Below are 72089 nucleotides of genomic sequence, written 5' to 3' on the forward strand. Positions count from 1 at the left end.
TAACTAGGGTCTACGCCCTACTTAGACTAGTGCACTGATGAGGATCGTGAGCCGTCCCCTAGGTCGGCCGGTCCAGTGATCGAGATTGTGGCCACAGTCTCGTTTCACATGATGGTTCAGATATGGTATATGATGGAGGATGATGTTAGTCCGCGCGGACACTATTTCATGGAAATGGTTTTTCTTGTGCTTCTCGGTTCTTTTAAAGTGAAACCCGGGATCCACACGATGATGGCTTGACATATCTTAACGATGAATGTTTTCGGGCGTGAGTTCATTGGGTGCATCAAGTACTCAGCCCCTGCATATGTTTTCCCTATGTGCAGGTTGAGCGAGGTCGGGAGGCGGAGGATGTTGAGTGGTGATTCAAGAACTGGTCTGGTTACTATTATGTCTTCATACGTAGTAGTAGCTAAACTCTCAAATTGCTTCCGCTATTCAATGTCCCAAGAGACTCCGTTATTTTCTTTATTGTCGAACTCTGTTATCTTTCATGTTGTAGACTTCGGGATTGAAACGTTGGTTAACTTAAAATGGAATTTCGTCTTTGACTGTTAAGTGGTATTGCCTTGAATTATTTGATTGTTTCCCCCTTCATCCCCGCTCCTTATTTCCCCCACTAGTCACGATTTCCCGTGCTTCCTATCCTTAGGAAGTGCGGTTGTGACAGAGTGGTATCAGAGCCGTTTTTCCTTCCGCTCTGGACCGAGAGTCGTTTATTCAATCTAGTCTAGACTCGTTTCGCTAGACTAAAAGAATATCCGTTTAAAGCTCAACACTCCGTCTCACCGCGCTCAACATGAAAGAAGGCAAAAGTTTGAAACGAAACATATTAGAAGTAAAAGAATGAGTGGGGCGCAGAAAGGTGCGAATTCCAAGGAATGATGAGATGACGAGACGAGGAAAACCTTGTGAAGCGCGATTAGCGTTAGATCGAAGGATTGACGAAATTGTAAAAGTACCACGTCTTTAAAAGTACGAAGCATCTATCCTTAGATGACAACAAAAAAAAAAGAAGAAAAAGAAAAAAAAAAGAATTGTTATGACTTTTCCTTATGGAAATCGACAGGTATATGCACGGTAGCACGTATGACGTTCTCTACGCGTTTTTATCTCTTTCTACCTCGTTTATTCTTTTTCTACGATTGGTTACTAAGGGAACTTACTTTTATGTAGATGGCGATCACGATCCAAGCACCGCTAAGGGGAAGGTACGTCAAGAATGGATTGCGGGCGGTGGAAATGTATCGCGGGTTCGAGAGGGACGCGAGGGCCTCTTTGATATCTTATGTCGCCGATTACTTGACCTTATGGAGGGATGCTCATGGCTGTGGAGTGAGGCCCTATGAGGGAATCAAGAGATTGATTGATGGACTACCGGCACCTTGGAATAGGTGGGCCGACGAGGCTTCACGGTCATACATATGGCATAAGCTTCCCGACTACAGCATGCAGGGAGACATGCATGGTTTTGTGAAGGTTCTCTTGGAAGCACTGGTCGATGCTCGTGGTGGACCGCCACCCTATGCTCCTCCTAGGAAGGAGGCGTCTTCATGGAGCCTCAGCCCCTACAGCGGGGGTCGGTACGAGAGTGAGACGCCGCAACCAAACTGCCCCAAGAGAAGGAGACTTGGGATGCGTACCTCCGCACCTCCAGCGACGGAAGTCCTTGTGGTTGATGAGCATATCGACGTCGCTACTGATGTGCGAGAGAGTGATGAGGAAGAGGAAGAAGATCCCCTTGAAGACGAGGAGGATCCCATGGAGGATGAGGAAGACCCTGAAGAAAAGCCCCTTGCGAGAGAGGTTGAAGTTGATAGCGAGGAAGGGGCGAATTACGAGAGAGCTCCCGAGGAGTAGTGTCTTCTTTTAATGTTTGTTAGTTTCGAATGTTTTGTTTTGACGAACTAGGTAGTAGTTTCTTTTGACGTTTGTTTTTCCCTCCCTGTTTCAAAGACCTTGTGGAAACACGTACTTGTTGGTTTTGAGATAATTAAGTTTCCGTTGTTTTATCGTTGTGTTCGTTTTACCATGTTGTGTATGGAAAGTTGTGTTATCGCTTTGGAAAGGTTGTGTGGAGTGGTGATGGTAAAGTTGGATTTTATACTAATGCATGTGTTGAACAGAATGCCTCCCCGACGTGCCGCAGTTCACCACGAGAATGGGGCAAGCAACGAGACCCAAAGCAGTGTGGGTCCTGAAGGACAACCACCACCACCACCTCCACCACCACCACAGCCGGAACGGAACATCGAGAAAGAGTTCCGAAAGGAACGTCCTCCCGTGTTCGATGGAATGGGAGATCCAGCCAAGGCCGAGACCTGGATTCGGGCCATAGAACGCATCTTTAAGTTCTTGAGGTGCACTGACCAGGAGCGCCTATCGTGCGTGACTTATCAGCTCACCGGGTCCGCAGAATTCTGGTGGGAGAACTTAGTTTAGTGGCGCACAACTTGCACGTTATGCCGATGGATAACGTGGACATTATTCTGGGGATGGACTGGCTAGCTGAAAACTATGCCACTATCCAATGCCAAGAGAGGCAAATTTCGTTACAAACCCCGGGGAAGGAGCCCTCTACCTTCCACGGAATTTCGATGAATCAACGAACTTGTGTGATATCGGCACTTCAAGCAACCACGATGATTAGAAAGGGGCGTCCTGCCTATCTCGTTTATCTGCAAGGACATGACAAGAAAGAAAGGAAAGTTGAAGATGTGGCGGTAGTGAGTGAGTTTCCCGACGTATTTCCCGATGCGTTGTCAGGCCTTCCTCCTGACCGACAGTTAGAGTTTACTATCGATCTGGAACCAGGAGCCGCACCAGTGTCGAAAGCACCCTATAGGATGGCGCCGAAGGAGTTTGAAGAACTCAAAATCCAGCTACAAGAATTACTGGACTTGGGTTTTATCCGACCGAGTGTGTCGCCGTGGGGAGCACCGGTGCTGTTTGTGAAGAAGAAAGACGGGACACTGAGAATGTGCATAGACTATCGGGAATTGAACAAGTTGACTCTCAAGAACAAGTATCCTCTGCCGAGAATAGACGACCTGTTCGATCAACTCAGGGGAGCAGGAGTATTTTCGAAGATGGATTTAAGGTCGGGATATCATCAATTGAGGGTACGAAGGGAGGACATACCCAAGACGGCTTTCCGAACGAGGTATGGGCATTATGAGTTTGTAGTTATGCCGTTTGGACTGACAAATGCACCGGCGGTATTTATGGACTTAATGAATCGAGTATTCCATCCATACTTGGACAAGTTCGTCCTGGTATTCATAGATGATGTGCTAGTTTACTCGAAGGATGAAAAGGAACATGAGGAGCATCTAAGGATCACGCTGGAAACACTCAGAACGGAGAAGTTGTACGCCAAGTTCAGTAAGTGTGAATTCTGGCTAAAGGAAGTAAACTTTCTGGGGCATATTGTGACGGCCGAAGGGATTCGAGTTGACCCCGCAAAGGTGGAGGCCGTACAACAGTGGAAGGCACCAAAGACCCCAAACGAAATTCGGAGTTTCCTTGGACTGGCAGGATACTACCGAAGATTTATTGAAGGATTTTCTAAAATTGCAAGGCCAATGACTCAACAATTGAAGAAGGGGACCAAGGTCAATTGGACACCGGAGTGTGAGGCTAGCTTCTAGTTGTTGAAAGAGAAATTGACCACCGCACCTGTTCTAGCCATGCCAGAACCGGGAATAGACTATGTGGTTTACACTGATGCATCGAAGATTGGACTGGGGTGTGTTCTGATGCAGAATGGTAAGGTGATTACCTACGCATCGCGGCAGTTGAGACCACACGAGTTGAATTACCCTACTCATGACTAAGAACTAGCGGCTGTTGTGCACGCATTGAAGATTTGGAGGCACCATCTCTATGGAGTTCGGTGTGATATTTTTACCGACCACAAGAGTCTTAAATACTTCTTTGAGCAGAAAGATTTGAACATGAGGCAACGTAGATGGCTCGAGCTAGTCAAGGATTATGACTGTGGTATCAACTATCATCCGGGTAAAGCAAACGTAGTGGCAGATGCTTTGAGCCGGAAAGCTCAACCGCAGTTGGCTACTTTTCTCACTCAGGAAGCGGAGTTGATTCGCGATTTTAGCAAGATGCAATTGGAGGTAGTAAGAGCTCCGGAGACCGTGAAGGGAAAGATTGCCACCTTGGTAATTGCATCCGATCTGCGGACAAGGATAATAGAAGGGCAGCGAAATGATGAAATTTTGGAGAAAATTCGACTGAAGGTGAGGACTGGTGAACAAGAGAAGTTTCGAGAGGAGACTGATAATGCTCTCACCTATGAGGGGAGACTATGTGTGCCAAGCGACGAAGGACTTCAAAATGAAATTCTGACCGAGGCACACGAGACTCCATACACCGCTCATCCTAGAAGTACGAAGATGTACCAGGACTTGAAGGGATCATTCTGGTGGGATGGAATGAAGAGGGACATAGCTTCGTTTGTAGAGAGATGTTTGGCGTGTCAACAAGTAAAAGCTTTACATCAACGACCCTATGGGAAGTTGCAACCGTTGGGGATTCCGGAGTGGAAATGGGAACATATCGCCATGGATTTTGTGACGGGACTACCAAAGACCCGACAAGGGAATACAGCCATTTGGGTGATTATAGACCGCCTCACCAAGAGTGCGCATTTTATACCCATCCCTATAACGCATGGATCCAACAAACTGGCCCGGATTTACGTGAAGGAAATCATTCGGCTACATGGGGTGCCAGTAACAATCACGTCAGACCGGGATACAAGGTTTACTTCAAGGTTTTGGATAAGTCTGCAACGGGAGCTTGGTACACGACTGAATTTTAGTACTGCCTTCCATCCACAAACCGATGGATAGTCCGAGAGAACGATTCAAACTCTTGAGGACATGCTGAGAGCCGTGGTGCTCGACAGAGGAGAAAATTGGGAAGTAGTACTACCATTGATCGAGTTCGCCTATAACAATAGTTTCCAGGCGACAATAAATATGGCCCCGTATGAAGCATTGTATAGGAGGAAATGTAGATCACCACTTTACTGGGATGAGGTTGGTGAAAGAAGAATACTCGGGCCAGATTCGGTCGAGGAAATGATAGAGATCGTGCGACAAATTTGACAAAGGATAAAGGAAGCTCAAGACCGACAGAAGTCGTATGCTGATGTCCGGAGTACAGATTTACAGTTCAATATGGGAGATAAGGTGTTCTTGAAAGTATCTCCGTCAAAGGGAATAACGAGGTTCGGTGTAAAGGGGAAGTTGAAGCCACGATACGTAAGGCGTTATGAAATCCTCGAGAAGGTGGGACCCGTAGCGTATAGGTTGGCACTACCACCAAGTTTTGGGACTGTGCACAATGTTTTCCATGTGTCACAATTACGAAAGTACGTGTTCGATCCCAAGCACGTGGTTCATCAAGAGGAAATACTTTTGAATCCTGACTTGAGTTACGAGGAGAAGCCCGAAGCTATTCTGGACAGGAAAGTGCAAGAGTTGAGGAACAAATCGATCGCGTCCGTGAAAGTACGTTAGAAACACCATGGCCACGAGGAGGCTACTTGGGAACTCGAGGATAAAATGAAAGAGAAATACCCGGAACTTTTCGTTAGAAATGAGTAAATTTCGGGGCGAAATTTCTGTTAAGGTGGGTAGAATGTAACACCCGTACCTTAAGTTTGAAATTAATTTTATGTAACGGAATAATTGATAAAATTATTTCGAAATGCTATGCTTCTCGGTAAACGTGATATGGGAAAAATTGTGGGTTATGTGTGTGGTGTGAAAAGGAATGTGTTTATGTTTTTTTTTTAATTGTGAACGATGGGAGGCACGTTTAAGGTATCGTTGAAAGGTCAATGATGAAATTGCTATTCTTTAGCAAGGCGAATGAATTAAGTGGAAAGGTATGTATGTTTTATGGATAATGATGCGCGTAATTTGAGGAAAGGTTGAATGAATTTTATATTTGGAACAACACCAAATATAAGTTATGTACGATTTCTCGTACTTTAATTTTTGGTTATGAAGAACGAGATAACAAAATTTAATAAAGGCCCGTGAATTTTATTTAACGAAGGAAAATGCGAAAAATATAAAAATGTATGAAATTACTTTGGACTTTCCAAAATAAATTTGAAGTCCAATTAAAAATAAAATAACTTGAGTTCTAATCACTCTTTAAATACATCAAGTGGTAGTTTTTAACTTGGGCTTGTAATTTATTTATTGGTTTTAGCCCAATTGAAATTTAATTTATGGAAGCCCAAGTTTGGTTTTAAACTAGCTAAGCCCAAAAAGAGCCCCCCCCCCCCCCCGTCGACGGTTTTCCATCCCCTCCCCCATGACCGATCGGTTTTACTCCTCTTTGATCCACCTCTCCACTTTCCCCATCAATATCTACACCCCAAAGCCACCCCCCCCCACTTACTCTTGTAACCTTTCACTTAGCAAAAAAAAAGAGAGAAGAGAGAAGGAGAAGCGGCGAGAGAGAGTGCCGAGAGGGAGGAGGAAGCTTTGAGCCACTACCTTGTGTATTTTTCCACCATTTTCAACCATCTTGGAGGTATAATCCATTCCTTGTTTAACGCATGTGTTGTTCTAGTTTTTCATGCATATTACATCCTTGTTTCGTAGCTTTTCTTCCATAACCAAACTAAATAGGAACCAACTTAGAATCTTCCAAACGATCGCCGTACATAGCCGAAGCTTAGAAAGAACTTAACTCTATCGTAATAGCACGTGTTTCGGGAAGTTTCGGGGTGGTTTCGGGCGTGTTCGGAGTGGCGTGGTGGCTGTCCGGCGGCTGGACCTCTCGGCGATGGCAGGTGGGTGGCTGTCCGGTGGCTGGGTCTGCCTCCGCTCCAGGCGCGACGACCGACGGCGACGGAGCAGCAGTCGGCGACAGCTGCTGTGCCATCCGGCGACGGCAGCGACCGACGACGCCAACAGCAGCTGCACGGCTGTAAGGGACGACGGCGACGGGCTGGAAGCGTCGACTCCTCGACGACGGGGCAGTAGCAGCGACGTCTCTCGCTGGGGGCGACGGCGACGTGCCTTCGTCGTGGTGGCAGTCGGCGAGAGAGAAGGAGTCGGGGAGAGAGAAAGAAGGGAGGAGAGAGAGAGGGAAGAAAGAGAGGAAGAAGATAGAGGGAATTGGGCCATGTACTTTTGTTGTTGGGCCTTGGATTATTTTTTTTTAGTTGTTGGGCTCTTCCTTTAATTGATGGGAGCTCACTATGTAATTTTGGAGGAATAAGGTGGCTAAGAAATTTAATCCCGGGTCGGTGATTGAGAGTTTAATCGGGGGGAAATATTTAATTAAATTCTGTAAGTTCTTTTGACGAGTGAATAATTTACCTAGGTATGAAATAATACTCTTTCAACGGTAAATAATTACGGAAATTAAAGTATGCGCGTAAATAATTTTTTTAAAAAAATTATTTTCGACGTTATGGAAAATACGAGGAGCCAACGGAGGAAAGAACGAGTGTAAGCGGCCGACCGGCATCGCACGCGACGCCTTGGGCGGCCGCCGAATAACCGAAAGTACGCGAAAATCGAGAAAGAGAATTAAAAGATTTTAATTAGAGTGCATGCATTCTAATTATCGTCGTTACAGAGGTTCGATGTGAACTTTATGTGTTTTCCAAAAAGGTGGTTCGCACGCACGCTGAAAGTCGGAACGAGGAATTTTTACGGAAAACTTAAGCATTTGAGGTGGACTTTATTCTTTAACGTTTTTTTAAATCAATATGTTTACGGTGTTATAAGGATGTTTCTATAAGTATGTCATGCCGTGTTTATGTTTTGAAACTGCCTATCTGATTGTCTACTAGAATAAAACTCTACTAGACTTTGATGGTTAACGAATTCGGGTGTAACTAGGGTCTACCTACTTAGACTAGTGCACTGATGGGGATCGTGAGCCGTCCCCTAGGTCGGTCGGTCCAGTGATCGAGATTGTGGCCACAGTCTCGTTTCACATGATGGTTCAGATATGGTATATGATGGAGGATGATGTTAGTCCGCGCGGACACTATTTCATGGAAATGGTTTTTCTTGTGCTTCTCGGTTCTTTTAAAGTGAAACCCGGGATCCACACGATGATGGCTTGACATATCTTAACGATGAATGTTTTCGGGCGTGAGTTCATTGGGTGCATCAAGTACTCAGCCCCTGCATATGTTTTCCCTATGTGCAGGTTGAGCGAGGTCGGGAGGCGGAGGATGTTGAGTGGTGATTCAAGAACTGGTCCGGTTACTATTATGTCTTCATACGTAGTAGTAGCTAAACTCTCAAATTGCTTCCGCTATTCAATGTCCCAAGAGACTCCGTTATTTTCTTTATTGTCGAACTCTGTTATCTTTCATGTTGTAGACTTCGGGATTGAAACGTTGGTTAACTTAAAATGGAATTTCGTCTTTGACTGTTAAGTGGTATTGCCTTGAATTGTTTGATTGTTTCCCCCTTCATCCCCGCTTCTTATTTCCCCCACTAGTCATGATTTCCCGTGCTTCCTATCCTTAGCAAGTGCGGTCGTGACAATTTTAAACTCAATACAACCATTATGAGTTTTGGTTATGCCTTTCAAATTAACTATTGCACCTACAATTATTTATGGCATTTATGAACAAAGTCTCTCAACCATTCTTGGATCACTTAGTGCTTATTTTTATTGACTTACTAGTATATTCACGAAATACAAATGAGTATGTTAATCACTTGTAGTAAGTATTACAAGTTCTGCGAGATAAACAGCTTTATGCAAGATTGAGTAAATTTGAGATTTAGCTAGACCATGTGGGATTATTGGGACACATGGTATCAGGCTGAAGAATAGAAATGGATATACAGAATATTGAAGTATTTGTCAACTGAAAATGATTCTCGATTATGGTTGAATTGATGAAGATGTTATTACGGAAAAGTTCTTCTCTTATATGGAGTAAAGCATGTCAAAACAGTTTTAATTAGTTGAATCATTGATTGACTATGTCACCTATATTGGTTATTTCCACAGGTACATGACATTATGTTATCTACATAGGAATTTGGTTATCTTTGCAATAGGAATTTGGTTATCTTTTGACGCAAAATGGAAAGTTTACTACTTATTCGTAATAACAATCACGAGTACATGAAGTTTCTTATTATGTTCATGAATTGAAATTAGTAGCACTATTTTGCTTTGAAGATTTGGCATCCTTATCTGCATGAAGAGACTTTTTGAATTTCTGCCAATCATGAGAGATTGAATATTTGATAAGTTAGAAGGAGTTGAATATGAGAAAAAGACATCGGATGGAGTTTCTTAAATATTATGATTGCACCATCGAAATACCATGTTAAGAAGGCGAATGTTGTTACAGATGCTTTGAGTTACAGGTCAAGCAGAGTGATTACATATATACAAATAACATCATTATTTAAGTATTATTGGTGGCCGAAGATGAAGAAGAAAACCGTAGAGTTTGTTTCAAGACGTTTGACATGTCAATAGGTTAAAGCGGAATGGTACGTACCTACTTGAAGCCTTTAACTATTCTAGTCTCAAAATAAGAACGCATTACGATAAATTTTGGTACATGGTCACCTATAACACAAAAGAGGAACGATATTATTTGGATGATTGTAGAAAAAACTGACTAAGTTAGCACATTTCTTACCTATACGATGAGGTTGTTCGTTATATCACTTAGCTGAAAAGTACGCGAGAGATGCGGTACATTTATATGGTATTCTAGTATCTTATATGTCTGACAGAAATCTGCAATTTACTATCTTAGTCTTGATAAGTTTTTCGACAACCATGGGGACATGACTATGTTTTAGTTATGTTTTTTTCACCCTTAGAAAGATGGTAAGTCAAAGAGAACTATAAAGACGTTGGAAGAAATGTTTTGTGCTTGTGTTATTGAATTTCAGGGTTCATGGGGATAAGTATATTCTGTTGATAAAGTTTGCGTATAGTAACCAGTTTCATTTATGACGTTGTATGAGACATTGTATAGTAGAAAATGTAGAAGTTCAGTATATAGAGATTCTAGAAATGCCAGAGATTATTCGAGAAACTGTCCAAAATTGACATTATTAAAAGCAGATTGAAAGCGGCCTGGGATAGACAGAAGAGTTATTATGATCAGCATCGGAAAGAGATGGAATATGAGGTTGGAGATAAAGTTTTCTTGCGAGTCTCACCTTAGAAAGGAGTAATGGGATTTGGACATAAAAGTAAGCTGAGTCCTCGTTATATTGGGCCATATGATATTGTCGAAAGAGTTGGACCGTTAGCTTACAGGTTAGCATTACCTCCAGAGTTAGAGCAGATTCATAATGTTTTTCACGCCAGCATGCTTCGACGTTATCAGTCTGATCCGTCACTTGTTCTGAGAGATCCTGATATATAGATTTTTGAGAATCTGAGTTACATAGAGGAACCAGTTAATTTTGTAGACCGACAGGTTTAATAATTGGGAAGAAAGGAGATCCCAATGGTTAAAGTTAGTTGGCGGAATCACAGGGTCGAAGAGGCTACTTGGGAAACTGAAGAAAAAAAATGAGAAAGAACTATCCACATCTATTTACGGGTTAGCAATTTCTTTGAGTACGTTAATATAGAGAGGAATGAATTTTGCGGACAAAATTCTTAAAGGAGGGAAGATTGTGACATCCATGACCTAAAACATGCATTATATTTGCATATTTGTGCATTTTATTATGTTTCGCACATTTTATTATCCTTCAAATTATAAAGACATTAAATGGACATCATCTAGGGTAGCTTTTTTTTCTATTTTGTTACTGAAAAATTAATATAGCTATAAATAATAGTACGTAAATGAAAGATCAGGTTTGTGCAGGTGTCGTATCAAGCAAAGGATGTATCCTACTGATCAGGATGCACGTCCCAGCTAAGCCTGAACCTGGTATCAATAATTCCTCAACCCACTTCTACTGACTAGTATAGTGGATAAAAGGGTCGAATCCCACAGAGATAAATGCGCTTTGGTAATTGTGGTGATATTTTGGAAAGGTTGGTTAGCTACCACGCTTTGGGTTGAGATTCTAACTAGGCAAGAATTAAAGTTGGTACTCTACTGACTAGGAAGTGTGAAAGGTGATCGACATGCAGCTGTGTACGTGAGAGTGGGGAACAATGGGTTTCAGGAGCATGTGGAAGGTACTGGGTTACTATAAAAGGCTAAACGGAATATCAAAGAAAAGGTGGTAGTTGGGTGTCTACTCTGTCAGATCGGTAGAGTACCCGCTGAAAAGTAAAAGATAAAAGCAAAAAAGTAACTAAAAAGCAAAAGTGGTCCGAAACTTGGATGTGGATGTCTTCTTCTTCAATATGAATTCAGATTAACAAACCCAGATTCATGGACGAGAAACGCAGATTAACGACTTCACAAGAACATATCTATAATCCAAACTCCAAATCACAAGATTAAACTAACGACACTGAAATTACGCTTCGTGGGTAACATGCAAGGTGACAGAAATCACGTAGACTAGGCTTTCAAACTTAACCATTTCAGATCTAAAATCTAACAGCTATCTAAATTCAGGAACTCAGATTTATCAGTGCGAAAATGAAAACATGCTCGCAACACTTGGAAATTACAGTAACAACTAGATCTAAGTTATCCAGGCAGAAAGAAACAGGATCAAACAGAAAGAGTTGCGCGAAAACAACTTCATAGCATTTAATCGTTTGGATCACAACTAAGACTTCAAGGTAAGCAAATATTGAAAATGCAACGGATCCAACGTAAGAAAAACAAGTAAGATTAACTATTAAAGCAATTAAAGATTGTTTTACCACTCCGGGCGATGAAACGACTATCCCTATGCGACGAACTGGCTGGAACGAGATGATGCAGAACTACAGTGAACTGATGAACTTCAGGTGACCATGGTTGTGGCGAGGAATGAGAATATGAAGAACAATGCTGAAAGGAATGATCTATCAAGAGAGAATTCTAACTAAGTGTAGAGCTCCTAAAGTTGACGACCCTCTTCTCTCTCCAAGTGGCTTCTTTTTATAGGGAGGCCTGCCCTTGATTTTTAGGGTAGACTCTCTTCGCAAAATGACCCTTTTGCCCTTACTTGTGGTTGATCTTCCCAGCAATCCTTCTTCTCCATCTCGAGCCTGTTGGGCATGCATACTGGTCAGCATTGCACCCTTCTGATGCCCTTTTCACCTGAGTTGTCCGACTCTTACTATACTGACTAGAACCCTTTCCCTGCACACTTTAACAACCGTTTTGCAGATATATTCCAATTATGCACGTTATACTGACCAATATCCAAGGCCTAGAATACGACTTATCAAACTACTCACACTTACCACATGCTTGTCCTCAAGCGTGAAGAATAAACAAAAAGAAATAAGTCGAATTCTAGCCTGGTTACTCCCCTAACCGACCCTATCCTAAACTAGACTCTAAACCATGACGCAAAGAGAAAAAACACAAAAACTGTCACACCTCAACCCCTCTGACGTATGCACTTACTATAGATAAATCCCTTATTTTAAAAACAATCAATACACGTGTCTAATTCATAGAACACCCATATTATATAAGTTCAAACCAACACTTATCCGATACATATTTCAAAATATCATGTAAAGTAGTGGAACCCTCACACCACTCTATATACTATACATTTATCTACATGCAAAAAGATGAGGATGAGAAGGTTGCCAATATGCGTCAGCCACCGAACCTGATAACAAGTGGAGTTCCTATGACCCATGTCAGTCAAAACTTTACTGTTATCTTATTCCTGAAAAATTTAGTGGTTTATATGAGCCACAACTCAGTATATATAAATTTCCACCTTTAATCTCACATGATACAAACATCAAGCATATTCTTTTATTAATACATATAATCAGAAACAATATATATAACATAATTTAAAAACAAATCATTTCATATTCATATGCATATGCTACTATTCAGTTATTATTCTGTAACAGTCAAGCCTGGTATCTGCCCGGGATTCCTCTATGATTGACCCGTAGGTCCCATTATGATTTGACCCGTAGGTCCCATTATGATTTGACCCGAAGGTCCCATTGTAATTTGACCCGAAGGTCCCAATATGTTTGACCCGAAGGTCCCAATATATCCACTGTGATTTCAGATCCAGGGCAAAACCGTCACAGATCCTCTTTAATCCAATGATTCACATAATCGGTATCATAAACATATCTTTTGCACCAATACATATCCATATTACATTCCATCAAATTATCCAATATATCTAAACAAACATTTCCATTTCAGCAATCAAATATTCATATCATATTCGACCATCAAAATCAAATAATTCATAATCATATCAATTTCACACCATATAATCCAATAATTCACTCCAATTCAACACATAACAATCAACCACATAACACATATAAAACTAAAAGTGTGATTTATACACACCTGATTATGATTTTATTGAACTTCTGATTCCAACTCTTGATTTATAACCATTGATTGACTAAACAACCCAAAGTGAACTTCAATAAATTCCTTGCATTTTTCTTTTTTTTTTGTTTTACTCTCCTCTAATCTCTCTTTTTTTTCGCATAATTATGTACCATTATATATCAAAGTTCACGTCGCTCACTTGCCGACTTATGCCTATTAATTAAAATATTTGTAATCCAAATGGCATGCATATAGTTAATCATAGTGATACGTGTTAGTTCAATAAGTGCATACGTATATATAGTTAAAATATGAGCAATAAGTTAAAATATGACCAACCACATAGGTCATTATGATAAGTTTGATACCACCTAAACTTATTGAAAATTATGCAATAGTTAAAATATAAATATATAAATAAAGTTAATAATTAGGAGATTGGTCATATTCAATTTTGTGTCTATGTGTATAAGAACGTGTATACATATATTTATATTTTCATGCACTAAAACACTCCCATGCACACACTTAAATTAGCTATTTAAGGTCACGTATACATACACGCTTATACATGTATAATATATAATTATGTAAATAGCATTATATATATGCAATGCTAAATAAAACCATATTAATATGCAAAATGATGCATGTTTCGGGTTAGGGATGTCACAAAAACAACACAAACACACATAAACAGACTCAAGAAACACTTAAACACATTAATTGAGCTATATTTTCAACCACACCTCCCCTTGGGATCAGGTGCAATCCGGCCTTAGACAGCCTTGAACTTCTGCCGCCCCCCTTTTCCTTCCCAGTCAGTGTATCCGCACGTCAAGATCACCCAAACTCTTGGCCAAACACTAGATTCGCTCAGTCATTCATGCTTCACCAGGGATGTTAGGACTGTATTCTCTCATAACGCTGAACCACAAATGCTTCGGACTTAGATTTCACGTGCGGCCGCTGAAGGTCTTTAAGGCTTGTAACGGGGCTATTGGCTTGTAGTGTTTGGGGTGGTTGTTCCTAAGGCTCTAAGGTTAAAAAATTACTACTTTATTTCGATGTAGGGGAACTGTGTGCACTTGGGGCTCTTGGTTGTTGCTTCCTTCGGCTGGCGTTTCTGACTTTCACTTCCAACTGGTCAGTAGCTTCTTGTGGCTTTGCCACCCTTATTCCTTCTTATTTTTTGTGGTCAAGTGTTTTCGACCATTTTCTTCACATTCTTGCTCCCTCCTTTTTGTGGCTTTGCCACCCTTATTCCTTCTTTTTTTTTACCTGGAATGACTCCCTGGTCGACTTTCTCCTTGCCTCTCACTTTCTTTCTCCAGTTGGTTTCTTACTTGTATGTCCTTCTGGCCAGTCGCCTCCTTGCTTTATGCCTCGCACACACACACACAGTCCCAGTGGCTAGTGGGTTATATCTGGGTATATACGGCTAGAAAGTGGGTTTTTTTTTGGGAGGGGGAGGTTCCTACTGCCTTCAGTGTTTGCTACACGCAGTCACTTTACCCTAGGCATCTTGTGGCAGCCACTCTTTTCTTTTCTGAATTGGTGGAAAATGGTTCCACTTTAGGCTTTTAACTCACATTTTAAGAGGGCTTTTGTGTTTGGCTCTAAGGATGAGCTTTTCTCTCATACTTGCATCATCTATCCTGGATAGAAGATACTAAGGGGGTGGTTTCCATTGTCCAGCATGTCTTATCTCCCTCAATTCCCCTCACTGTCAGCCCAAGACAGTTGAGTTTTAAGCCCAATCAACACGTATAAGAAGAAAAAAAACTAGACCTAGAAAGACACTAACACAAACACTAAACACAGACTACACATATATACATGTCATACTGGCCATTGCATCCCCCTCCCACTTCACAAGTGTCTGCCCTCAGATAAGGCTGTGAAGTGGAAAAGGTAATGACTAATATGGCTGACACACAGACATACCAAAACAAGAACAAAACATGCTTATACTAAATACTTCTCACACTTAGACTATGCAATAGGCTAAGTGGGAGAATTTTAAACCTAAACAGAACTCAACAAAAACAAACACATATATACATAAACTCCTCACACTTAGGCTACGCAGTAGGCTAAGTGTGAGTTAACATGCACACGAAATGAAAACACAAACACAAACACATGCGCCATAGTAGCAAACCCTTTACTTCTCACACTTAGACTATTGAATAGGCTAAGTGTTATGAATGGGGTTTGCTCACATACTACACAAATTATACTACCTAAAACAACCGAGCACAAATAAAATACGAAAAACCAAAACTGAAAAGAAAAAGAAAACTAACTGGTCAGTAGGGTGGTCATATGTGTCTCCTGCTCCTCCGGACTCCTCTCTCTCGGATTCAGATACACTTCCCTCAGATTCTGCATGTTCCTCGGTACCTTTTTCCTCTGTCGCTTCCACTTCTGTCTCGGTCACTTCCTTCTCGGTTACTCTTGGTTCATCAGTCTGGCCTCCGTGGCCACTCGGTCCAACTCCTCGGATTGTCTTCTCTGTCACTAACTCCTTCAGAATACGCTCCATCACATTTTCCAGGCGAGTCAATTCCGCCCAGGCTTGCCGGTTCTCATTTGCTAGCTCTGCCACCGCCCTCTCCAAATTCTCCTGCCTCTGCGCTTGAGCTTGTGTGCTCTGGCTTGCTGCTACTCTTCCAGCCGGGATAACCTCCTCACCCATCGCGTGAAAATGTGGGGCACCTTCCCTGATATAGACAGTGTTCGTGCGGACGAAAAAGTGTGTATCAAACGGGCCAGGAGGGTCCACCATGATCAGGGGAGATAAGCCTTCGGCCTCCGAGATAGTGATGTTGTTCCTTACGAATGCTCCCAAGATATGGCAGAGGGAGAGATTTCTCGCGGGATGGGTGGCAATGAGATGGCACTGATAAGCTGTCCAGAAACCCAGATATACTTTCCTCCCGCGCTTGGCGCACCAAAGGAGGTAAAGCTCTGTCATCGATGTCCGAACGGCTAAATTGGACTGCCCCAACAAGTTGAAGTCCAAGTAGAGTTGTACCAGACGTAAGATCGGGTTGTTGAAGTGGGTGGAGCGGGAGATAGTGGATGAAAACTGCCCAGCGGCCGGGTGAGTTAATTCTTCCCATGCCTCCTGTGGCTCAAAATAGACGTGCCTGCGGGGAATTCCCCGTTCCCTGCTTCTCCACTCTGGCCCTATGGCCTCCTCCAAGCTACACATCCCCAATCTTACCGTCCATTCTATCAAGGTCATGCTCATTTCTCTACCGAATATCCTAAAGGTTATGGACTCTTCATCCAAGTCCGTGGTGACCTTAAATCTGAAGGTAGCGAAAAACTCCTTCGCTAACCTTATAGGTATACTCGGGTGCTTGTTCTCTAACAACCAATCAAAACCCAAAGCACGTAAATGCAACAAAAAGGGCTCACGGGCATTTAATTCATCAAGGGAAGGGAAATAAAGTACCTTTCCGCCCTTGAATTGCTTGCTGCTGTCGTCCCTCATGTTCGCATTTAGATCGTCAGTGAGTTCCACCCTCCAACGCCAGTTCTTCAGTCTCTCTATCGGATGATGTATTAGCTCCCGATGATTGTGTGGGAGCTGTTGTTCTCTGTACTCCTCATCCTCCAGAGAGATATCACTGTCGGAGTCCGATTCTCCACTAGCAGCATAGTCGTTGTCGCTCGACTCCCTTCGGCTTGGTGGCGCTCCTTGGCCGGGTTCCGTGATGACAACGCCGGTATTGACAGTGCGTTGCTTCTTGTGGCTTGGTTTCCTTGTAATAGGGGTTTTCCCCTTTCTTTTTCTCTCTTCTTGGTACCTGTCCTCATCTCTATAATTCTCGCCTTCCGATTTCTTCTCTTCTCGTGTCGAAGGCTTGTCCCGGGCAGTAGAAATGGTCTCCTCACGCATATGGGCACCGCCATCTTGTGGCTCATCGTGACCAACTGACTGGGATGTGAGGTCCAGACCCTCAGCCATCTCAGCAGTCTTCTCTCCTTGGTCACTCGGCGTTGGTGGGACCACTTCAGTTTCCTTCGGAGCATCTTCCAGGTTAGTGGTCGGCAAGGACTTCTCCCCAGGTTTTGTAGGAGTAGTCTTTTCCTCTTCACTTAAAATCTCAACTGGATCTTCTGCTGTGTTTGCCCTCGCCTTGCTAGATGCCCATTTTCATAGGCATCTTTGCGACACCCTCTTCGGCTTCGGCTGCTCTACCCTTGGATCGCTCTTCAACACCAATTTTCTTTTAACTGGTTTCGGTTTTGACACTTGAGATGCCACTGGTCTTGGTACCTATGCTCTTTCTTCTGACTCCTCTTTCTCAATGTGCACATCACTCTCCCCTGCTTCTGGCTGGGGAGTCATTGACTCTGGCTCATCTTCTCTAGCCTGCTCTTCTTCTGCCTCATCTTCTGGCTGGTTGGATAAGCCCTCTGAGTCGTTCCCTATACCGATTTCCTCACTCGCTCCTACTGCCCTTGATGCGAGGTCCAGACCCTCAGCCATCATGGCAGTGTCATCGTCTATCTGAGTCACTTCGCTCAAAAACGCTTCAAATTCCTCATCGGTCATAAGGCCTTGCTTTCTGGCCGTTTCATTCAGATATATTTCTTCTCTCACCATCTCCTGGGGATTGGTCTCCGCTAACGGCGTTCTCTCTGGTTCATCTCCTTCCTCCCGGCTCTTCTGTTCCTTTCTTCTCATCTCTTCACGTTCCTCTCAGTCAGAGTCGTAATAGGCGGAGATGGGGTCAACATCCATCGAGTCGCTTTGTTGTTGAGTCTAGGAGGGTTCAGAGGGTTCTGATGGTGCGGTCGTCGAGGGAGATTCCCCTTCGGGTGGAATTGTTGAGGAAGTCGGAATGGAAGTGGGTGGTTGTACTGTGGGTTGTACAATTGGTTCCGATGCAGGTACTGTCGGGGTTTCTCCGGTCACGCTCCCTTGTCCACTGATTTGGCTAAAACCTGTCAACGCAGCCACCCAGTCTCTATTCGGGTCTTGTTGTCTAAGGAACTCCGCCATTACATCCAAAGAAACCATCGCCGGAACCTGAGGAATCGGCTCCTGTGGCTGCGGGTTTGGCGGTCGTTCTCCCGTTGGTGGTGGAATGTCTGGGGTTCCTTCCCGGCGGATCGAAGGGGGTTTCTCACCGGTTTGTTTCTTTGCCCATTTCTTCTTTCCCATTGGCTTAAGTTGGTGGTTTCTGGTGGTAATGTGGTGTTGGTTTCTGGTGAATGTTGGGAATTTTCGGAAGAGAGAAATTGCAGGTGATGGTTTGTAAAGTGAAATGGGTAGAGACGGTTTGATTATGAGAGGGGAATGGGTAGTTGAGGGTTTGTAACCGGCTATGAGCGGTTTCCAGGTCGCACCTCTTCGTGTGGGAGACGGTTGGGAGTGCTGCTCTCTGATTGGAAGTCGCCTGTCCTTTCTCTGCACACGCGCCCTCCCAGTCGTTGTCCGCCTGCAAAGCTGCAATAAACCCAAATTCAAATTTCGTCCCTTAATGATTTCCCCCTATAATTTCTCAGATTAGTAACAAAGTAAAAAAAACACTTAAATAAAATTGAGAGTTTCACCAAAATGGCATTCTAGCAGTCAGTACGTACTCCCAATTAAATATTTGAGGTCCGAAAAATATTTTTTTGGGTTTTAAAATTTAACTAGCATGAAAAGAAATTAAATTAACTACTACGTATTTACAATATTTACATCTTCCCTTAGGAAATTTGGAATTCTACTTGGCCAGCGTATGTATATTACGCTAAAAGAAGCTAACCAGTGGAACTCCAAATTCCTATCCTACCGGTCAGTATGCAACCTTAACATGTGGTTGCAGTGAGATCTCATCCACTACACCCACATCACTATTCTCCCTAAACACTTTCAGCCTATGTCCATTTACGATAAAAGGTTCAGAGTTAGGAATACTCCCTGAAATCTCCACTGCTCCATTAGAACGGAGTGCGGTTATGACATAAGGCCCTCTCCATTTCGACTTGAGCTTTCCAGGCATTAGCTTCCCTCTCGACTGGAAGAGTAGTACTTTCTGGCCAACATGGAGGTCCTTGGTCCTTAGATTTCTGTCGTGCCATAATTTAGTTCTCTTCTTATACCACATGGTGGAATCAAAAGATTCCAATCTAAGTTCCTCTAACTCCTGCAGCTGCAGCTTCCTTTCCTCCTCACAGGCCTTAGCATCCATATTAACTTGTTGTACTGCCCAGTATGATCCGTGTTTGATCCCCACTGGTAAGTGACACATCTTCCCAAAAATGATCCGGTACGGGGACATGCCTATTGGAGTTTTGCAGGCTGTCCGATACGCCCACAGAGCATCCTCTAACCTCACACTCCATTCCTTCCTAGAAGGGTTGACGGTTTTTTCTAGAATCTTCTTGATCTCTCGGTTAGAGATCTCTGCTTGACCGTTCGCTTGCGGGTGGTAGGGGCTAGATAATCTGTGGTGCACGCCGTACTTCTTCATCAAGGCTTCGATTGTGCGGTTACAGAAGAGAGTTCCCTGATTGGATATGATGGCCCTTGGTACTCCGAATCGTCTGAAAATATTGCTCTTGAGAAACTTGGCCACCTCCTTTGCTTCACACGTGCTCGTGGCCTTGGCTTCTACCCACTTAGAGACGTAGTCAACTGCAACTAAGATATACAAGTTTCCATATGACGAGGGAAAAGGACCCATGAAGTCCATTCCCCATATATCGAACAGCTCACAAATGATAACCGGTACTTGTGGCATTTCATCTCGTGCAGATATCCCACCGGTCAGTTGACAGCGCTCACAACTTCTACAGAATTCATAGGCATCTTTGTTGAGGGTTGGCCAATAAAATCCGCTATTCAAGATCTTCCTTGCCGTTTTCTTTGGACCGAAGTGTCATCCACAGGCCAAGGAGTGGCAATGTGTCAATACGTCCCTCTGCTCCCAGTCAGGAACGCACCTTCTTATCACTTGATCTACTCCTACTTTCCAAAGATATGGGTCGTCCCAAAAGTAGTATTTTGCTTCACTCTTGATCTTCATTCTTTGAGCCTTGGTGATGCTAGGTACTTCTGGAAGTTCCCCTGAAACTAGGTAGTTGGCTAGGTCCGCATACCATGGCTCCTGCCCTACCTTTTCCTTCCATTTTTCTATCACATTCTGGCCAGTAAGCTTCATCACTTCATCCCAATCAATTTTTCTAACGGCAAAAATCACTTCACATAAGTGTTCTTCCGGAAATCGGTCGTGTACCTCCTCGCTGCTCCCATCGTGCACTATCCTGCTCAAATGATCTGCGACTTTATTCTCGACCCATTTCTTGTCTTCCACCTCCCAATCGAACTCTTGTAACAGAAGCACCCATCGGATCAAGCGTGGTTTGGATTATTTCTTGGTAATCAGGTACTTAATGGCTACATGGTCAGTATATACGATGACCTTGGATCCCAACAACTACTGCCGAAACTTCTCGAATGAATACACCACGGCCAGCATCTCCTTCTCAGTGGTGTCATAATTCCTTTGAGCTTGATTTAAAGTTTTAGACGCATAAAAGATCACATACCTTTTTCCCTCGATTTTCTGGCCCAGAACAGCTCCCACTGCATAGTCGCTGGCATCACACATCACTTCGAACGGATGATCTCAGTCAGGAGCCCGGATAATTGGTGTAGATACCGTCTTTTCTTTGAGGAGGTCGAAAGCAGCCTTGCACTGTTAATCAAAATTGAATTCCACCACATTTTGAAGAAGTTTGGTAAGAGGTTGGGCTATTTTAGCGAAGTCCTTAATAAATCGTCGATAAAATCCCGCATGCCCCAGAAAACCCCTTATTCCCTTCTGGTCAGTAGGGAATGGCAGTTTGGAAATGACGTCCACTTTGGCTTGATCCACCTGTATACCTCTCTCTGACACCACGTGTCCTAGGACGATCCCTTCTGTGACCATGAAATGGCACTTCTCAAAATTCAAGACCAGGCTCTTTGCTTGACACCTCCCCAAAACTATGTCCAAGTGATGAAAGCATGAGTCGAACGAGTCCCCGTAGACTGTAAAGTCATCTATGAATATCTCTATGCACTCCTTAATTAGATCGGAAAATATGTTCATCATGCATCGTTGGAATGTTCCTGGAGCGTTGCAAAGACCGAATGGCATGCGTCTGTACGCGTAAGTTCCAAATGGGCAAGTAAAGGTGGTTTTGTCCTGGTCTTCAGGCTCCACGCAGATTTGAAAATACCCGATGTATCCATCTAAAAAATAGAAGTATTTCTTCCCAACAAGTCGCTCCAACATCTGGTCGATGAACGGTAGGGGGAAGTGGTCCTTCCTGGTTGCGGCGTTCAGTTTGCGGTAGTCTATGCACATCCGCCAACCAGTAACTAGCCTGGTTGGTATCAGCTCATTCTTCTCATTCTGAACCACTTGAATCCCTGACTTCTTAGGGACCATGTGGACAGGGCTGACCCACTCGCTATCGGGTACCGAATAGATAATTCCCAATGACAGCAACTTCAAGATTTCTTTCAATATTTCCTCCCGCATGTTGGGGTTCACCTTCCTCTGCGAATCTCGATGTGCCTTTGCTCCTTCTTCTAGCCTGATATGATGCATACAGACATCGGGGCTTATCCCTACCAGATCTGTAAGGCTCCATCCAATTGCTTTTTTGTTCTTGCCTAGAATGGTCAGTAGCCTTGCCTCTTGTAATTTCGTCAGGCTGCTGCTGATAATCACTGGGTATGAGTTTTCCTCTCCTAAGAAGGCATACTTCAGGGTTGCTGGTAGTTTTTTCAATTCAACTTGTGGGGGGAGTGTATCAGCTGGTAGAACGCTCCTTGCAGCATCCCCCTCTTTTTCTAACTCTCCATCTAAAAATTCCTCTGTACTGACTGGTAGCTGAGCCCCTGCGGCTCCAATAAATTCTGATTTCTGACAGAAATCCTTAATTGCTCCTTCTATCTCTTCGTCAGTTAACCCTTGGCTACTGATCAGATCGCACCACGCAGCCGCTTCTACGTCAGCCTGCTCATACACCTCCAAAGCTTGGAGTTTCTCCTGCAACAATTCGGTCTCAAGAAAATCTTGGACTAGGGGGTCAATTACATCAACATAGCACAGATTTTCAGAATCGATAGGCTTTTTCATTGCCTCATTGATATCAAATGTGAATTTCTCCCCATGAAAATTAATGCAAATTGTCCCTTCAGCCATGTCCACGATTGTCTTAGTTGTTCTTAAAATCGGTCTCCCTAGCAAAATACTACTAGACTCCCTAGCTTCAGACTCACTCATCTTGATCACATAAAAGTCAGCAGGATAAGTAAAATCATGCACTCTCACCAACACATTTTCTAACACACCCTCAGGATTTATGCATGACCTATCAGCCAGTTGGATTAATACCCTAGTGCTCGATAATGTTACTCCCTTCAGCCGATTATAAACTGTCAACGGCATAACATTTATAGAAGCTCCCTGATCACACATTGCATGCTCGATTTTTACATCTCCTATAGTTATAGGCAAAGTGAACATACCTGGATTGGCTCTCTTGGGCGGTAGCTTTTCCTGCACAATTGCTGACGCTATCCCTTCCACCATGATCTTTCCATCCTTCTGGGCTTTCCCGGCTATGAACTCTTTGATAAATTTTCCAAGTGGGGGCAGCTTCACGGCTTGGAGGAATGGTATGGTGACATCCAGCTTCCCAAAAATTGACAAGTAATCCACTGGGTTTTCCTTCTTCCTTTTGGTCACGAAACGATAAGGGAATGGTTTCTTTCCTTTTGCCTCGTCTACCGGTCCTTCAACAACTTTTCCGGAATCTCTCTGGGGCACATTCTGGGTTGGAGTCTCCTTCGTGGGTTCCGTTTCCTTAAGAGAGTCTCTCCTGGGAAGTACGCCTTTTGTTTCTCCTTTTCCGATTATGGGTTCTGGTTATGGGGTTGTTGGTTCCTTCCTGACCAGTTGGATTGGTGGTCGGGATTTGCTGGGCCACGGTTGGAATTCTAGTTTGGGTGGGGGTTGTATTGGTTCTGACCTTGACCTTGGTTATGATTTTGGTTCCCATCTCCCCATCGAAAATTTGGATGGTCCCTCCATGGTGCGTCCCGCTGTCTCCCTTGGATCCAATTCCCACTAGAGTTATAGTACCCTGCAGCATTGACTTGCTTTATGTTGACGAAGTCATTCGGCTGATCGTAGGCTGGCCCTTGACTCCCCTGCTCTGCATCCTTATAGCTCCTAGTTGGGGAAGGTGGTGGTGCGTTCTTCTCGATTGCGCTTAGGAGTGTCTTTTTCAGCTCTTCCATTTTCAAATACATCTTCTGCTCTATCTTCTGCTCCTGGTCAGTAGACGAAGCACTCGCAATTCTTTCTCTGCTATAGCCATCCCTTGAATTGTCGTACTCCTTCTTTGCGCTCAAAAGCTTCCCTAGGACCTTTTTCGCTTCACTGACCCTTAGTTGTGTGAAGCATCCTCCTGACGACGAGTTTGCCAAGTCTTTTGTTGCCTTGTTCATCCCCTCATAAAAGGTATAATGTATCTCTATATCGGCCATACGATGGTTCAGACATGCATCCAAAAGACTCATATACTTCGCCCAATAATCACTCAAGGGTTCATCGTAACCCTGCTTTACACTGGTTATCTCTCTCTTCAGCTCGCTCGTCTTAGATGACGGAAAAAATTCGCCTAAGAAGGCTGACTTGAAATCGGCCCAACTCTCAATGGAGTCGGGTGGCAGGCGCATGAACCAAGTGTTGGCCTCCCCTTTTAGGACGAACGACAAAGCTTTCAATCTGTAGTCATCCTCGGTTGCCCCCGCTGGCCTTCTCTGCTCCCTACAAATTTTACAGAACTCATGAAGAAATTCGTAAGGGCCTTCATAGCTTTTCCCACAGTACGTGGGCAGAATTGCAATAACATGGGGCTTCACGTCATAAGCTTTCTGTCCTGGGGTGACAACTATAGCTTGTGGCGGTTCTCCTTCTGTATGCGCATTCAGCGTCCCTATCTCCGGGGTCTTCATCTACATGGGCAGCCATTATCCTTGGGTTACCCTCCAACTGTAGTACCTGTTCTGGTATTCCTCCTTCAATGGTGTCTTGCTCTTCGTCACTACTCGTGCCTAGGTCAGACAGGGCTGTCGACAGGCCAGAATGAGTGGTCCCGAGTATAGTCCCTCGTTGAAGTATCTTCGGTCTCCAATGGTCAGGTGCCGAACTGCTTCTCATAAACTGGAAGAAAAAGAAAAGAGAAAAGTTATACACAATATGTACGCCAAAGTATCACACACAAGAACAGTAAATAACGCCATTCATCCCCGACAACAGCGCCATTTGAAAGAGCAGGTTTGTGCAGATGTCGTATCAAGCAAAGGATGTATCCTACTGACCAGGATGCACGTCCCAGCTAAGCCTGAACCTGGTATCAATAATTCCTCAACCCACTTCTACTGACTAGTATAGTGGATGAAAGGGTTGAATCCCACAGAGATGAATGCGTTTTGGTAATTGTGGTGATATTTTGAAAAGGTTGGTTATCTACCACGCTTTGGGTTGAGATTCTAACTAGGCAAGAATTAAAGTTGGAACTCTACTGACTAGGAAGTGTGAAAGGTGATCGACATGCAGCTGTGTACGTGAGAGTGGGGAACAATGGGTTTCAGGAGCATGTGGAAGGTACTGGGTTACTATAAAAGGCTAAACGGAATATCAGAGAAAAGGTGGTAGTTGGGTGTCTACTCTGTCAGATCGGTAGAGTACCCGCTGAAAAGTAAAAGACAAAAGCAAAAAAGTAACTATAAAGCAAAAGTGGTCCCAAACTTGGATGTGGATGTCTTCTTCTTCAACATGAATAAACTCAGATTAACAAACCCAGATTCATGGACGAGAAACGCAGATTAACGACTTCACAAGAACATATCTACAATCCAAACTCCAAATCACAAGATTAAACTAACGACACTGAAGTTACGCTTCCTGGGAAACATGCAAGGTGGCAGAAATCACGTAGACTAGGCTTTCAAACTTAACCATTTCAGATCTAAAATCTAACAGCTATCTAAATTCAGGAACTCAGATTTATCAGTGCGGAAATGAAAACATGCTCGCAACACTTAGAAATTACAGTAACAACTAGATCTAAGTTATCTAGGCAGAAAGAAACAGGATCAAACAGAAAGAGATGCGCGAAAACAACTTCATAGCATTTAATCGTTTGGATCACAACTAAGACTTCACGGTAAGCAAATATTGAAAATGCAACGATCCAACGTAAGAAAAACAAGTAAGATTAACTACGAAAGCAATTAAAGATTGTTTTGCCACTCCGTGCGATGAAACGACTATCACTATGCGACGAACTGGCTGGAACGAGATGATGCGGAGCTCCGGCGAACTGGTGAACTTCAGGTGACCATGGTTGTGGCGAGGAATGAGAATATGAAGAACAATGCTGAAAGGAATGATCTACCGAGAGAGAATTCTAACTAAGTGTAGAGCTCCTAAAGTTGACGACCCTCTTCTCTCTCCAAGTGGCTTCCTTTTATAGGGAGGCATGCCCTTGATTTTTAGGGTAGACTCTCTTCGCGATATGACCCTTTTGCCCTTACTTGTGGTTGATCTTCCCAGCAATCCAGCTTCTCCATCTCGAGCCTTTTGGGCATGCATACTGGTCAGTATTGCACCGTTCTGATGCCCTTTTCACCTGAGTTGTCCGACTCTTACTATACTGACTAGAACCCTTTCCCTGCACACTTTAGCGACCGTTTTGCAGATATATTCCAATTATGCACGTTATACTGACCAGTATCCAAGGCCTAAAATACGACTTATCAGTAAATTATAAGTTGATTTCACCATGAAATAGTTAATTTAATTCATGCGTGCTCTAAATATGCACATATGTACTAATTACTTTGGAATTTGATATTCCATACACGTACACGTCTAATACATATATTTGTATTTCATTAAAATTATGGAAAGTGTTTTCTTTTAGTACACATTGATTTTATTATTTTTATATTTATTTTAGAGTTGTACATTGTGGATAACACAAATTAGCTAGCACACGTGTTCCCCTATAGCTACAGTAGTTGTCATCTTAAAATTCATCAAACAACAAGTGTCATCTAATTAGATAATGTAAAATTAGTAAACTTTTATTTATTTATTTTGTTTGAGTTCTCAAATTATTAAGTCGGCAAAAACCGAGACTTCTTCATACTACTACGATATATATACTCTATAGCAATACAGGGGAAAATAAAAAACTTGGAAGAAAAATAAAGGAAGGAAAATAAAACTAGAAGAGAGGGTCGGAACTTTTAAACCAGGAGTTAGAATCACGACTTCGGTAAAATTGTCTATCATAAGCAGGTGTGTATAAATCACACTTTTAGTTTTACATGTTTTATGTGGTTGATTGTTATATGTTAAATTGGAGTGAATTATTGGATTATATGGTGTGAAATTGATATGAATATTTGATTGCTGAATTGAACATTTTTGTTTAGATATATTGGATAATTTGATGGAATATGGTATGAATATGTGATTGGTGCAGTGAATATGATGTAGTAAATGAATTATATGATAGAAATATGTAATTGATGTTTTACATATGGTATTGAAAGTACATGAATCATGTGATTAAAGAGGATCTGTGACAGCCTTGTACTGGATCTGAAATTTTAGAGGGACCTGTGAGTCCAATTACAGAGAGGCCTTCGGGTCAAATACAGAGGACCTATGAGTCCAATTACAGAGGGACCTTCGGGCCATAGAGGAATCCCGGGTAGATACCAGGCTTGACTGTGACAGAATAATAAACTGAATAGAGTGGCATATGCATATGAATATGAATGGTTTGTTTTTAAATTATGTTATATATTGCTTCTGATTATATGTATTGATAAAAGAATATGCTTGATGCTTGTATCATGTGAGATTAAAGGTGGAAATTTTTATATAGTGAGTTGTGGCTCATATAAACCACTAAATTTTTCAGGAATAAGATAGCAGTAAAGTTTTGACTGGCGTGGGTCACAGGAACTCCACGTGTTATCAGGTTCGGCGGCTGACGCATATTGGCAACCTTCTCCTCCTCATCATTTTGCATGTAGATAAATGTATAGTATATAGAGTGGTGAGAGGGTTCCACTACTTTGTAGGATATTTTGCAATATATATCAGATAAGTGTTGGTTTGAACTTATATAATATGTGTGTTCTATGAATTAGACACGTGTATTGATTGCTCTTATGATAAGGGATTTATTTATTATAGGAATATACGTCAGAGGGGTTGAGGTGTGACAACGGATGTGGGTGTTGTACTCTTGCCTAAGTGCAGGGAGTAAAAGTGGGTCCGGGCCCACATCCGTGCTCTTTGGCAAGAGCACGGATGTGGAGCACGGATGTGGATGCTCTTAGTATGCTCAATTTTTCACTTCCAATTTGATTTTATTAACTATTTACAAAAAAAATTGATTTTTCTCTCCAATATTACTATAAAACTGTTACTAGTTTATACTAATTGATTAATTAGGGTAATTTAAATTTATATTAAGCTATTTAATCAATATTACTTATCACATTTTATTTGTCTGTAAGAACAATAAAACTTTGATATACTCCATTATGATCAAAATTTTTATCTATAAAAAAGTAAATGTTTTTCACAAAAATCACAAAAAAAATTTATTCGCAAAAGCAATGGCTTTCAATTATTACAACTTTTATGCATAAAAATAAATTTTTCTATTCACAAAAGTAGTAATTTTTATTCACACAAACTTGTATTCACTAGAATTGTGGAATAACATTTTATTCATTCGCAAAAAAGTTAACTTTCATTCGCAACTTTTATTCAAAAATATAACACCATCCATTAGAACAAAATTATTTATTAATTAAAATAATACTAACTTTTATCTATTAAACTTATAGTAACTTTTGTTAGAAAATAATATACTAAATTTTATTTACAATAACAGTATTTTACTCACAAAAAGTAGTAATTTTATTTACAAGAATAATAGAGTTTATTCATAAGCATAAAATTTTTATTTATTGGAGTAATAATTTTTATTTCTTAGAGTTATAACTTTCAATTTAAAGAAAAATACTTTTTTATTACATTAATTCTTTTATTGACAACTATAGTACAATACATTTTATTCATCAAATGATTATTTTTTTCACAATTATACTAACTCTTGTACAATAGAAAAATTATATAACTTTTGTCCACGATAAACAAAAACTTTTGTTCGCAATAAAAATAGTAGTAGTAAATTTTATTCGTTGAAACAAATTATGTTTATTATTATTGAAAACATTAAGAACTTTAGTGTTTTAAACTGTACTTTAGCTTTGCATAAACAATAATTTAGTACCAACTATTATTCTCATTAATAATAACTTATATAAGCATGTGCCGATTAATTAAACTTCATAATCTAATATTTATGTGTCTAAAATAACAAGAGGGTAAATTAGTCACAATATAAAATATAATTATGTCAAGATAACATAAGGGTATTATGGCATAGAGATATTATGTCTCTAAATCACTACTATTTTCCTAAATGAGCAAAGAAGGCTAATTATGTTATATACTAAATTAAGTAATAATCATAAATTTATTGTAATTGTGAAATACCTAAAATATCCAATTTGTATATACAAATTTTGTTAATTTATCACTACCCAAAAACAGCTAAAAAATAGAAATTGTAAGCCCAATATTTATGACTACTGGCTCTTCATTACCAATAACCATATGAGACATGATACGAACTGAATCATTGCTTTAGATTTGCTCAAATGTCGATCCACAAACCACCATTACATAGATGGTTGATCAATGAAATTCAGTGTAGTTTCATATGCAAAATATAAAAAGAAAACGCCATTGCCGGGGATCAAACCCGGGTCACCCGCGTGACAGGCGGGAATACTTACCACTATACTACAACGACTTTGTTGTGAAGATAACTTATGAATATGTTTTTGAATTCTAGTGTTGGCCAAAAGTTGTGAATAAGAAAATTGAATCCCAAATAAATTCTAGTTTTCATGGTATTCTTTTTTTACCATAAATTGCTCAAATGTCGATCCACAACCACCATTACATAGATGGTTAGCAAAATATAAAAAGAATACGCCGTTGCCGGGGATCGAACCCGGGTCACCCGCGTGACAGGCGGGAATACTTACCACTATACTACAACGACTTTGTTGTGAAGATAACTTATGAATATGTTGTGGAATTCTAGAGGCTGTGGAATTCTAGTGTTGGCCAAAAGTTGTGAATAAGAAAATTGAATCCCAAATAAATCTAATATTCCTTAATATTTATAGTTTTCATGGTAAACTTTTTTTACCATAAATTATGGGTGAGCCAGAGCGTTCGTTGTTTGAGTTTCTCATTGCATGATACTACATCAAAGTAAACGGAATATGATAATCAAATGTTAAATTTAAATAAAATATAATTTGGAATTGTTTGGACTGCTAATTAATGATTATGGGTATGAATACAGAAAGAATACGTAAGATAAGGATAAGAATTGTGTTTGAGAAGGAAGAGTCATGTGAGAGAGAAGACAGATGAGTCCCTATTTTTATAGAAATATATCAAAGTAATAGGTACATTATTGATTTATTTCCTCCAAGATCCAATTTCAGAAGAAATAAAAAACAAGCCTGAAGGGGCACCATATTTTACTATCCTTGTCATTTGACAATAATATACCCTTACCCTCTACTCAAGTGTAGAACTTATCTCCCCTGTAAAAACAACATACAACATGCACTAAGCTCAATATGAATCAAATTTTAACTGATTGCTTCCAAATTGTAGAAGAAACGTACTATCAGAAATCGAACAGAGTGAAATCTAGAATACTACCGGTTCGGGATATGGTTCTGGACGAGCGCCACTACTACCATTCAGGACTACGACTTTTCCACCGGAATCAACATCAACGATAACTGAGTCGCCTTCTTTGATCTCAGATGCAAGCATCTTTTCAGCCATGCTATCCTCCAATAATCTCATAATAGCTCGTCTGAGTGGTCTAGCTCCGTAGCTCGGGTCATATCCTTCATCGACCACCCTATCTCTAAACCTCTCGGTCACATTAAGTTCAATATCCCTACCTTCCAGCATGATATCAGATATCTGCTTCACTTCCAGCTTGGTGAGCTGTCTGAATACAATCATCTCATCCAATTCCAATCTGTTTAAAAACTCTGGCCTGAAATATTGCTTTAGCTCCTCAGTCACAAGGCTCTTGATCCGGTTGTAACTGTTATCCTTCTCATCATAATCCAGATCAAAACCAATACGACGGCCTCCCTTCTCAATTACATTGCTTCCAATATTTGATGTCATGATCAGAATGAGTGTTTTTGAAGTCTACTGTTCTACCTTTACTGTCGGTCAGCCTACCATCTTCGAGTTTGAAGCATCATGTTGAAAACATCAGGATGGGCTTTTTCAATCTCATCAAAAAGCACCACTGTGTAAGGACGACGGCGAACAGCCTCAGTTAGCTGCCCCCCTTCAGTGTAACCAACATATCCAGGAGGTGACCCGATTAGCTTTGAAACAGTGTCTCTCTCCATGAACTCACTCATATCAAGTCGGATCATGGCTTCTTCAGATCCAAAATAATAGGTAGCCAGTGCTTTAGCTAGTTCAGATTTCCCCACACCAGTAGGACCAGAAAAGATGAAGCTAGCGATAGGACGGTTGGGATTTTTTTAGCCCAACACGGGCACAACGAATAGCACGACTAATGGCTTTGACAGCTTCGTCCTGCCCAATAACCCTTGTGTGGAGTGTCTCCTCCATCTTGAGGAGACGATCAGATTCATCAATTGAGACCTTCTCAACAGGGATACCTGTCCAAGCTGAAACAATATGCTGAATGTCAATTTCAGTAACAATAGGGCCTCACTTTCTGCCTTGACCATATCCTTGTTCTTTTCAACAAGGCCAGACATTGGTGCCCTAAGATCCATTTCTGTATCACATAGCTCCCCAGCCTACAAATTTTGATTAAGAGCATATAAAAAGCTCAGGACGCAATACATATATTCTGGTTCTGACATCTTAACTATACAGGACACCTATATCAGCATAGAAATTACGTGCACAACTAAGCTTCTCAAAATCCTGACTTCGAACAGCTTCATTCTTTTCCTTTGTTATCTGCCTGATCTCCTTTTCTAGCTCCTTAGCTTCTTCAGGAAGCTACAAAAAATATAATAATCATAATAACCATAAGGTAAAAAAAAGTTGTGTTAGCTATCAGGTCAGGATCTTACCTTTGCATGTTTCAGTCGGACCCGGGAGCCAGCTTCATCAATCAAATCAATAGCTTTATCAGGCAGAAATCGGTCGCTGCAACATGCAAATAGCAAACAAATATTCATATGAAGGTTGGTGGCAAAATATTCAGGTTATTTAGTAGTTGATTTGGGGTTCATGTTTTGTTCTATTTTTTTGTTAAGATTAGTTCTACTTTATTCTAACACACCATCCATCAAAGAGTTTTTATGTTGATATTCATCAGCTGCTTTAAATGTATGAATACAAATGGGTATAAAATTCCTTTCATTTTGACATTCATAATGTCTGTAAAGAAGATAAACAATACTACAACGTACAACTGTCCAAGGTCAATTGGTGCACAAAAAATACATGTTAAATAATCATTATGATAGACAATTGCCTTAATAATTCACACCTGATATACTGATGGGATAATTGAGCTGCAGCAACTAAAGCTTCATCTGTGTAGTGAAGCTTGTGGTGTATCTCATACCGCTCCCGGAGCCCTTTAAGAATCACAATGGCTTCATCTACAGTAGGTTCAGGAACCCTGACAGGTTGAAACCTCCTTTCTAATGCAGGATCCTTCTCAATGTGCTTTCGGTATTCTTCAAGTGTAGTGGGCACCAATGATTATGTACACAGGTATGAGATAGCCAAAAAGATCGACTATATCAATTTCTTACTGCACTGGATGATAAATATGAGTTAGTAAAGAGAGAGGTGTTGAAGATGGAGCCACTTCCCTCAGCCGAGCAGGCATACAACATAGTGAAGCGGGAGGATGTCCGATCGGAAATCCTTCACCCTACAGACGGAAAACCCCAGGAGACGGAATTGGAGCTGGGTTGTTCACGGCGAGAAGGCCAAATCATCCCACTGCTCTATGCCGCGGCGGCAGTAGCGGAAACGGGGGTGGAACCAGCGGACCTCCGATGAACGAAGAATGGATGAAGATCGGCCCAAATTAGTGTGTACAAACTGTGGAAAACGCAAACACACAAAAGAACAATGCTTAGAACTGGTGGGATATCCTCACTGGTGGGAGTCGAAGCATAAACCGGCGGCTACTCGGCCACCGTGGAGCAAAGGCCACGCCGCCGCCGCTGTTGGAGCGGATGGAGGAACGGCAAGTCTCGCCGCCACTGAGGGCAACCGCGACACGACCGCTCACACTCGGGGCAACGACCAGCTGACCGGCGCACCACCGAGAGCAGCCGGAATGGCCCAATTCGCCGCTGGAGGAACTCAAGGAGATGAGACGAGTGAGGCGGCGGGAGGTAAAGGGGTATTAGGGTTAGGTTTACAACCTAACCCTCAATCTTCCTGTTCTTTACAAAAAATAACCCATCCCAAAAATTCGTTCATTTTTGCCCCAAGTAATTCCCGAAATTCTAAAGTAAACCCCAGAGTGTTTGAAAACTGCAAATCAGCCCCAATTGAATGTATAAATAGTTTTCAAGTCCTAGAAAATTTTGGGACAGCGTGCGCTATGTCTGCCGGATCTGGGAAAATCAATATGTGGATTTTTGATTGTGGGGCTACTGACACGATGACTTATGATGAGTCGGATATTACTGAAATTCATAAACCTCATTTATCTCATATTCAGACTGCTAGTGGGGAATTTACGGTTGTAAAAGGGTCAAAGACTGTGAAGATTTCTCCAACCTTAGAATTATCTAATTGTCTACATGTTCCTTCACTGTCCCATAAATTATTGTCAATCAGTCATGTGACCCGGGAATTAAATTGTACATTACTAATGCAACCGAATTTCTGTTTTCTGCAGGATATCATGACTGGAGAGGTTATTGTGCGTGGCACTGAAAGTAACGGGCTGTACTACATGGATGAGATAGCAAAAAAGGAGCTGTCATGCTAACTCACGGGTCTGCTGATAGGGAAGCTTGGCTTTGGCACAGACGCCTAGGATATCCTTTTCCGGGTTATTTAAAATTGTTATTTCCTAATATTACTCCAAAATCGAATATGTATTGTGAAACTTGTGTTTTGGCTAAAAGCCATAGAAACTCCTATCCTTTGAGTAATTTTCGTACTTAAACCATATTTGATTTGATACATTCTGATGTTTGGGGCCCGCACCAGTAGTTGGGGGACAGGGATTTAAATACTTTCTTATCTTTGTTGATGATTGTACCCGTATGACTTGGGTATACTTTATGAAGCATAAATTTGAAGTTTTCGAACACTTTGCCCACTTCTATCACCTTGTCCAAACACAATATCAAAAACCCATCAAAATCCTTCGATCTGATAATGGGGGGAAGTTTGTCAATTCCAAAATGAAACAGTTCATCCTAGAAAAAGGAATGATACACCAAACCATCTGTGCCCACACCCCAGAACAGAACGGGGTAGCCGAGAGAAAAAACAGAATCCTACTCGAAATGACCCTGGCCATGCTCATAGAATCACATGTTCCAAAGACCTTCTGGCCTGAATCCCTTGCCACTTCCGCCTATCTTCTAAATCGGCTACCCACCCATATCCTGAAATTCCAAACTCCAACCGATACCCTAGCCCTACACACATCTATACCTCCACATCTTTTCCTAGAACCTCGAGTCTTTGGCTGCTCAGTCTTTGTCCATATACCAAAACATGAACGAACAAAGTTATCCCCTTGTGCCATTAAATGTGTGTTTGTGGGGTACGGAGTGAACCAAAAGGGTTATAGATGCTTTGATCCTAAGTCAAATCGTATGTACACGACCATGGATTGTGATTTTCTTGAATCCGAGTACTTCTATACCCATCTTAGCAGTCAGGGGGGAGTGATACTAGGAACAATGTTAGTGACCCACTAAGCTGGGTGTCAATGCCAAGTGTACCAAAAGTGGACTTACCAGAGGAAGCAGTACGTAACTCCGCTGGGTAAGTCTCTGATGTGGTACAGCCTGAAGCGGTAGGTGACACATGTCCTAATATTTACTCTCCGCTTCTGATATCGGATGTAAGTACTCTTGCTCGTGTCAATGAGATTAATGAATCTGACATTGTGGATGAGACTCAGGGGGAGAATGGTGATCAACCTGAAGCAGTTGAAACGGACGATATTGAAGGGATCGACCCCGATACTGGACGATACATCCTACCTCCACGAGTGAACAGAGGAGTACCTCCAAAGAGATACTCTCCAGGGAGAATCAACAGAAAGACGAGATACTCTATTGCGAACTTGGCCAAAGGTCATCTAACTTAAATGGCTCAAGCCTTTGAGGAAGCACTATACGATGAGGAAGAGATCCCACAGTCAGCAGATGAGGCAATGAAGAACAAACATTGGAGGGAGGCCATGAAAAAGGAGATAGATGTCTTGATACGGAATCACACTTGGGACAAGTGTGTACTACCCGAAGGGAAGAAGCCAGTTGGGTGCAGATAGGTGTTCACCATTAAGTAGAGACCGGATGGAAGTATTGAGCGGTATAAAGCTCGGCTGGTGGCCAAAGGGTACACAGTCAGACTTATGGAATAGACTACTCAGAGACTTTTTCTCCAGTAGCCAAGATGGACACGGTCCGAGTACTGCTCTCCATTGCTGCCAATCGAGATTGACCACTATACCAGTTCGATGTCACAAAAGCTTTTCTTCATGGCGAGTTGAAGAAAGAAATATACATGGAGGCACCACCAGGCTTCTCTGATGAGTTCAAGGCAGGTGAAGGATGCAGACTGAGAAAGACTTTGTATGGGCTGAAGCAATCACCGAGGGTTTGGTTCAGTAGGTTTGCAGACGCAATGAAAAACTATAGATACAGACAAAGCAACTCTGATCATACACTTTTTCTGAAAAGGTAAGATGGAAAGACTACCTGTTTAATTGTGTACGTGGATGGCATGATTATCATAGGTGATGATGCGGAGGAAATTAAGAGTTTGAAGGAAAAGCTTTTCAAGGAGTTCGAAATGAAGGATTTAAATGACCTTAAGTACTTCTTGGGAATTGAAGTTCTTCGCTCACCAGAGGGATATTCTTAAGGCAGAAATACATCTTGGACATCCTAGCAGAGACTGGCCTACTAGAGTGTAAACCAGCCGAGACCCCGATTGTTCAAAATCATGGCTTGAAGATACAAGATGGAGCTGAGGAGGAAGATCGAGGGCGGTATCAGCGATTAGTTGGGAGACTCATCTATTTATCTCATACTAGACCTGATATTGCTTATGCCGTAGGGGTGGTAAGTCAATGTATGCATCAACCCCAGGCCGAACATCTAGAAGCTGCACTGAGGATAGTTCGATATTTGAAGGGAACCGTTGGACATGGAATAATATTCAAGAAAAATGGAGGCTTAGAAATCCATGGGTATACTGATGCAGATTGGGCAGGTAATCCAGTGGATAGGAGATCGACCTCGGGCAACTTCACGTTCGTTGGGGGAAACTTGGTAACATGGAAAAGTAAGAAGCAGAAGGTGGTAGCTCTATCTAGTGCAGAGGCAGAATTCAGAAAAATCAAGAGTGGTTTGACTGAGATCATGTGGCTAAGAAAGCTGATGACAAAGATTGACTCTATTCCAAGCAAGAGTCAACTATACTGCGATAACAAAGCGGCCATAAGCATTTCAGAGAATCCAGTACAACATGACCGGACGAAGCACGTCGAAGTGGATAGACATTTCATCAAGGAAAAGATTGAAGAAGGAGTGGTCGAATTTCTATTTATGCGTTCTGAAGATCAATTGGCAGATATACTAACCAAGGCGGTTAGCTCAAGGACTCTTGAAGAGGTTCTTGACAAATTCAGTATCTGGAATCCCACTACTCAATTTGAGGGGGAGTGTTAGAATAAGGAAAGATTTAGGAGAATAAATTAAGGATCAATTCCACACATTAAGGGATTGATCAAATCATGTATTGACTAAGGATGATTTAGTTACCATATGAGGATGATTGTATTCCTATTTAAAAGAACGATTGGAATGAGAATATCATCAAGCCTTACACCAAATATTCCTTAGCCGTTTAACAATTGTTTGGCGGTATTGTTAGGAGCACAGGGTGGACCGAGAGGTTTGTTAATAGTACAATGGGGAGCGCAACATGAATCGGGGTGCACAAATTGTTCGACTATAGCAAAACACATGAACACTTCATGAAAGAGAGAGAAATGTTTGATTTATCATGTAGGATTCAATGCAGTCATGGATCGTAAGATTTTTCGAATATTGAAAGACAATTAATTGGAGGTGAAAATCATAGTATTAAATAATCTTTAGTTTCAAAAGGTAAGGTATTAATTAGTGGAATGACGCTATTAATTAGGTTTTTTTAGAATATTAAAAGGAACATTAGTTAGATGTAATAACAATAAATATGAACTTATCTTCTTTCTTTCCTAGCTCACTAGCGCCCCAACCGCCTCCCCCGGTGCCCTAGCCTCGCCCCGGTTACCTTGGGTCGACGGAATTCGCTCCTTGTGCGCCCAGACACACCCCTAACACTGTTGCTTGGTTAGATGGCATTGTTTGAGCGCAAATTTTTCCCACTTTATGAGAATTCTTGGTCACTTGTCTCAAAGCACAACGCAAATATTTTGTTTTAGTATATTGTGGATATAGTTAGTCAATGGGTTCTTAGCAGAAAATGACCTCGGCATATCAGTTGAAGGCATAAGGTGAGATAAGAGTCCTTGATCACTGGGTGGAAATTTAGTATATTGTGGATATAGTTAGTCAACGGAGTTGATTTCACATGTATGGATCAAACGTGTGGCATGATAATATGTTAATGGTGTGGATTTTCAGGAACAATTTCCTCACTTCAATGGTTCAGCCCTTGAGGCCAAGGCTAGGGATTTTTTTTGGGTGGGGGTGGGCATTTACTATGAGGCAGGTTCTAAAGTATTTACATATGAGGGAAAGAAAAGAAAAGGCAACAAACATACAGAATCTAACAGAAATATTTTATTGCACTATTTTAGTTAGTGAGAAAAGTTTAAAGTTAGGAGGAAATAAAACTTAATTATGGATTAGGATGTCCTAGTTGGTCACTGAGATGAGTTCTAACTCTAATGGCTTGGACATGAATTCCTGGCACTTTTGACTGTAAGTGTAGTAGTGTACTTGCAAACAAAGATCTGGCTTAGATTTTCTCAAATATTCCTGTTACCAGGAAATATGTGCCATTAGCAAGACGAACTGATGAAGATAGGTTGGAGAAAAAGATGTAACAAAGGATTTTGTACCAGTAATACGGGTAGAGGCACCTAAATGCTGCATCCATGACGTATTTAGTTGGGCTAACGTATTTAGTAATGTAAGCTGCAAATGACCTAGAAGCAGCCACCATGAAAGAGTATAATTACAAGCACTTGGTGCACAACAATTTACTGATAGGGAGCACTTAGTGGGTAGTAATTCAGTGATCCAGTCCTCTCAAATTATTTTAATCTTTTTGGCTCAGTCCAGTTTTGCACTGAACCAACAAAAACTTACACTCCTACAATCACCTTAAACATATAACTAAAAGCATATTTTTGACAATTGGAAAAAACCTTTATAGATATTGAAAAAGATATATCGAGATGACTTTAACTCTGAGCTCCAAAATATCAAATGAAAAACAGATAACAAGGCCAGACCTCTTCCTTGGACATGGCACACTTCCTTTTTGGTTTGTGTAGATACTTCAACAGATCGGGCATCATCTTGTGAAGACACAGGCTTACATTTAGAACCAGTATCTGCTAAGACCATAAAGTTAGGGGTTAAATACTCATTGAGTTTATTATATAAAAGACCATAAAGTAAAGTGCTTAGAATATATAAAAGATCATTTATTACAACAATGTCTTCTTTTAGATCTTCAGGAACCACAGTCTTTCTCCTGCTTTTCTTCACAGGAGATATCTTTATCAAAGACCATTAACCTTTTTCAGAGAGGCTCTGTATTCCATTTGGATGCTATCATGTTAGTTGGTTGGTCAAAATCATTGAGTAAAGTTCTTAAAATCTATAAAAGGTTGGTGATTACCATGATATCTACGTTTAAGTCTTCAGCATCAACAGCCTTTTTCCTGCTTTTCTTCACAGGAGATCCCTTTATCAAAGACCCTTTCCCTTTTCCAGAGCGTCTCTGTATTTCCATCAATATGCTATCATATCATGTTTGCAGGTTGGTTTTCGATTTAGAGTTAGTGGCAAATTTATCAATCATGGCTAACAAGAAAAGGACCATAATTGATTAGCAAGGATATCGGAGAGAATTGTAACTACCACATGAATAAAAATGATTTCATCTTACCGGACAGTGGTTTCCTAGGTTAGTAAGAACACTATTATCTCATTGCATTATTATTTATTACATTTACTGCACAAATATTAACAGGGTGGACAAATTAAATGTGGACATGTGGCATAATGGATATTGATCTAAAAGATAACTGCTTGTCTTTTGTCCGCTTATAGGAGATCTATACCAATCCAATAATTTTTAATTAAAACACTTAAAGATACATGCGTGTATTACTGTATTCAGAATCCGATTAAGAGACATCATATTTACTACTTAAAGACCAAAAATGAAAAAAAAATTTAGTTACTGAAATCAAGGTCATTAATTATTACCTTGACAAAGATACCTGTAAGTTGAACCTCGTCCTCCGACAAAACAATTGTTTCTTCACTAGTAGGCTCTAAAGCTTTATTGACAGAGGCTTCTTCATTACTTTTGGACGCTTTCTTCATTTTACTATGCCTTGGAGAAATGGAATCGCTGATATTTTTGCCTACAGACTTGGTCAACAAATCCTTCAACGTTTTGGTTTTTGCTGGATAATTAATGTTCTTCAATAAACAACCAGAAAGGATCATAGCCCTCCTCTGCTTTCTGTAGAGAACGTGGTCTTCGAATTCTTTTTCACCCAATATGCAATTCTTCTGGTTTTTGTTCCTGTTGCCCGTGCATTGCTTTTCCTGCTTCATCAGGATCCTCAAAACAATGAGATGTCATCCCTTGATTTTCATAGTACAGTTTGTTTTTGGAATTTTGAGTTCCATTGCCCTCAATTAAATCAGCTTCTGTTTCTAATCCAGATTTGCCTGGAGTATCTTCTGAGTCCTGCAAAATTAAAAAAACATTGGTGGCAAAAGCAGGTCATCACATTGGCAAAATTAAGATAGAATTACCTGATTCTCTCTTCTCAAATTATTAAGAAGGACCTTAACAAGCACCAATGACAACTTATCATTGTCCACATTATTATGAATGATCGTCATCATAATTTTCTCCATACTTATGAAAACTTCATGAGGATGCTTGAACTAATAAATATAAAACCAAACCCAAACTTCGTAAGGATGTCGGGTTCTAAGATTCAATCGGAACTATCAATAAATTCTTTCCCAGTCCAAAAAACATGAAATTAAAAAGTAAGGCAGGTGAACAGTTTCGTTAGTGCCATAGCTTTTTTTGGACATTTTTCTAGTATCAGAAAGAAATGAAGATATACACTGCCTATTTACTCTACATTTTCTACTATCTCTGGAGTTTAGAACTTCTGATAAATTAAAACTAGAAGGAGAAAAGGAAATCAGCAGTTTTTGAGAGTTTCATGCCATATTGAGAGAATTTCACATGCTATCAAACACTAAAAACCTTACTTGAAATCTAATGTCAGTCCGACTATTGATGTATCAAACCCATAAAAGCAACCATTCTTCGAGCAATTACATTATTTTGCTGGCTAGATTCAAAAAGCAACAATGAAAACGGACAATCTTCACTAGGTTTCGCTACAAGTTGGTGCATCAAATCAAAAAGTCTTATGCCTCAAAACAAATTGACTGGTCTCAGGTGACGTGGCGGCGGCATGTGAACAATGGAATAAGATGAGGGAAGGGTTGCGGCGGCGAGATTCACTGGCGCTCGGGATAATGGATGCCTCATTTTCTGTAGTACCAACTGTTGAGACTCCGCTAACCTTTCAAAATTTGGATTAAATTTGCACTTTTTCTCTTCTTTTTCTTATTGTTTTTCTCGTTGATCGACCAAATTACCACTCAAATTTGAAACCAAATTCTGAAAATTCAATCCTAATTTATGCCGTTCCACTTCAAAGTCCAAACACGCCTCGCCTCCACTCTCTTCCCTTACTCTAGGCCCGCCTCCACCCTCATCCTCCCTCTTCCACGAGCGCCTCCACTCTTCGCCCCCTCCGCCTCTGCCTCCACCCTCCTCTTCCCACTGCCTCTTCGCCACTTCCTCTTCACGTCGCCTCTCCTCTCAAGTCTCAACTCCCCTTTTTCCTCTTTATAAAGATTTTCATGCCAACTCTAACATTGTCAAACTCCTCTTTAATTTCTTTTTCGAATAATACATTTTGTACTTGATAAAAGATGGTGCTTTATTGTTCAGAGCATTAACAATGGGGCGCCCTAAGGCGCGCCCTATGCACCGCCACGTCATCATTTTTATCCTCTTACCCTCTCACCTGCAGTGGGGCGTCCTAAGGGACGCCTTAAGGCGCGCCCTATATGTTTTACTATTATTTAGTTAATTAATTTAAATGTTTTCAAATATATAATGCAAACTAATTAAAAAACACAACGAATAGCTAAAAACCGACGAAGACTGCATTGATTGACAAAAGTTATACGATTCAAGTTGGTTAATCTACGCAATTCCCAACTCCAGCGCAGCTCATCGATCAACCCCTGGAGGTATTCGGCTTTGGCGGGGTCCGTACACTTCTCGAGGGCCTTGTGCGTCTGCAACAACGTCCGCGCCATCGAAGCTCTTGCCAACCCCACATACGCGGTGGCCGTCGGGCTCGGGGTCGGGACTGGCAGCGGCGATGGGGTGGTGGCGGCGGTCGAGGATGATGTCGTCGTCGCCTTCCCCTTGTTCTTCGCAGCCTTGACGCCTATGGAACGCCGGGAGGACATCAGTGTACCGGAATTCCCCTCCTCCGTGTACATCCGGTTGAGGTCCACCGGACGAGTTCCACTTTCGCTGCTCGTGTAACCACCAGCGGCGGTGGTCTTCGTCCTCTTTGTCGCACTGGTGTGCAGAATCCCACCTTGGAACTTCTGCTTGTCCCTCAAGAGCGCTCAGATGCCCAAATGCTTGAAGTCGTCGCCGTACAGGGACTGGTACGACAACAGCGCTATATCGTTCACGTCGCTCAAGCTCTCGCCGCTCCCCTGTTCCCTCGCGCACTTCTCGTACTCCGACGCAAACAGGTTGACTTGCTTCTTCACCTGATCTCAGTGCTTGCGGAGCTGCTCCCGTTGGCGCTTGTACGCGCTCGGCGGCTTCGCCTCATTGTAACGCTCGGCGATGCGCTCCCAGTACGCGAGCTGCTTCTGGTTGTTGGCGAATATCGGGTCTTCCGATATATCCACCCAACACCTCGCCAAGACGAGGGTTTCATCCGGCTGGTAGTTCGTACGGCCGGGGGCGTACTCTTCATTCATTGCCGGAGGTGGCAACTTGTTCGCGAGGTGCCGGATCTGCTTCTTTTTGGCGGGGGCGGCAGCGGCGGATGGGGCGGCGGGTCGGTTTGGAGACGGCTCCATGTCAGACAAACCATACGAATCAGTACTGAATTCGGGATCGTACTGCGTGTTGGCGTCGAACGGCCGATATTCATCGGGTTCTGTACCCGGCCAACGCGCATCACCACTAAACATCGGACTATTGGGACTTGAATCTATTTCGTAGTAAATGTGAGTTTCGAGAGTGGAATCGTGAAATGAAATGTTACAAATGAAGTTGGGGTAGGGGTATTTATACAAATTTTTCGAATTTAGCATTTACAAAAAATAAAAAACGCGTGCCATCATCCGCGGAGCCCACAATGGTGCCCGATGGCGCGGACGATAGGCCATCGTCTGCGCTTCTTCCGCGCCCGAAGCTTAGGGCGTGGGCGTAGGGCGTGCCATCGGGTGGGCACCCACAATGGAGCCATCGGGCGCCCCATTGTGGGTGCTCTTAGATTCCACAATGTGCAATACCCTTTTAATTTACACATGCAACTGGACATGCAATAGCCCTCCCATAGCCTATCCACATCACTAATAACAATTATATAATTTAATTTACAATCGTAGCAACATACGGAATTTAATTTACGAGACAAATACAGGAAAATTGAATAATAATATTAAAATTTATAAAAAAGTACAATAATTTATAAAAAAAGTACATTAATTTAAAAAAAAGTACAATAATTCATACAATTATATAATTTAATTTACAATCGTAGTTGTTCTCCATTTCTCGTTGTTGATCTTGTACAGAAATTAAGATAGAGAGAGTACTCGTTAATACAAGTGGTGCGAATGAAAATGACGTCCAAAGCGCGTATATATAGTGTTTCGAAAAATTTTCAAAAAAAATAAAATTCTGACGCCGGTTTGACGCCGATTCGGGGCCTACAATGGCGCCGTGAGAGTCGGCGTCAGTCCAAGAATCGGCGTAGGCGCCGATTTTGACGCCGGTTTCGCTGACGCCGGCTGCAATGGTTTGGCGTCAGCACTGGCGTCCGCGAAAAATTGGCGTGCCTATGCTGACGCTGCCATTGGAGATGCTCTTAGGTGACGGTGGATTCTTGAATTCAGAGTGGGAAAGTTTGGATTTTAAGGTGTACTCCTATTTGACATTGGGTTTAGGCTTATTTGTAGTCCAAGAATTTAAAAAATGGAATTTTAGCTTTTGGAGATTTGTAGTCTAAGTATTACCAAAATGAAGCTTTCTTCTCCAAATTACACATAGTGGGTAATGCGGGTTCTTGAGTTCGGACTGGGAAAGTTTGTTCCTTGAGGTTAATTGATGTGTAATTGCGATTGAATTTTCAGATTTTGGGTTAAAATTTGATTGGGTAGATCGGGCAATTGATAAATGTTGGGAGGAATGGAGTAAGAAAAAAGAGAGAAAAAAAGATAGAAAATTAAAGATCCCAAAAAATTCACGTTCCTTAATCCTAAATTCTGAAAGGTTGGCGAAATTAACCCTAAATTTCAATTTCGAAAGGTCAGACTGACCGAAATCTCTAGTAAACGAATCGCCATTGATTAATTTATAATTAAAAATACCGTACAATTCATCAACAAAAGAAAGGTCTCGACATGCGTGAAGGTTTATTTATTCTCAGTTCTCAAAAGACAAAAAACTCTCAGGAGTATTCATGATCATAATTCAATTCTAATATCCTAATTCAACATAAAATCCACCAATAGAAACAATTCCAATGCATGGAAACTTTGAATCTACCGAAACATCGATCCCCCGAAAGATTGATCCAAAAAAATAGGCAAGATTGATTTAGGAAAACTTTTGGCATATCTCGACGCAAACAATGTGCTATCTCTCTGATCTCTTCTACTCTGACTTAGAACTTTAAGTATTACTTTAATAATAAAATAATTGGATGTGAAATATTATTATTATTATTATTATTATTATTATTATTATTATTATTATTATTATTATTATTATTGTTGTTGTTGTGTTGGATGATAACACTAAGAAATAAAGTATATAATGATGTAGTAGTTATTTTTTTAGTAACTTGAAAATTTAAAAACTATTTAATAATAAAATAAATGGATGTGAATGTCTATGATTATTTCTTTTGATGGAATAACTAAGAAATTAAGTATATACACATGTAGTCAGTTTTTTAATTTAAAAAATAATTGATAATAAAATAATTGGATTAGAAATATATTATTATTTTGTTGGATGATAACACTAAAAAATTAAGTATATATGCATGTAATCATTATTATAACATGGAATTATAATAAATATTTAATAATAAAATAATTTGATGTGAATGACTATGATTATTTCATTTGACGGTACATAAAGAAATTAAGTATATATGCATGTAGTAAATTTTATAAAATCATTTAATATAAAAAATTGGATGTGAATGTCTATGATTAAATTTTTAGATAATAACACGAAGAAATTAAGTATATATGCATGTAGTTATTTTTATAACTTAGAACTATAAGAATTATTTAATAGTAGAATAACTAGATGTGGAATATATTAGTATTATTTCGTTGGATGATAACACTGTGAAATTAATTATATAACATGTAGTCATTTTTATAACTTGAAATTTTAAAAATTACTAATAATAAAATAATTGGATGTGAAGACTAGCTATGATTATTTTGTTTGATGGTAACACAAAGAAATTAAGTATATATACGTGTAGTTAATTTTATAATTTAGAAAGTATAAATTTATTTAATAATAAATTTATTGGATGTGAATGACTATGATTAAATTGTTGGATTATAACACTTAGAAATTAAGTATATAGGCATGTAGTCATTTACAAAATACTAATATTATTTCTTTGGATGATAATTGATTACACTAAAAATTAAACTAAAAATTTTGTATATGTATGATGCATTCATTTTTATAAGTAGAAAGATTATGCAATTAATGTATGTTATAAATGGAATTGATTGCTAAATCGTTTCCTAGTTGTATAAATATTGATTATGGTAAGCTTAATTTTCTTAAGAGAAATGATTTATAGTAATGTCCATGCCATAATGGGGACTTTATAGTAATTGTATACCAGATTTTATTTTTAGTTAAATTAATATTTTGTATATTTACTTTACTATCCTTTACGTTAAATTGTACTAGTATATTAATCAGATCTAATTAAGGGGTAATTTGTTAACATGGGACCCGTATATTTTTGATGGACAATCTTCATTTTGTTTCTCTACTTTTATTGCATTTATTTATGGGTATATATTTAAATATAAAATATCAGTATAAATTGGTTGTCTTTGTATATTAACATACGTGAGTTTCTAATCAAATTAGTCTTTATAAATTTTAGTGAAAATAATTTAATAAAAAATATTTTTAGAGCATCCACAGCGGAGAGCACAATGTTGTCCGTCCGTGCCAGCGGCACGACATCGCTGTTCGCCGCTGCGCTCTTGCTGCTGGCGGGGCGCTGCTCGATGCATCGAGCATGTCCGTGCCAGAGAGCAGCCGACGTGGCGCGTTCTGATTTGCCACCGGCATTTCCGTTGGAAATTCAATTTTTTTTAAAAAAATCAAAAATAATACCAAAAAATTAAAAAATATATCTTCACAATCCCAAAAAAATGGCCGTTTTTTACCGTTATTTTGTATTTATTTTATTTTATTTTTTTTATCCCCAAAATATCTATAAATACACACATTCATCATCCATTTTTCACATGAAATCATCTCTCATTCATATTTTTTCATACAACTTATCTACACATTCATCTCTCACTCAAACCCACAAATGGATTTCACCCATCTCATTGCGAAAGCGGAGCGCGAAGAACAAGAATACTATGAACAACATCGTGCCGCCTATGAAGCCTATGTCGCAGCAAATACCCCCGCCCCTCCTGCTCAACCAACTAGATCAACTCGCCGCTACATCCATCGTGACCGGGAGGGAGCCAACGAAAGGCTCGTTGCCGACTATTTTTCCGACCAGCCGCAGTTTTCGGAAGATTACTTTCGGCGCCGTTTTCGCATGTCAAAACGCTTGTTTATGCGTATTGTCAATACATTGTCCGCCCGTGTTGAATACTTTCAAACAAGTACAGACGCAGCCGGTCGGCAAAGTCTCTCGGCGTTGCAGAAGTGTACGTGTGACATCTGACAACTTGCTAATTGGCAAACGGCTGACCTCTTCGACGAGTATTTGCATGTCGGTGAGTCCACTAGAATCCTTTGCCTTAAAAATTTTTGCGAGGGCGTTCGTTTAGCTTTCGGGGATGAATTCCTTCGGGCACCCACCACCGATGATTGCCAGCGGTTGTTTCGTCTTCACGAAACAGTCCATGGTTTTCCCGGTATGCTTGGCAGCATTAACTGCATGCATTGGAGGTGGAAGAATTGTCCGACTGCTTGGAGGGGGCAACACTTAGCGGCCACAAAGGCGGCGGCCCAACACTTATCCTTGAAGCGGTCGCCGACTACCGCCTATGGATTTGGCATGCATATTTCGGTGTTGCCGGATCAAACAACGACTTGAACGTGCTCTATTCTTCACCACTCTTCAATGATGTGTTGAATGGTATATCACCGGCGGTCGACTTCACCGTCAACGGATATGAATACCACATGGGTTACTATCTCGCCGATGGTATCTACCCAAGGTGGTCGACTTTCGTGAAGACGATCAGCAACCCGCAAGACCCGAGATGGGTTCTTTTTGCGCAGCGTCAAGAGTCCGCTCGAAAAGACGTCGAAAGAGCTTTTGGGGTCCTTCAAGCCCGATTCAACATTGTGAAGGCCCCGTCTCGGCTGTGGTACGTGAAAAATATCGCCGACATCATGTACACGTGTATTATCTTGCACAACATGATTATAGCCGACGAAGGACCGAGGGCGGCTTGCTTTTATGACGAGGATGAAGTCGGAAGCTCAACCGCGAGGTCTCCCCTACGCTGAGGTGTGCATACGACGGTGGGTGAGAGGATCGAAACAAGACACACAATGCGCGATACCCGAACCCACGTTGAGCTTCAAGAAGACCTTATCAAACACATTTGGGCGAAATTCGGCCACGAGTAGTTGGTTTTTTTAATTTTATGAATTTAATTATGTAATTTTTAATTTTTAGGATTTTAATTATGTACTTTTTAAATTTTAGGATTTTAATTATGTAATTTTTATTTTTTAGGATTCTAATTATGTAATTTTTAATTTTTTTGTAATTTTAATATTATTTCGGTTATTTTTAATGAATTTTAATATTGTGAAAATATTTTTATTTAAATTGAATAATAGAATGGTGGGACCCTTAAGCTTGTCCTTGAAGAAGAGCACGGATGTGACATCCATGACCCAAAACATGCATCATATTTGCATATTTGTGCATTTTATTATGTTTCACACATTTTATTATCCTTCAAATTACAGAGACATTAAATGGACATCATCTAGGGTAGCTTTTTTTCTATTTTGTTACTGAAAAATTAATATAGCTATAAATAATAGTACATAAATTATAAGTTGATTTCACCATGAAATAGTTAATTTGATTCATGCGTGCTCTAAATATGCACATATGTGCTAATTACTTCGGAATTTGATATTCCATACACGTACACGTCTAATACATATATTTGTATTTCATTAAAATTATGGAAAGTGTTTTCTTTTAGTACACATTGATTTTATTATTTTTATAATTATTTTAGAGTTGTACATTGTGGATAATACAAATTAGCTAGCACACGTGTTCCCCTATAGCTACAGTAGTTGTCATCTTAAAATTCTTCAAACAACAAGTGTCATCTAATTAGATAATGTAAAATTAGTTAACTTTTATTTATTTGTTCTGTTTGAGTTCTCAAATTATTAAGTCGGCAAAAACCGAGACTTCTTCATACTACTGCGATATATATACTCTATAGCAATACAGGGGAAAAAAAACTTGGAAGAAAAATAAAGGAAGGAAAATAAAACTAGAAGAGAGGGTCAGAGCTTTTAAACCAGGAGTTAGAATCACAACTTCGGTAAAATTGTCTATCATAAGCAGATGTGTATAAATCACACTTAGTTTTACATGTGTTATGTGGTTGATTGATATATGTTAAATTGGAGTGAATTATTGGATTATTTGGTGTGAAATTGATATGAATATTTGATTGCTGAATTGAATATGTTTGTTTTGATATATTGGATAATTTGATGGAATCGAGACTTCTTCATACTACTGCGATATATATACTCTATAGCAATACATGGGAAAAAAACTTGGAAGAAAAATAAAGGAAGGAAAATAAAACTAGAAGAGAGGGTCGGAGCTTTTAAACCAGGAGTTAGAATCACAACTTCGGTAAAATTGTCTATCATAAGCAGATGTGTATAAATCACACTTTTAGTTTTACATGTGTTATGTGGTTGATTGATATATGTTAAATTGGAGTGAATTATTGGATTATATGGTGTGAAATTGATATGAATATTTGATTGCTGAATTGAACATGTTTGTTTAGATATATTGGATAATTTGATAGAATAAGGTATGAATATGTGATTGGTGCAGTGAATATGATGTTATAAATGAATTATATGATAGAAATATCTAATTGATGTTTTACATATGGTATTGAAAGTACATGAATCATGTGATTAAAGAGGATCTGTGACAGCCTTGTACTGGATCTGAAATTTTAGAGGGACCTATGAGTCCAATTACAGAGAGGCCTTCGGGTCAAATACATAGGACCTATGAGTCCAATTACAGAGGGACCTTCGGGTCATAGAGGAACCCCGTGCAGATACCAGGCTTGACTGTTACAGAATAATAAACTGAATAGAGTGGCATATGCATATGAATATGAAATGGTTTGTTTTTAAATTATGTTATATATTGCTTCTGATTATATGTATTGATAAAAGAATATGCTTGATGCTTGTATCATGTGAGATTAAAGGTGGAAATTTATATATACTGAGTTGTAGCTCATATAAACCACTAAATTTTTCAGGAATAAGATAGCAGTAAAGTTTTGACTGGCGTGGGTCATAGGAACTCAACGTGTTATCAGGTTCGGCGGCTGACGCATATTGGCAACCTTCTCCTCCTCATCATTTTGCATGTAGATAAATGTATAGTATATATAGTGGTGAGAGAGTTCCACTACTTTATAGGATATTTTGAAATATGTATCAGATAAGTGTTGGTTTGAACTTATATAATATGAGTGTTCTATGAATTAGACACGTGTATTGATTGCTCTTATGATAAGGGATTTATTTATTATAGGAGTATACTTAGAGGGGTTGAGGTGTGACAGTTTAGGTGGTATCAGAGCAGGGATAAGGATCCCGCTGGGACATTGCATCCATGCATTGCATATGATACGTATTGGTTATAAGTATCATTTGCATTAGTATTATCATGAACACGTGTCACCGAGGAGAGAAGGGTCAGCCGTCCTGCATCATCAATTAATTATAGAAACATCTCAGAAACATATTGCATCATATGGTGATTTCCAGTAAATACATGGACCAATGATGAGTCAAAGAGGTAGAAACATTAAATAACACCGAAAAATGGAATTGTTGACTTTATGAGACTACTGATCCGGCCGAGGACGATATATGGTTGAAAAGGATAGAACACGTGTTCAATAAGATGAGTTGTATGTCAGATGAGCGTTTTGATTACACAATATCTCTTCTTTGAAACAATACTTACTATTGGTGAGAAACAGTCCCACAAGCTATTATACAATCTTTGGTACTAAGTTCAGACGATTTTCCTAGAGATTTTCCTAGAGAGTTTAATGATAAATTTATGCAAGAAGTGTATTGTGATGATGAAGTAAAGAGATATTCTGTCTTTAAACAAGAACTATGTATGTTGTTGATTATGAGATGGCATTGTTTCAGTATACACGGTTTATCTAGACTGCGTGGTGCGAGTTAATTCAGTTGAGCTGCCAGCGGATATTGATTCCCTTGTTCATACACAAATTTGATATTATCATGAGTATAGATTGGTTGTCTCTTCATTGAACTAAGGTAGCTTATCATGTAAAAAATTGATAATATAATCATCGAGACGAGATCGAGTGATATTTAATGGTATCGATAAATTGCAACTTGTCTTATACTAGCTACATCGGCTTTTCGATTTATTCAAAGTGGAGATTTGCCTGGATTAGCACCTGATCAAGAGACAGAATTCACTATTGAGTTACTACCAGGTACTACATCTATTTCTATTCATCCATATCAAATGTCTTTATTAGAGTTTCAAGAGTTGAATAAATAGTTACAAGAGTTGTCAGACAAGAGATAAGTATGACTCAATGTTTTACTTTGGAGAGCACCAATATTATTTTTGAAGAAGAAAGACGACACACTGCGACATTATATACACTATTGAAAGTCGAATCAGGTGACTGTGAAGAATAAATATCTATTACCGAGAATAGAAGACTTATTTGATCAATTTCAAGGTATGCAACTGTTTTCGAGTACTGATTTTCGATCAAGATACCATCAGTTGAAGATAGCTAAAGAGAATATTGCAGAGACACCATTTTAAACTCAATACAACCATTATGAGTTTTGGTTATGCCTTTCAAATTAACTATTGAACCTACAATTATTTATGACATTGATGAACAAAGTCTCTCAACCATTCCTGGATCACTTAGTGCTTATTTTTATTGACTTACTAGTATATTCACGAAATACAAATGAGTATGTTAATCACTTGTAGTCATTATTTCAAGGTCTGCGAGATAAACAGCTTTATGCAAGATTGAGTAAATTTGAGATTTAGCTAGACCATGTGGGATTATTGGGACACATGGTATCGGGCTGAAGAATAGAAATGGATATACAGAATATTGAAGTATTTGTCAACTGAAAATGATTCTCGATTATGGTTGAATTGATGAAGATGTTATTACGGAAAAGTTCTTCTCTTATATGGAGTGAAGCATGTCAAAACAGTTTTGATTAGTTGAATCATTGATTGACTATGTCACCTATATTGGTTATTTCCACAGGTACATGACATTATGTTATCTACAGTGATGCTTTGCAATAGGAATTTGGTTATCTTTTGATGCAAAATGGAAAGTTTACTACTTATGCGTCATAACAATCACGGGTACATGAAGTTTCTTATTATGTTCATGAATTAAAATTAGTAGCACTATTTTGCTTAGGGGTGTCAAAACGGGTAGCGGGTATTAGGTACCCGCACACCCAACCCGTTACCCGTCGGGTATCGGGTACCCGCTACCCGACATAAGCGGGAATGGGTTCGGGTACGGGTATTGAGTTTCAGGGTTTTGCGGGTATCGGGTATACCCGCTACCCGAACAGGTATACCCGCTACCCGCTTATATACCCGTTTAAATATAAATATTGTATTAAAATTTTTAATTAATATCCACGCCGCCACACACAGGATTAACTCTGATTCTATGAAGTCTTTTGTGACAAAAGTTTAGAGAATATAAATCAAAAGTTTTGTCCATTACCCTAAATTAATATCCGCCGCCCCCGCCACCCGCGAAGAAGGTAAGGGCTCAAGTCAATAACTTCCAGATTGCTGCCAATTCCTAAGAAACTGCGTTAATAATTTTGAGAGCAGATTTATTCAAACTTCTCAAACTGATAACTGATATTGGATTTATTCATTAGCTAATCAGATTAGAGATGACTTGATATATAATTGTGCAAAGTCAGTCAAATCAAAAATTATATTTTATTGCAGCTAAATGAAATTACATAAGTATATGTGCTTGTTTTTAGCTAAGTTAGTCAAAGTGGATATTTTATTTTATTTCCAGTGCTAGACACTTTTAGTTACAAATTGTCTACGCTCTACAGTTTGTGACACTCATTTTTGCACTACCAGGAAATATTGCATGTGTCTACAATTTTTTTTTAGGATGAGCAATATTATTACGGATGGCAATCAACAAGTTAAGGACGATGAAATACTTAAGGATATTGAAGATAAAGAAGAAGCAAGAACAGAAGCTCCAAGTCCATCGAGAAAAAGAAAAAGAGGTAAGGTGCCATCCAAGCGGAAATCAACATCTGTGCATTGGAACAACTACGACAAAATGATGGTTGAAGAAGGTAATCCCCCTGTTGCAAGAACGAAAGCAAAATGCAAGGAATGTGGAACTTTGATCGCTGCAGACGCATGGAATGGGACAAATGGCTTGAAGAACCACACAATTTCTTGTTTAAAGAAGAAAGCTGATGCCGAAGTTGGTAGTGGTCAGACTACTTTGGCATATTCCGTGGATGGTCAAAGTAGAGCATTGACTACTTGGAAGTTTGATCAGAAGAAGTTCAGACTAGGACTTTGCAAGATGATCCTTCTCGATGAGCTCCCATTCTTATTTGTTGAGCGAGAAGGATTTCAGAGTTTCATGCGGCTTGTTTGTCCATAGTTTCAAATACCTTCAAGACAAACGATAAGGATGGATTGTGTGCAATTGTTTCTCGAGGAGAAACAAAGTTTGGTTAAATTGTTTCAGAAAAGAGGCATGGGAAGAGTGTCTATCACGACAGACTGTTGGACTTCGGTGAATAACAACAACTTCATTTGAGTCACTGCACACTACATTGGGAAAGATTGGGTACTGCACAAGAAGATAATAAGCTTTTCTCAGATTGACAGCCACAAGGGAGCTGACATAGGTGCTACTATAGTGAAAACATTGACAGAGTGGGGTGTGAATCATTTATTCTCTTGCACTTTGGATAATGCATCACAAAATGATAACGCCATTAGTGTCATCTTGACTTACATGGAGAAGAATACTATAGATATATTTGGTGGCAAGTATTTCCACGTGCGTTGTGCAGCGCATGTCTTGAATTTGATTGTGAAAGACGGTTTGAAAGAAATCGGCATCTCCGTTAGGAGAGTTAGGGAGGCGGTGAGGTGGATTAAGAGTTCACCACAGAGATGGGGGATATGGGAAAAAGTCTTGGATTATTTAGGAGACAAGATTGATTGCAAGAAGAAACTTTGCATGGATGTTCCTACTCGATGGAACTCTACATACTTGATGTTAGAGTCGGCTATACCATATGCCGAGGCATTACATTTGGAAACATGAATGCTTATTTTGGGAAAGATTTATGTGACAAAATGCATGATGATAAACCTATAGGACCGCCTGAGGAAGAAGATTGGGTAAATGTGAAGAAGATGGTTTCCTATTTGAAGAAGTTCCACTCATTTACGCAAATCGTCTCCGTCACCAAAAAGCCCACCTCACATTTGTTCTTCGCAGAGATGTGTGGTATCTTTGACCTTATTCGTCGGTTGGAGATGAACAATGACAAGGAAGTAAGTTCCATGGCTTCCAAGATGAAATTAAAGATTGGAAAGTATTGGCTGGAGGAAACCGAATTGAATGTGAAGATGAATAAGATTTTATACATTGCTGCTATTCTTGATCCAAGGAAAAAGATGAAGCATGTTGAGACGTGCTTTAAATTGCTATATGGAAATGCTCGAGGTCTTTAAATGGTGAAGGAGATGACAGACTCGATGAGGGAATTGTTTGTGTTTTATAGTGCGAGGTATGCACCTCGTCCTCCTAGTCGATCATCAGTTGATGCGACTATAGAGGACACGTCAGATGAAGAAGATAGTTACAACATGTTTGGTATGGATATAAGTGATGATGACGGGGACTCTAGTAATCAGACTGAGCTTGATATTTATCTAACAGTCAGGAGACATAAAGTCCCGAAGGAAGAAATGGCAAGCTTTGATTTATTAAAGTGGTGGTCTGAGCATTCACACTATCACGTTCTGAGCGAGATGGCAAGGGATATCCTAGCGATTCCCGTTTCAAGTGTTGCTTCTGAGTCTGCATTTAGCATGGGTGGTCGTGTTCTTTCTCCATATAGAAGTTCATTGACTTGCACGATGGTGGAGGCTTTGATTTGTGCTGGAGATTGGTTGAAGACTTCTGATTTGGATAAAAAAGAGGAGGAAGACGTTGATGAAGAAGAACAAGAAAAGGAATATCATGGTGGTAAGTATAATTCTAATTTTTATATAATTTATATTTCCTTTTCATATTATAAGAAAAAGAATTCTTATTTATTTTTATTTATTTGTTTAGTCTTAACCAAGATTGAAGCCATGGCTCCAACGAGTGCACGATTGACGCTCATGCCAAATGAAGGATGATTGCTTGATCAGTTAACCATTTATTTACTTATTTTATATTTAGACTTTGGATATTTGCATTGTTAAGACTTTTGGTTGCATTGTTGGTTAATTGGTTTTGGTTTCATATTTAGACTTCTGAATGGTGATTTGGAGTTTAAATTTGTTTGCATTTGCATTTGATTTTATAGGTATATTTTACTCAACATATCTAAATATGGTCACACAATATGAATAATAGTCATCACGTTGGCTTTATATAATATTTTTCTGAATAATATATTTTAAACGGGTCGGGTATGGGTACCCGCCTGTCGGGTACGGGATACCCGTACCCAACAAGGCAGGTACCCGTCACTGTGCGGGTCGGGTAACAGGACAAAGATTTTGGCTACAAACGGGTACCCGGTTCGCCGGGTACGGGTACCCGCGGGTACCCGTTTCGACACCCCTTTGCTTTGAAGATTTGGCATCCTTATCTGCATGAAGAGACTTTTTGAATTTCTGCCAATCATGAGAGATTGAATATTTGATGAGTTAGAAGGAGTTGAATATGAGAAAAAGACATCGGATGGAGTTTCGTAAATATTATGATTGCACCATTGAAATACCATGTTAAGAAGGCGAATGTTGTTACATATGCTTTGAGTTACAAGTCAAGTCAAGCAGAGTGATTACATATATACAAATAACATCATTATTTAATTATTATTGGTGGCCGAAGATGAAGAAGAAAATTGTAGAGTTTGTTTCAAGATGTTTGACATGTCAACAGGTTAAAGCAGAACGGTACGTACCTCCTTGAAGCCTTTAACTATTCTAGTCTAAAAATAAGAACGCATTACGATAAATTTTGGTACATGGTCACCTATAACACAAAAGAGGAACGATATTATTTGGATGATTGTAGAAAAAACTGACTAAGTTAGCACATTTCTTACCTATACGATGAGGTTGTTCGTTATATCACTTAGCTGAAAAGTACGCGAGAGATGCGGTACATTTATATGGTATTCTAGTATCTTATATGTCTGACAGAAATCTGCAATTTACTATCTTAGTCTTGATAAGTTTTTCGACAACTATGGGGACATGACTATGTTTTAGTTATGTTTTTTTTCACCCTTAGAAAAATGGTAAGTCAAAGAGAACTATAAAGACGTTGGAAGAAATATTTTGTGCTTGTGTTATTGAATTTCAGGGTTCATGGGGATAAGTATATTCTGTTGATAAATTTTGCGTATAGTAACCAGTTTCATTTATGACGTTGTATGAGACATTGTATAGTAGAAAATGTAGAAGTTCAGTATATAGAGATTCTAGAAATGTCAGAGATTATTCGAGAAACTGTCCAAGATTGAAATTATTAAAAGCAGATTGAAAGCGACATGAGATAGACAGAAGAGTTATTATGATCAGCATCAGAAAGAGATGGAATATGAGGTTGGAGATAAAGTTTTCTTGCGAGTCTCACCTTGGAAAGGAGCAATGCGATTTGGACATAAAGGTAAGCTGAGTCCTCGTTATATTGGGCCATATGATATTGTCGAAAGAGTTGGACCGTTAGCGTACAGGTTAGCATTACCTCCAGAGTTAGAGCAGATTCATAACGTTTTTCACGTCAGCATTCTTCGACATTATCGGTCTGATCTGTCACATGTTCTGAGAGATCCTAATATATAGATTTCTGAGAATCTGAGTTACATAGAGGAACCAATTAATATTGTAGACCGACAGGTTAAACAATTGCGAAGAAAAGAGATCCCAATGGTTAAAGTTAGTTGGCGGAATCACAGGGTCGAAGAGGCTACTTGGGAAACTGAAGAAAAAAAAATGAGAAAGAACTATCCACATCAATTTACGGGTTAGCAATTTCTTTGAGTACGTTAATATAGAGATGAATGAATTTTGCGGAAAAAATTCTTAAAGGAGGGAAGATTGTGACATCCATGACCCAAAACATGCATCATATTTGCATATTTTTGCATTTTATTATGTTTCGCACATTTTATTATCCTTCAAATTACAGAGACATTAAATGGACATCATCTAGGGTAGCTTTTTTTTCTATTTTGTTACTGAAAAATTAATATAGCTATAAATAATAGTACGTAAATTATAAGTTGATTTCACCATGAAATAGTTAATTTGATTCATGCGTGCTCTAAATATGCACATATGTACTAATTACTTTGGAATTTGATATTCCATACACGTACACGTCTAATACATATATTTGTATTTCATTAAATTATGGAAAGTGTTTTCTTTTAGTACACATTGATTTTATTATTTTTATATTTATTTTAGAGTTGTACATTGTGGATAATACAAATTAGCTAGCACACGTGTTCCCCTATAGCTACAGTAGTTGTCATCTTAAAATTCATCAAACAACAAGTGTCATCAAATTAGATAATGCAAAATTAGTTAACTTTTATTTATTTATTTTGTTTGAGTTCTCAAATTATTAAGTCTGGCAAAAACCGAGACTTCTTCATACTACTATGGTATGTATACTCTATAGCAATACAGGGGGAAAATAAAAAACTTGGAAGAAAAATAAAGGAAGGAAAATAAAACTAGAAGAGAGGGTCGGAACTTTTAAACCAGGAGTTAGAATCACGACTTCGGTAAAATTGTCTATCATAAGCAGGTGTGTATAAATCACACTTTTAGTTTTACATGTTTTATATGGTTGGTTGTTATATGTTAAATTGGAGTGAATTATTGGATTATATGGTGTGAAATTGATATGCATATTTGATTGCTGAATTGAACATTTTTGTTTTGATATATTGGATAATTTGATGGAATATGGTATGAATATGTGATTGGTGCAGTGAATATGATGTTGTAAATGAATTATATGATAGAAATATGTAATTGATGTTTTACATATGGTATTGAAAGTACATGAATCATGTGATTAAAGAGGATCTGTGACAGCCTTGTACTGGATCTGAAATTTTAGAGGGACCTATGAGTCCAATTACAGAGAGGCCTTCTAGTCAAATACAGAGGACCTATGAGTCCAATTACAGAGGGACCTTCGGGTCATAGATGAATCCCGGGCAGATACCAGGCTTGACTGTTACAGAATAATAAACTGAATAGAGTGGCATATGCATATGAATATGAAATGGTTTGTTTTTAAATTATGTTATATATTGCTTCTGATTATATGTATTGATAAAAGAATATGCTTGATGCTTGTATCATGTGAGATTAAAGGTGTAAATTTTTATATAGTGAGTTGTAGCTCATATAAACCACTAAATTTTTCAGGAATAAGATAGCAGTAAAGTTTTGACTGGCGTGGGTCATAGGAACTCCACGTGTTATCAGGTTCGGCGGCTGACACATATTGGCAACCTTCTTCTCCTCATCATTTTGCATGTAGATAAATGTATAGTATATAGAGTGCTGAGAGGGTTCCACTACTTTATATGATATTTTGAAATATATATCAGATAAGTGTTGGTTTGAACTTATATAATATGTGTGTTCTATGAATTAGACACGTGTATTGATTGCTCTTATGATAAGGGATTTATTTATTATAGGAATATACGTCAGAGGGGTTGAGGTGTGACAACGGATGTGGGTGTTGTACTCTTGCCTAAGTGCAGGGAGTAAAAGTGGGTCCGGGCCCACATCCGTGCTCGTTGGCAAGAGCACGGATGTGGATGCTCTTAGTATGCTCAATTTTTCACTTCCAATTTGATTTTATTAACTATTTACAAAAAAAATTGATTTTTCTCTCCAATATTACTATAAAACTGTTACTAGTTTATACTAATTGATTAATTAGGGTAATTTAAATTTATATTAAGCTATTTAATCAATATTACTTATCACATTTTATTTGTCTGTAAGAACAATAAAACTTTGATATACTCCATTATGATCAAAATTTTTTCTATAAAAAAGTAAATGTTTTTCACAAAAATCACAAAAAAAATTTATTCGCAAAAGCAATGGCTTTCAATTATTACAACTTTTATGCATAAAAATAAATTTTTCTATTCACAAAAGTAGTAATTTTTATTCACACAAACTTGTATTCACTAGAATTGTGGAATAACATTTTATTCATTCGCAAAAAAGTTAACTTTCATTCGCAACTTTTATTCAAAAATATAACACCATCCATTAAAACAAAATTATTTATTAATTAAAATAATACTAACTTTTATCTATTAAACTTATAGTAACTTTTGTTAGAAAATAATATACTAAATTTTATTTACAATAACAGTATTTTACTCACAAAAAGTAGTAATTTTATTTACAAGAATAATAGAGTTTATTCATAAGCATAAAATTTTTATTTATTGGAGTAATAATTTTTATTTCTTAGAGTTATAACTTTCAATTTAAAGAAAAATAATTTTTTATTACAATAATTCTTTTATTGACAACTATAGTACAATACATTTTATTCATTAAATGATTACTTTTTTCACAATTATACTAACTCTTGTACAATAGAAAAATTATATAACTTTTGTCCACAATAAACAAAAACTTTTGTTCGCAATAAAAATAGTAGTAGTAAATTTTATTCGTTGAAACAAATTATGTTTATTATTATTCAAAACAATAATAACTTTAGTGTTTTAAACTGTACTTTAGCTTTGCATAAACAATAATTTAGTACCAACTATTATTCTCATTAATAATAACTTATATAAGCATGTGCCGATTAATTAAACTTCATAATCTAATATTTATGTGTCTAAAATAACAAGAGGGTAAATTAGTCACAATATAAAATATAATTATGTCAAGATAACATAAGGGTATTATGGCATAGAGACATTATGTCTCTAAATCACTACTATTTTCCTAAATGAGCAAAGAAGGCTAATTATGTTATATATTAAATTAAGTAATAATCATAAATTTATTGTAAATGTGAAATACCTAAAATATCCAATTTTGTATATACAAATTTTGTTAATTTATCACTACCCAAAAACATCTAAATAATAGAAATTGTAAGCCCAATATTTATAACTACTGGGGCTCTTCATTACCAAAATATTAGTGATAACCATATGAGACATGATAGGAACTGAATCATTGGGATTTTCTTTTGCTTTAGATTTGCTCAAATGTCGATCCACAACCACCATTACATAGATGGTTAGCAAAATATAAAAAGAATACGCCGTTGCCGGGGATCGAACCCGGGTCACCCGCGTGACAGGCGGGAATACTTACCACTATACTACAACGACTTTGTTGTGAAGATAACTTATGAATATATTGTGGAATTCTAGAGGCTGTGGAATTCTAGTGTTGGCCAAAAGTTGTGAATAAGAAAATTGAATCCCAAATAAATCTAATATTCCTTAATATTTATAGTTTTCATGGTAAACTTTTTTTACCATAAATTATGGGTGAGCCAGAGCGTTCGTTGTTTGAGTTTCTCATTGCATGATACTACATCAAAGTAAACGGAATATGATAATCAAATGTTAAATTTAAATAAAATATAATTTGGAATTGTTTGGACTGCTAATTAATGATTATGGGTATGAATACAGAAAGAATACGTAAGATAAGGATAAGAATTGTGTTTGAGAAGGAAGAGTCATGTGAGAGAGAAGACAGATGAGTCCCTATTTTTATAGAAATATATCAAAGTAATAGGTACATTATTGATTTATTTCCTCCAAGATCCAATTTCAGAAGAAATAAAAAACAAGCCTGAAGGGGCACCATATTTTACTATCCTTGTCATTTGACAATAATATACCCTTACCCTCTACTCAAGTGTAGAACTTATCTCCCCTGTAAAAACAACATACAACATGCACTAAGCTCAATATGAATCAAATTTTAACTGATTGCTTCCAAATTGTAGAAGAAACGTACTATCAGAAATCGAACAGAGTGAAATCTAGAATACTACCGGTTCGGGATATGGTTCTGGACGAGCGCCACTACTACCATTCAGGACTACGACTTTTCCACCGGAATCAACATCAACGATAACTGAGTCGCCTTCTTTGATCTCAGATGCAAGCATCTTTTCAGCCATGCTATCCTCCAATAATCTCATAATAGCTCGTCTGAGTGGTCTAGCTCCGTAGCTCGGGTCATATCCTTCATCGACCACCCTATCTCTAAACCTCTCGGTCACATTAAGTTCAATATCCCTACCTTCCAGCATGATATCAGATATCTGCTTCACTTCCAGCTTGGTGAGCTGTCTGAATACAATCATCTCATCCAATTCCAATCTGTTTAAAAACTCTGGCCTGAAATATTGCTTTAGCTCCTCAGTCACAAGGCTCTTGATCCGGTTGTAACTGTTATCCTTCTCATCATAATCCAGATCAAAACCAATACGACGGCCTCCCTTCAATTACATTGCTTCCAATATTTGATGTCATGATCAGAATGAGTGTTTTTGAAGTCTACTGTTCTACCTTTACTGTCGGTCAGCCTACCATCTTCGAGTTTGAAGCATCATGTTGAAAACATCAGGATGGGCTTTTTCAATCTCATCAAAAAGCACCACTGTGTAAGGACGACGGCGAACAGCCTCAGTTAGCTGCCCCCCTTCAGTGTAACCAACATATCCAGGAGGTGACCCGATTAGCTTTGAAACAGTGTCTCTCTCCATGAACTCACTCATATCAAGTCGGATCATGGCTTCTTCAGATCCAAAATAATAGGTAGCCAGTGCTTTAGCTAGTTCAGATTTCCCCACACCAGTAGGACCAGAAAAGATGAAGCTAGCGATAGGACGGTTGGGATTTTTTTAGCCCAACACGGGCACAACGAATAGCACGACTAATGGCTTTGACAGCTTCGTCCTGCCCAATAACCCTTGTGTGGAGTGTCTCCTCCATCTTGAGGAGACGATCAGATTCATCAATTGAGACCTTCTCAACAGGGATACCTGTCCAAGCTGAAACAATATGCTGAATGTCAATTTCAGTAACAATAGGGCCTCACTTTCTGCCTTGACCATATCCTTGTTCTTTTCAACAAGGCCAGACATTGGTGCCCTAAGATCCATTTCTGTATCACATAGCTCCCCAGCCTACAAATTTTGATTAAGAGCATATAAAAAGCTCAGGACGCAATACATATATTCTGGTTCTGACATCTTAACTATACAGGACACCTATATCAGCATAGAAATTACGTGCACAACTAAGCTTCTCAAAATCCTGACTTCGAACAGCTTCATTCTTTTCCTTTGTTATCTGCCTGATCTCCTTTTCTAGCTCCTTAGCTTCTTCAGGAAGCTACAAAAAATATAATAATCATAATAACCATAAGGTAAAAAAAAGTTGTGTTAGCTATCAGGTCAGGATCTTACCTTTGCATGTTTCAGTCGGACCCGGGAGCCAGCTTCATCAATCAAATCAATAGCTTTATCAGGCAGAAATCGGTCGCTGCAACATGCAAATAGCAAACAAATATTCATATGAAGGTTGGTGGCAAAATATTCAGGTTATTTAGTAGTTGATTCAGGGTACATGTTTTGTTCTATTTTTTTGTTAAGATTAGTTCTACTTTATTCTAACACACCATCCATCAAAGAGTTTCTATGTTGATATTCATCAGCTGCTTTAAATGTATGAATACAAATTGGTATAAAATTCCTTTCATTTTGACATCATAATGTCTGCAAAGAAGATAAACAATTGGTGCACAAAAAATACATGTTAAATAATCATTATGATAGACAATTGCCTTAATAATTCACACCTGATATACTGATGGGATAATTGAGCTGCAGCAACTAAAGCTTCATCTGTGTAGTGAAGCTTGTGGTGCATCTCATACCGCTCCCGGAGCCCTTTAAGAATCACAATGGCTTCATCTACAGTAGGTTCAGGAACCCTGACAGGTTGAAACCTCCTTTCTAATGCAGGATCCTTCTCAATGTGCTTTTGGTATTCTTCAAGTGTAGTGGCACCAATGCCCTGAAATTACATGATTATGTACACAGGTATGATATAGTAGACACAAAAAGGATGTCCACAAATGAGAAACGACAAGGAGCCAAAACTGCATATAATGAGGTCAATCCGAACTAGTTATAAGTAGCATTCAAAAACATTCATGTTAAAGTCGCACCAAAATTCCTCCATCCCAGTATCTCTTTGGAATTGCAAGCAGTATGCAAACAGTCCAGGATTTTAAAATTTTATATTACCCAGGCTGAGATTTTCACGCTTTACCACAGATCAGTAGATATTCTTGTTTATCCACATAAACATGACACAGACATCACCTACCAGAACACTGCATAACCACTAAAACAAGAATCAAAATACATCACTTACGGAGATGAAAGGCCAGGGAAATTTAGTTGGGGAAAAGCTTAATGCATCCATAAATCTAAATTAAATAAATTTAGGTATACACTCATAAAGTAGAGTATTTTAAACAGTGAAATAACTACCTCATGATCAAAGTGTAAGACCTAAGACATGGAAGCAATATGATTCAAATTTATAAATCAAAATCAAAAGCAAGTTCCAGGCTGTGTTATGATTTTAAATGAAGCAAATTGATATACTAGTGGGGCATAAATGAAAGAAAAGAAAAAGGGGATAGGCAATGATATGAGTGAAACATATCTTGTCTCACCTTCTGCAAGGTTCATGCTTTATGTAACGAATTCCATCATTGTTACATATGATTCTTCTGAAGCTAACCTGTAGTTCACCCCGAGCTAATGCAGGCTTCAGGATGTTTGCAGCATCAATAGCCCCTTCAGCAGCTCCTGCTCCAATCAAAGTGTGTACTTCATCAATGAAAAGTATAATGTCGTCACTTTTCCTAATCTCTTCCATTAACTTTTTTAATCTTTCTTCAAATTCACCATGATATTTTGTCCCAGCAACAAGGAGACCCATATCCAATGTTATCACCTGATATGCATGAAAGCATTACATCAAAAAGAAAAGACGATGAATAAAAAGAAAAAAAAAAGAAGACAATTTCTAATTTGGAAAATGCATTCTGATCCAAGTGCATAAAACTCAACTCAAATGTACAACAAACAAGATTAAATAGCATAATGCTAACATAGACATGATAAGTGATCATAATCACAAACCAACAGACCAACTAAATAATGAAGAGTGTCAGCATAAATCATTGTCCAGTGAATAAGTATACATTCTTCCAGAAAAGGCATGAATTTCCCAAATAAACCAAACATACTACAGTACAAATTTAATCATGAGATATAATCTTGACAACCGAACACCCCTTCAAGGATTGAAATAATGTAAAGGTTTGCATCTATTTCATGAAATAAACAAATTAAGTAGTGGCACACCTTTTTCCCCTCAATAGTCTCGGGAACATCGCCGTTAGCTGTTCTTTGAGCAAGACCCTCAGCAACAGCTGTTTTTCCAACACCAGGTTCTCCAATAAGGCAAGGATTATTTTTTGTGCGCCTTCCCAATATCTGAGTGACACGATCAATCTGTTCCTGCCTTCCAGAAACTGGGTCTAATTTACCCTAGAAAGATTAGAGGAGCCTCGATTACACCTCCAAAGGAGTCCAACCATACAAATAAAAAAATGTCTGTAGAAATTTACCTCTTCTGCAAGATTGGTTAAATTGGTACCATACTCCTCAAGAGTAGGCATATTGCCACCAGAGCTTCTATCTCCTCCACCAACAGTAGCAGTCTCTTGATTCTCACCTATCATTCTAATGACCTACTTCACCAAATGAAAAATCCTTCAATTTTTAAGGTAATCATAAAACAGCCAGACCTTAGGAAGGACGTGGCAATACTTGCCTGAGTTCGAATGTTACTCATGTCAGCACCTAAATTTTCCTGGACACGCGCAGCAACACCATCACCCTCACGAAGCAATCCCAGAAGCAGGTGCTCTGGTGCAATATAATTGTGTCCTGAACCAAAAACACAGATAAACCAAATTGGAAAACGAAAGTGAATCTGGCTTCACATTTGTCACTGTAAACAATTGGCAGCAAGTTGAGCCATTTTCACGATAAGAAGCCAAAGCTAAGAAAACAAAACAACTTAAACAGAGCATCATCACAAACTAATAGCTTTGGAAGATTAGTTACCAAGCTGGCGGGCTTCCTCAAGAGAGAGCTCCAGCACACGCTTAGCGCGAGGAGTAAAAGTTAACTCCACAGCAACAAATCCACTTCCCCGCCCAATGATCTTCTCCACCTCCGTACGGGCATCTTTCAAGTGTACACCAATGGCCTTGAGAGTCTTTGAAGCAAGTCCAGTGCCCTCACTAATGAGCCCCAACAATATCTGCTCCGTCCCAACGAAATTATGCCCCAGCCGCCTCGCCTCCTCCTGTGACAGCATAATCACCTTGATTGCCTTCTCCGTGAAGCGCTCGAACATGGCTCGCGGAGCCATTCGCGAACTTCTCCCTCCTCTATTGACGGCGATTTTGCAGATGCAACTTTTGATAGGAAACAGGGCTGGCCTCGGTGCAGCATCACGTCAACGGAATTAGCTCGCTGCAATCCTGAGAAACTGCTCAGTGTGATGGAACACAGCATAGTCGCCGATGAATTTTTACTTTTATTAGGCGCATTGAATTGCCCAAAACAGGTGGGAGAAGAAGGCAATCTGGTTGGTTGAAGTAAAGCATGCGCCATTGGCGATTCTGTTCACAGCTGCAAATGGGATGAATGGTGCGGTAACTATTAGAAGTAATCGCCAAGTTGATCAAGCTGCGGATCACAGTCGTAATGGCCAAATTGATCAAGCTACGGATCATGGTCGTAATGGCCAAGTTGATCAAGCTGTAGATCATGGCCGTAATGGCCAAGTTGATCAAGCCGTGGATCATGGTCTCAAGCCACTGGGCCTCACTGTACGTTGCTTGGATGTGAATGAGACAAAGAGGATTAAAGCACGTGCTGTGCGAGAAGAGCCAATGGTTAGCCTCACACGAGCTGAAGCCGATGACAAGCCAAACAAGACAGCTAAGATGGAGGACCACATTTGTACTTGGAGAGACGAGGTGATGCGTGGATTAAAGAAGAAGGGAGTGTGTCAGAGTTAGTTTTGATTAATGTTGTTAGATTCTAGATTATTCCAATATGGAGTATATGTAACCGGATCTGGCTGTAAGTTCCAATCAATGAAAAGGGGGATAACAATAAGAATGATCGGAATAAAGGGTAGCCGGGTTGATCAAGTTAGACAATCAGGTTGATCATATGAAAAGAATTAAAAAAAAGAGAGAAAGGGTAGGAAATAGTTGTAACCTGACCCAGGAAATCAAAAGTAAAAATAATAATAAGCCAAAGATTATAAGGTTAAAGGTCGAAATCTGACCAAGAGGGAGCACCAAGAAATAAATATCCCAATTCTAATCCAGTGAGTTTAGTAAAATCTTTGGCCTTTCGACTCATGTGATTTTTCTTTAAAATTTTTTTATTTTAAACTTAGAACCCCTAGGACCCTAACCTAACATGTTACTACCCTTGAGCCCCGTTACAACCCAAAACAAAAACCTTAAGGAACTATCTTGTGTAGTCCGATTCAAAGTATTAAATTTGTGGCAACACCAAGTGAACAGTCCTAACATCTCTGGTGAGAAAGGAGTGACTGAGTGAATCCAACAGTGGTTTTTAAATTGAGCAATCTTGGCAAGCTGACACCTTGATCAAGCAAAGGCGAAAGAGAAGGAACACAAGCTACTGACAAATGGATTGACCTCGACCTCGGGTATGATTGTTGGAAAATTATTCGGTCTAATGCATACATGTGAATACGTGTTTTTATCTTAAAATTTTGTTTTTCTTTTCGTTTTCCTTTACTAGTGAAATAAGTAAACCATGCCTGAAATCTGCCTTATATTTTTCTTTTATTTTTCTTTATACTTGAGGACAAGTATGTTTTAAGTGTGAGCAGTTTGATAAGGCTCATTTCATGCATCGGTTTAAGGGTGAAATACATGCTACTTGATCGGTTTATCGGGCAAAACAAGTGTTAATTGTGCAGAAATACCACTTAACCAAGGCAGCAAGGCCGAACTGATCAAGCAAGTACAAAAGGCGATAAAAGGCCAAGAATCGGGGGAGTTGATCAAGGGGGAGCGATCAAGCAGTTAGGTGGGGACCACTGGCTTCTAGAAGAAGAACACGTGAGGAAATGAGCTGGATATAGCGCACCATTCTGTTATCAAGGACGACGTTCTAGTAGGGGACACTTGCTGGAATATGAGACGCAAGGACGGAGCTGAGTCACGAATCTGTTACCAAAAAGCATCGTCATTCTAGAAGAACAACACGTAGCAATCAATGAGTCGTTCACTCTCAGAATAAGTGAATATTCCCTGTCAAGATCGTTATCCAGCTGGCGGCCGAATCGAGCTTATAAATAGAGGGTGTGCCACCACAAGAAGGCATCCGAGACTTTACTTTCCGTTTAGTTTAGCTTAGCTTAGTTATTTAGCGTAGTTCAGCTCTCTAGCTTAGTTTAGTTCAGCTCTCTAGCTTAGTTTAGTTCAGTTCTCTAGCTTAGTTAGATAGCTTAGTTTAAAGGGCGACCGAAAGGGAGCACTGCAGAATACTCATTTCTGTTAGCGTTATCTTAAGTTTCCCGCTGAGATTTTTCTCAGTTTTTACCGCTTTCTTAGATTCCAAAGTGTTAGCTTAATTTAAATTTCACGTTGTACTCAGCTTTTAGTTTAATCAAAGTTATTTTTGCTTTTAATCCGCGCATTTACTTTTCTGTTATTACCTGCAATTCACTTGATCCAGTAGTTAAATTTCCATTGATCAAGCTAGCTAGTTTAATTCTGTCTAGATTAAAACCAGTAGTTAAAAACTACCAAGTTAAAGCGTGGCAGCAGCCAACCCCCATGTTCACTACTCACACACTCGACACACCAACTTCTCTGTGGGATCGACCCCGAACTTGCCGCTTTACTATTAAAGTTGTGAAAAATTGAGAGTTATAAATTACTTTGGCAAGGCGAAAAGGGCGAGAGCTAGATTGCATTGATTAAGTAGCAACGACATTTGCTAACTGATCCAATCGGTTCGGTTATCATTCCATATAACTTGATCCGCATTCTATTCGTGTTTTCGACCTTTTTCCAAGTCCTTCTAGAGTGCTCTTAGCGTTTGCATTTAATTACATCCCATAAAAGATTAATGTATTTATTCTAAAAAATTAATGGAAATTGCAAACAATTACATAAAATGGGTCCACTAACAATAATTCAACAACTTTGTCGTTCCGTTTTTTTCCTTATTTTATCAATTTGACATTAAAATTTGTGTTGTCTCCAAAGTTTTTATTTTTATGTGACGAAGGGAGTATAAATTTTAAAAAATGCGAGGTGTATTTTTTATTATCAATATATATATATATGTACATATTATTTTATAAATTTAAAATTAAAAAAAGTAGTTCATATAAACTTTAAATGTTAAATTTGAATTGAAAAAAATTCAAATGAATCTAGACTAATTATATTTCAGGGAAAAATGGAAAAGACTTGTGATATAGTTCAATAACCTGAATAATCAAATCTAATGCTACTAAGTAATTAGACTAATTATTTTTTAAGGGGAAAAGTGGAAAAGGCTTGTAATATACTAGTTCAATAATCTAGATATACAAATCTATTTTCTAGAAGCATAATTCGAAGTTCACTCTTATTGCTTGGAGGGGCATGTTTAATATTTTTGGATAAAGTGAAGGAAGGAAGGGAAATTCACACTAATTCTCAAATGGACCATATTTTCAGCAAGGTTTAAATGACAAAGATCTAAATCCTTGTCTTCTTCTCACAAAATTAGCTGTACTGCAAATTGTAATCATTTACTTGCATTCTATTTTTAGACAAAACACAACAGAATAATAAATCAGGCTAGGTTGCTTAACAACCTAGGAGTATATTAGAAAACAAACGAAATGCCTGAAAATGAATCCAACTGTAAAAATATTGAACCCAGACATACATAAATATACATGAGAGAAATGGATGTCAGCTCTTCAACGGAAAATTACACCTTTTTCAATCTCTTAACACTAAAAGTAGATAACTTTTCTCTTATAAAAGTAAATTTTCATCCACAACATGCTTTTTTCGCTTTGATATAATATTGTTTTCATCCACAACATGTTTTTTTTTTCATTTTCCGGATATTATAAAACTATTTTTATCCACATGTTTTTTTATCGCTTTGATATATATCTATAAAGATTAGACTTATTTAATTTTTTATAACATGACCCATGTCTTTTTTTCTCTATCTTACCCCAATCTAGTTTTCACTAATAATAGTTTGAATTATTTTTTTCTCTCATATTTTATTAATTTCATGTTTACACATGTGCCCTTAAAATAATTCATTTTGAATGAATAGAGTAATGTTGTTATTTTTTCCTATGTTGTAACAAGAAACATGAAAAAAATGTTTTTTTAGCAAGAAACATAAAAAAATGGAACCTACTAAAAATACTACTCCGATCCGTAGAATATATCATATATATTTCTTATCTTTGATTATATTCTTTTTATGAGGATTAATAATTGTTATAAAAAGTGACAAGTGACATTAAAGTTTTGAAAAATTGACATAATTATAATTTATAACAAAGCGTCGAGTTCGTACATTGTACTAGGACATTATTCAAATGAATCTACTACATCATCGATTATTCCATAATTACAAACAGATTAATTCTCTGATTTATGCTTGCTACATAAAATAAATCAGACATAATTCTTTCACATGGCGCAATTTAAACGATTGATCATCTCATTTTAATGGCTCTAGTTTAGCCTTAGCTTTAATATAAAAATGAGTTTTAATTTAATTCATTCTCCATACATTATAGGGTAAATATTAATATACAGTACAAAAAAATATATGGGTGTTTTCTCTTTGAAAGAAATAATATGATACTAGTATAGTAGTATACAACATATATTTCCCTTCTCTTCCATTCTCTTAATTAACATATTACAGTGTGTAAAATTCGATAATTTTCTCGCGCAACGAATAACCTTTTTTTCAATCATTTTCACTAATCTAGGACGGAACGACATGTATTTTGAATTTCTAATAAAGAACACTAATTTCACGTATTTGAATTGAATAAGAAAGTGATTGTTTGAATTGTTTATATGAAAATTAAAAGAGCTATAATTTCATATATTCGAGTATATTTAAAAAAGTTTTGTAAAACAAAAAAAAAAGAAATTTAAAAGCTCGTGTAGTTGCATACTATAAATAATCTAATTTCGTATTTTTAATGCGATGTAAACACCAATAAATAGTCATTGAGAGGATATATCTAGCATTTTAATATCACAATTCGTTGATATAACAAAGTGGCATTAGTAAATATAGATTAGTGTTTGTGTAGATTAGCTATAAAACATGAGGTAACGAATAATCCAATTAAAATTATAATCTCTCCATATTTATATTCATAATTAGGTCTAAGGACATTTGTCCATAAACCAATACTTTTAGATGAATTTCGATGAAATCGCATTAAATGTACTATATTTCATTATTGATATTTTATTTTTATGACGTTATTTATCTTCGCATCAATTTATCACATTAGAACAAAGAATCACAAAGCTACTTTTCTCTTTCGTCTGCTACTCTCTTTCTCTATGCAATAGTTAATATTGTTGGATTAAGTAAAGGAATGAATGTGATTATAGCTGTATTGCAAAATCATTTACTTTACATTCTATTTTTAGATAAAATACAACAGAATCGTAAATCAGTTGTACGTTCCTTAACAACATATGTGAGATTATATTGTTGGATTATAAAGCCTGAAATACCTTGAAAATTATTTCAAAAATTATGCTTCTGCTTTTAAATTGAAAATAATAATCCTTCCATCCCATAAGAATATATAATATTTCATTTTTAATCCATCACAAAAGAATATACACTTTCTAAATTTAAAAACTATTTTCTCTCCACTAATTAATAATACTTTAATGACCTTTTCTTTTTATTTCTCTCTTATTACTTTACTAATTGTGTATTAAATTTGTGCCCACCAAAAGTTCATTTTCTTATATTAGACGGAAGGACTATATATATATATATTTCCCTCCTTTTCCAATCCTTTAACAATAAAAGTAGATAACTTTTCTAGTAAGCTTTTTCTTAAATAGCCTCATTTTCAGGATATTATAATATTCATTTTATCCACAATAAATAATGTTTTTTTTTTCCATTTTGATATGGTATCTATAAAAATTAGTCTTATTTAATTTTTAATAACATGACCCATCACTTTTTATCTGTCTATTAATTTTTTACTATATTTCAATCGTTTTTTTACTTTTATTTTATTAATTTCACATTAAAGATTAAGTGGCAGCAAATGAATAATAAATTTCTCAATTTTTTATATTTTTTGTAAACATTTGAAATAAAAAATAGAAACCACATACATAGAAAATTTCATATATTTTCTTGAATAATTTGAGAGATAGTATTCTTGGAGATAGCCGCAGCGGCAGGCTCGACCATTTGTTGTTTCATTGAAAAAAGATATACTAGTTGCCTATGCCAAGTGAATTAAAGTTTGAGAAAAAAAATAATTGAATATTTTAATACTATAAAAGAAAGTTTTAATCCAAAAAAGTAAATGCAGAGTAGTAGTAACATTTAAACTGAAAGGTGTATAAGTTAGTGCAAAATGCAGAAATCCTATATATATACACTATCACTATGCAGATGAAAGATACAGCTGCAGGTAGTGCTTAATGCTTGAAATCAATTAGTATTGACACATTCATTGCCTTACAAAAACAAAGACTCTTCTTCCTCTTTCTCATAAAGCTACTTTTGTATATCTCTTTGAATTAAGTAGAAGTTTCATTCCCTTTCTTTTCCCCAAACGATCAATCCAGAAATTAATTGAAGACAAAAGGAGGATGCTGAATGGCATGGTCTGGATGGACGGCTACAAAGGCGGAGACAACAACGACGACGACCAGGCGTCTTCCTGGCCGGCGCCTGATCAGCCCCAAAACAACAACAACAACAACAATAACAACGGGGACATGGCCTTGGCGAATAATACTAATGAAGAGATGGAAATGTCGAGCTTCAAATCGATGCTGGAAGCCGAGAACGAAGACTGGTACATCTCCAACGGGTCGTTCTCACCGAGCTTCAACAACCCGATGGCGGTGGATTCGTCGGCCTCATGCTCTCCAACATCAGCCTCCGTTTTCAGCCACCAACTCAACTACTTTTCACAGCCAAAGCCATTGTTGATCCAAAACAACAACAAGGCCTTCGAGAGTGGATATCTGGAGACCGCATTGAATAATAATAATACTAATAATAATAGTACTATTCATCACCGGATTCCCAACAGCGGCGACGCCATGTTGGAGGGCAATTCGTTGCTCTTCAACAACAGATCCAAGGTTTTAAAGCCGCTCGGATCATCGATGGGGTCTCAGCCGACGCTGTTCCAGAAGAGGGCTGCTCTTAGGAAGAATCTCGGGAGTAATTTGGGGTGTTTGAGCTTAGATAGAAATAACAATAATAGTAATAATCAGATACTGCTATTCAATGAGAGGAAATTAGGAAGCA

The 72089-nt window shown here is 38.8% G+C and overlaps 1 protein-coding gene, 3 non-coding genes and 2 pseudogenes across 4 annotated transcripts in view; 1 reads left to right on the top strand and 5 right to left on the bottom strand.

Moving 5' to 3' along the window:
* Positions 1–29365: 29365 nt before the first annotated feature.
* TRNAD-GUC lies at positions 29366–29437 on the bottom strand. The gene has a single exon. It is a non-coding gene; the product is annotated as a tRNA-Asp (tRNA).
* A 183-nt stretch (positions 29438–29620) lies between these two features.
* Positions 29621–29692, bottom strand: TRNAD-GUC. Its single transcript has one exon. It is a non-coding gene; the product is annotated as a tRNA-Asp (tRNA).
* Positions 29693–30053: 361 nt separating this feature from the next.
* Positions 30054–32433, bottom strand: LOC121778953 (annotated as a pseudogene).
* Positions 32434–59664: 27231 nt separating this feature from the next.
* Positions 59665–59736, bottom strand: TRNAD-GUC. The gene has a single exon. It is a non-coding gene; the product is annotated as a tRNA-Asp (tRNA).
* Positions 59737–60097: 361 nt separating this feature from the next.
* Positions 60098–65158, bottom strand: LOC121779441 (annotated as a pseudogene).
* A 6051-nt stretch (positions 65159–71209) lies between these two features.
* LOC121779440 (transcription factor ICE1-like) overlaps positions 71210–72089 on the top strand; it is a 2943-nt gene continuing 2063 nt past the window's right edge. Inside the window, exon 1 of the mRNA XM_042176765.1 lies at positions 71210–72089. This exon is cut by the window's right edge and continues 206 nt beyond it. Coding sequence (XP_042032699.1) covers positions 71420–72089 — 670 coding nt within the window. The 5' untranslated portion in view covers positions 71210–71419.

Source organism: Salvia splendens, chromosome 19, assembly GCF_004379255.2.
Source record: "Salvia splendens isolate huo1 chromosome 19, SspV2, whole genome shotgun sequence".
NCBI lineage: Eukaryota > Viridiplantae > Streptophyta > Magnoliopsida > Lamiales > Lamiaceae > Salvia > Salvia splendens.